At 39.2% G+C, this 51,163-nt stretch overlaps 2 protein-coding genes across 2 annotated transcripts; one reads left to right on the plus strand and one right to left on the minus strand.

Moving 5' to 3' along the window:
* The first annotated feature begins 559 nt into the window (after window positions 1-559).
* Window positions 560-11,841, plus strand: LOC309799236 (kinesin-like protein KIF28P). Its single transcript, XM_082612215.1, has 7 exons — window positions 560-1,128; window positions 2,650-2,784; window positions 3,511-3,677; window positions 3,929-4,035; window positions 4,296-4,472; window positions 4,754-4,918; window positions 9,603-11,841. The coding sequence occupies exons 1-7, from the start codon at window positions 815-817 to the stop codon at window positions 9,753-9,755; spliced, it is 1,218 nt and encodes a 405-aa protein (XP_082468341.1). The 5' UTR covers window positions 560-814; the 3' UTR covers window positions 9,756-11,841.
* Window positions 11,842-12,241: 400 nt separating this feature from the next.
* Window positions 12,242-50,791, minus strand: SCCPDH (saccharopine dehydrogenase (putative)). Its single transcript, XM_082615002.1, has 12 exons — window positions 50,462-50,791; window positions 48,421-48,533; window positions 42,763-42,843; window positions 40,499-40,628; window positions 38,355-38,404; window positions 32,095-32,225; window positions 31,318-31,435; window positions 29,193-29,312; window positions 29,047-29,103; window positions 15,296-15,407; window positions 13,950-14,031; window positions 12,242-12,874 (listed from the first exon to the last, which is right to left on the minus strand). Exons 1-12 carry the CDS (start codon window positions 50,649-50,651, stop codon window positions 12,769-12,771), a joined length of 1,290 nt encoding a protein of 429 aa, XP_082471128.1. The 5' UTR covers window positions 50,652-50,791; the 3' UTR covers window positions 12,242-12,768.
* Between the last annotated feature and the right edge of the window lie 372 nt (window positions 50,792-51,163).

Consider the following 51,163-nt stretch of genomic DNA (forward strand, 5'->3'; position numbering starts at 1 on the left):
TTGGTGTGCTCATGGGAGGAGGTGAGCTCAGGGACTTCCTACTCCTCCATGTTGGCCACTCCTCCTGGTAACCCTCACTTACTGAAGGGACAGACAGTGCCAGGCTCTTGTCCTAGATTTTCTGCTCATTGGGTGTGAACACACAAGTTTATTATCTTATAGTTCAGTAGGTTAAAAGTCCAACACAGATCTCACTGGGCTAAAAGCAAGGTGTCAGCAGGGATGTTTTGCTTTCTGGAAGCTTGAGGGGACAGTATGTTTCCTTGCTCTTTCAAGCTTCTAGAGCCACCAACATTCCTTGGCTCATGGCCATCTTCAAAGTCATCCACATAGCATCCCTCTGACCCTGCTTCCATCACCATCTCTCTTTCTCTGACCCCCTCTTCTGCCTCCCTCTTCCACATTTAAGGGCTATGTGATTACACCGGGCCTATCTGGATAATACAAGCTAATCTCCCTATTTTAAGGTCAGCTGATAAGCAAACTTAATTCCTCTTTGCCATAAGGTAACATATTCACAGGTTCCAGCGACTGGGACATGGACACCTTTGAGGGTCATTCTTCTGTGTACAACAAGCCCAAACCTTCATTTCTCCTGGGAGGGTCTGTTTTCTAACTCCATCATTTCTTCTAAGTCATTTCCTGGGATCCAGCAATGCTGAAGTAAATAGGTCAGGAATGAATGTAGTGCTCTTGAAGGACCTCATCAAAGCTAAGTTTGATGAGAGTGTTATTGGTCTTGGGTACCCAAAATCCAGCCCATCAGAGACAGCATGCTGGGAAAAATCATAGAAATTAATCGTTAGAGCAGCAGATGGAATCAAATATTGGCGACCTACCTTTGTGTTTCCAGGTGTGGATTTGGTCAAAAGCCAAGTTTATCAATAGGAAATTCCAAATGGAGGAAATTTACCAGCGTTTTCTGGATGGAGAAGATAGCCATGTAGCTCAGGAAGATGACCCTTTCTGGGATCCTGCTGAGGTCATCCACTTGGGCTCAGCTCACATCTGGCTCCAGTCACTTGCCTACTGCATGAAGTTCGAAGAGCAAGTGGAGTTTCTGAACTGTGACAGGCTAGAAGATGCAGTGCTGCATATCCACATGGGCCCCTGCTCCCCGACAGGACAGTGGGTATCTCCTCCGCCACCCTGTCTAGTTCTGGGTCGGTCACACAGAAAACTCATAGCACGCCTGAGTTCTCCTGGAGGGGGGTGGTCAGCTTGGTACCCTGAAGAGGTCATTCGTGAGGCAAATGAATGAACTCATTCATTCATAATTTGGCTTTATCAAATCTGATTTTGCCATGGCAGCCAAAGCAGCTGACCTGGAATACTTAAAATCCCATGTCCAGCAGCCTTTGAGCAGCCCAGCACTGCCCTAGGGGACCAAAGGAGTGAGGAGGATATCCTGCAAAGAGGCAGGAGTATAGTAGAAGGAAACGTGGACATGAACCAAAAGACCTGGTTGGTAGAGAAGCCAAGGGTGCTGTAGGACCTTCTACTCACAGCCACCCGCACCCCCCCCCTTGCCCAGAGCGCCCGTGAGGTCTGGCACCCACCACACCCACTTGCTCTTTCCAGTGCTCATCCTCATCCCTGCTGATGAGGCCCAAGAGCCAGAAGCAGAAAGCTCATTTTGTAGCTCAGCCTATCTCCCTGCACAGACTCTGGTAATTTCTTTGTTCCTTTTCTCAAGGAAGGAACTGTGGTGTCTTTGTTTCCTTATGTGGCCTCATTCTGAGCTGTTATCCAACCTTTGTTCTAACTCCACTCCATTACCTTTACTGTCCCCTCAGGGTGTCTCATCTGTTTTCTCTCTTTGGGCCAAAGGCAGTTAAGGGAGTTTTTACAAAAGCTAAAGTCTCTTAGCAATTCTAAGCAAAGAGGCTGGCAGGAGGTCTGGTCTGGGTGCCAGGGTCCTCATGGGTACCTGATGCAATCTTTTTCTCTTTCTGAAGAGGAAACAGGCTGAAGAAGGGAGCAAGAAAACTGCGAAGTGCTGTGACTAAAAGACCAAGATGACCACTGACTCACTGTCTTTACTGGGACTCTAAGCAAACTTCTTGGTCATTTTGCTACCTCGGGCTTCTAGGCTGCCTGATGGTTATATTTCCCACTCTGAATCAATAAAGTAGCATTCTAGTTTACAGGTTTCAATCTTTGTGAGCTCATTGCTGTGAGAGAGGTCCCCTATTGGAAAGCTGTCCCTATTGGGTTCTGAGCCTGAGGGCCTGGGGTTGACCCTAGACCGTGAGGAGTTCACCGAGGTAAATGACACCCGGAGAGGCTGCATCTGGGCAGCCAGCTGGCTTCCTCTGGGTGGCAGCCCCTCTATCCCACTGGGAACCTACCTAAATCTTCAATGCTAGTTTGGCACCCACATGTGGGTGCATTTACTGCAAGAAGCTGTTATATTCCTGTCTCCTCCTTGAGACAGTCCATATCTTACCTTGAAGTACTAGAGCATGGAGTGGGCTGTTGTTATATGTCTCTTGAATGAATGAATTCTACTGCTGGTAACATTATCCATCCTTCCTTCAGAGAATCTGGCCATCTCTTAGGAGTCTATGTAATTCCCATTGACATCACAGTCCTAACTTGCTTGGACCCAGGCTAACCTGTGACAATGTTTACCTCCTCTGTTTGTAGAGCACGTGGCGAGGAGGATGTGGTTATTGACCCACTGGAGCTGCTGGGCAAGAGAATGGATTTCCAGATTTGCATTGTGCGGTGCCTTGGCACCAAGTGGCTAAAGAAAGATGCAGAGCGGGGTGTTCAGATGGGGTACCAGCCTGCCCCGCAGAGCTGCTGAACACGAACTGCCCACTTTGTGGGCCCTGGTGGGAGGGAGTCTTTCCTCAAGTTTTAAGAATGAGCTATCATGTCATTTTCTTAAGTTTTTTTGCCTGTTCAACCCCCAAATGACTATTTCCTCCAACTGTTTAACAGACAGATAAGCCGCATGCCCCTCCAGGTCAGTGGAATGTGATCAGTGCGTACTGATCCTCCTAAGTAATTGAAGCAAAGAGTCAGAAATTTTAATTATCAGAAAGACTATCCAGTAAAACTGTGTTATCTAAGTAGGACGATTGGGTTTATTTTATTTAGTTGGAAACAAAAGGACTGTATTACAATATGGCAGAGGCACCAGATATGCTTAAACTAATTAAGCTAAAAGGATATTAAAAGATAAAGCAATAAAAAAGGCAGGCTTTGAAGGGCAAAAACAAACTGCAACCTCATGTGGAAAATTAACAATTTTAGATTATCTAAGTGGAAAGTATTTATCAAAATCCTTTTCTCTTTTTGTTAGACATTTAATATTATCTATGTAATGATGATACCCACATTGAATAGCTGAGATGTTGGAGGTGGCAATCACAAGAATCAATTATAGGTCACCTTTTATCACCTAACCAAAGCAGGCTATAATTCTTTGGCTCACCTGATACTTTTCTTTACAAATGTATCCCTTATGGTTTTAAGTTATGTTTTCTGTTCTTGCCTCAGGTACAGAATTTATGATCTTCCAAACACTTTACATACCAAGCCTGTATGGAAAATTCTGAATCCCCAAATTGAAGAGACTGTCCAATTTACAGCCTTAAATGCATCTCAGGAGTTTCTGAATTATTTACAGACAAAAGCTCTCATTGTTGATTTATGGGGCCTTCAAGGTACCACGTTTACTTCCTCTTTTGCATGGTGCATTCCTCAGTCAGATAGCATGTCTGTATACCTAGGGCTGCAGAGGAGGGAGATGGAGGGAGGTGGTCAGGGTCTTGACAGCAGTGGCCAAGAGCTATCGTTCCTTGGGCCTCTGGGTTTTAGTCCACAGGTGATCATATGGCTTAAATCTCCTCACACAACATGGGGGCTGGACAACTGAGACATTTCTTTCCTTGATGGTGTCTCCTCCACACTACAGAAGGCTGTGCCGAACTGAGCTGCTCTCAGCCAGACCTCATGGTCACAGGTGAAGGCCACATCATGGTGGACACCAAGAAAATATCCGCTGTGATGGATAAGGGCCAGGTGTGTATACTTAAGTGACATTAAAAATAGTTGTCACAGATGACTAAAAATATCTCCGATGACAGTTGCTTGGGGATCATCAGTGTTCCTTCCCATTAAAAAACCTTTTACTTGATTTATTCCTGTGAACCCTGAGGGTCTTAAACCCTGGTCACCACACCCCTCCACCCCACGTAGTTTTCACATGGTAGGAACAACTGCCACTCTCCAAGGGTATGCAAATAATCCAGCAAAAGGCTAAACTGACCTGTTTTTTGTAGACTACATCAAACCAGATACCAGAACTTTATCTGAAACTGCTCAAGGTAGAACAGGAGACAGAACTGCTCAGAAACATTAACAGAGTGCTCAGAGAGGAACATGTGTTTCTTAAAGAATCTCTTGAGAAAACTGGTTCTAGTCAACAAGGTAAGAGGCCGCTCAAGTCTTGGTGTTTAGCTTTTCTCTAAACTCCTACATTTGTGATGTGTATTTTCTTTCTAAGAAATGAGATTTTAAATGAGTTAGTATCTTGTTTCAGTTTAAAAAAAGAGGGGGAACTTTTTCTCCTTTTTCCTTGTAAGATTTCTTTGAATGGGTCCAAATTGGTGCCTGATAAATGCTGATGTAGTAAAATGCACCAAGATAATTAAATATATAAATATCTGGATAAATAAACAGATGAATAAATAAATGTTATCTTTCAACCTCAGCACATAAGCCTTCCAATACCCTGAAGTTAACTGGGATGACAGCACAATTGCCAGCAGCCAGAGAGATTAATCAGATGCACACCCAGCAAGCCAGCTATGACAGAGAATTTGCCAAAGCTCTTAAGGTGTTCTACCAAAGCATGAATGTGGCAAGAGAGCAGTTTCTCAAATTGAGACATTATAAACCTCCTGTAAGTAACCAGAATCCTGGGAGCAAAAGGAATTTCTTTCCATTAAATGCAGCTGTTTGATAGAACTGCATTTCCCGAGCGTGGGGACATGGGTGTGTTTAAGCCGAAGAGCAGGTTGAGGCCTAGAACACTGTGAGTCTGCTGCTTTCGGGGCTCCACCCATCTTTGCTCCCATTTTTACTTTAGTGTACATCTGGCTGGTTCAAGGCAGCCATGGCCACTGCAGCACTGATATTCCTTCACTTTATTATGTACAGAGTATCTCAGAAATGCAAGTTCACTTTATCATTATAAAACCAAATAAATATAATTCATCACATTAAGATATTATAGGAGAAAAATCATGATTACTTCAATATATACAAAAAAAGCATGTGATAAAATTCAGCATCCTACCACGATAAAAACTTCTAGCAAACTAGAAATAAAATGGACATGACTTAATCTGATAAAGGCAATCTTAAACGAACACACAGTAAGCATAATCTTAACAGTAAATCACCGATGCCAGCTATCTTCACTTCTGTTTGACATTGTACTTTAGGTTCTAGCCAGTGCAGCAAGCCCAGAAATAAAAGGTATAAGGATTGGAAAGGAAAAAAGGTAATAATAATAACAGTATACATTTATGTAATACTAAGTGCTTTTACCTTTACTGACTCAATTCTCGCAACAACCTGATGGGTAGGTACTATCATTAGGTTTATTATACAGTTGATGGATCTAAGGCACAAGAGAGGTTAAGTAACTTATGTAAGGACACACAACTAGTAAGTGTCAGGGCCAAGCTCCAAACCCAGGACTGCTCCATGGTCTATACTCTTTCCCACTACACCATGATGCCTCTAGTATTATTTGCAGATGACATGTTTATGTAAATAGAAAATCCAAAAGAATTTATAAATTACAAGGTTGCTGGATACAAAAATCAATATTTAAAAATTAATTATGTTTGAATATAACAGCAATAGAACAAAATTTTTAAAATGAAAGATAGCATTTATAATTGCATCAAATGTAAGAAGTACTTAGGCCTAGAGCTAACATAAAGTATGGACTTCTATGGAGAAAATTTTAAAGCTTGTCTGAGAGATGTTAAAGATGATCTAAAGAAATGGAGAAACATGCCATGGCTCCATGGTTTGGAAGATTTGCTACTGTAAATCTGTCAAGTCTCTTGAGATTCAATATAATCCCAATAAAATGTAATGGAATCTGACAACACGATCCTACAATTTAGATGGAATCGCAAAAGCAAAGATTAGCCGAGAAAATCCAAGGCTCAAAAACAAGGTAGAGAACTTGCCCTACTGTATATCAAGGCTTATTTTAATGCTATTGTAATAGAGGGTAAGGTATTGCCCAAATGTAGGTAAGATAACCAAAGGAAAAGAAGGCCAAGAAATAGATTCACTCAGAATTAGAGACTTCATATATGACCGAGGTGGAACCAAAGATGCGTGTGGCAAGGATGGATTTTTCAATAAACAGTGTTCAGGGCATTCAGAATACACATGAAGATAAACGAAATTGGAGTCTTATCTAAAACTATACCTAGAAGTCAATTTTAGGTGAGAATTAAAGACCTATACATGAAAGGTAAACCCCTAACGCTTACAGAAGATACTTTAGGAGACATCTTCATGACCTCATGGTGGAAAAGGATTTAAACATGACAAGAAAAATACCTAGATTTAAAGAAAAAATTGATAGACTCACCTACATTAAAATTGTGAAGTTTGGTCCAGAAACCAAAACAAAGTCGAAAGGGATAGGAAAAGTCATTTGCAACACATTTAATATATAATGAGCTAATATCCAAAATAAAGAACTACTACAAACCAAAAAGAAAAACAGAGATAGATTTTGACCCAGTAGGAAAAAATGGTCAGAAGATCCGAACAGGAACTTCACAAAAGAGGAAACCAAAAAGGCCAATAAATATATGAGAAAGTGCTTAACTTCTTTAATAATTTGGGAAACACTAATTGAAACCAGTGATATGCTAGTATAAAGTAACCATACTGGCAAAAATTTCCATCTGAAAATATCAAGTTTTGGTAAAGCTATGAAGCAACAGAAACTTTCATGTCACGTTGGAAGGAGTATAAATCGGTACAACCACTTAAAAAACTGTTTGCCGTTTATCTAATAAAAGTCAAAGATGCATCTACCCTGCAAGCCTGCAACTCAACTGCTCTTCTCCAGAGTAAACTGGTTCTGCACTTCTCTGCACCTTAATGCCCTGAGGCAGAGGTTCTCAAAGTGTGGTCTTCTCACCAGCAGCTTCAGCATCATTTGGGATCTTGTTAGAAATGCAAATTCCAGGGTCCCCTCCCAGACCTGCTGAACCAAAATCTCTGGGTGTGAGGTCCAGTAATCTGTGCTTTAACAAGTCCTCCAGATGATTCTGCCTTAAATTCAAGTTTGAGAACCACCTTTCTAGGCATCCTACATATGTAATGAATTTTCTCTCCTACCTATCTAGAATGGTACTAGTTAGACACCATTCTTGAGAGAACTGGGAAAATAGTCACTCAAGTCATTTTCTCTTCTGCAGTTCAGATGATGGACCAGCTGAAAAATTCTGTAGGAACCCAAGCATTCGTGCACTGGCTGTATTTTAACAACATCTTCCATAATAGCCCCCAAATGGAAATATCTTAATGTACACCCACAGAAGATAAGTAATTTATGGCACAAATGGCCAAAAGACAGGCAAAATATACTGTTTAGGGCTGCATTCTAGGTGGCGAGAAAATGATTATCACACAATTTAGGTTAGTGGTTGCTGCTGGGGGTAGAGAAATGGGTGTGACCAGGAGGCGCTCGAGACGCAGTGTGTTTTCTTGAGCAGGTATGTTCACTTTAACTGTACCTATGCATACACTTTGGGTAGTCTTTTGTCTGTACACCTCACAATAAAAAAGAAGGAAAAACCAGTGTGATAAACACACTAAAAATAAAGTTATAAGCCACAACCTGGGAGAATCTATGTGTATTATTTATCATCGAAGATTAGTATCCAGAAAATATAAACAACTACATACTTTTTTAAAAATAAATTTATTTATTTTTGGCTGCGTTGGGTCTTCGTTGCTGCACGCAGGCTTTCTCTAGTTGCCACAAGTGGGAGCTACTCTTTGTTGCGGTGCGCGGGCTTCTCATTGCAGTGGCTTCTCTTGCTGCGGAGCACCGGCTCTAGAGCGCAGGCTCAGTAGTTGTGGCGCACGGGCTTAGTTGCTCCGCAGCATGTGGGATCTTCCCGCACCAGGGCTCGAACCCGTATCCCCTGCATCGGCAGGCGGATTCTTAACCACTGCGCCATCACGGAAGTCCCTACATACTTTTAAAATAAGAGAAAGACAACTCTTTCTCTTTGTAGGAAAACACACTGGAAAAAATGGCCAAAGTATCTGAGCAGGCATTTCACTAATAATCAGGGAAACAGAAACTAAAATGAGATGCCACGACACACTATCGGCCCCCTGCCTGCTCGCATCTCTGTGAGCACCGTCACCTCCTCCACCGTTGCTCACTGGCGCTCTGGCCCACAGTGGGCCCCTGCAATCCCTGCTCAGGGATACCTGCTCCTATGGGGCAGGGGACACATCAGCCAACTCTCAGTGGGAGAATCCCCACCCAACATGGTCCTGTGCAAACCTCAGAACTTCTACAGTATTAAAAGAATATATACCATACCAATCTCAAATATTTGGATTATCTCACCAATGTTCCCTGTTGGCAGTAAGTAAAGGGTCATTTAGGCAGCCTTCCTGAAACAGGACATGCTCCTAGGTGATTTGTCGTCTCTGGTAGCAGCTTTCAAATGCAGCTTTCTGGCCCAAAGGGAGAACTCGCTGGGCACCCCACTCATGTACACACACAGTACTTTTACTGTAATGAAGTGAGTCCACTAATATTGAAACCGAGCAGGATGCTGCGGGGCCCTCCTGGGTACAAAATCCCCTCTGTGTCCCCCATTTCTTGTTTATAGAAAGTCTTTCATCTCCTAGACCTTCCCTGAGTTCCAAAGAGCAGATTCAAGCCGTTATTAACTAGGCAAGTGAGGGAATGCAGAAACAACGGAAAAGCAAGCCCAACATAATCTTTTCCATGATTGTTAGCTTAAAGTAATGCCTTGACTTATGACCCCAAACTGTGGAGATAATGTCCTGTGATTTCAACTGGCTGGCCCCAAGTGGACTTAAAACTGGTGACACTGGGAAGGTCAATTAAGAACTGAAACTCCTGAACCATCACGAAGTAAATAACAAAATGCCTCAACCATTGTTTTTGCTTTCTCCTAAAAAGAAGTTAAGGGATCACAAGACCATGATTTACTAGTTTGCTTTGCAGGAACACACAGATCAATCACATTCACCAATGACAGACACAACGAGTCCCAAGACAGTGCTGGGAAGTCTGCAATTGAAGTCTTACAGGAAAGCTGAAATCATAAAGACCCCCTCCCCTTTACTTGTTTTTTTAAAAACCCTGCGCCCCTGGCCAGCCAGCAAGATGGATTTGAGACGAGTCTAGGTCTCCCATCTTTGGGGTTGGTGCCTCCTTGACTAATACAAGTTTCTCTGCTCCAAACTCCACCATTTCAGTTTGGCCTCACTGTGCGTCGGGCAAACGAACTTGGGTTTGACAACAATATTGTTCTTTTCTTTATTTTTAGGAAGACGATCAAATGCTTCGACCATTTGTACACCAGCAGTCACAAATGTTAAAGGACTTTGGGGACCTACTTGAATCCAGCTTGTGGAAACTGAAAAATGATGTTGCTCTTATAGTGAAAAAGAAGAGAGAATGTTTATTGCATATGGAATAGTGAGGATACACCAACTGAAAACATTTGAGCTTTGAGTTGTAAAGATTATCTGTGCAGCTAGTAAGCTTAATTAACTTGGCTCTCAGAGCTGAATTGTGGACTCAACCTAGTCAACCCATTTCCCACTCACTCAACCTATTATACCACTTTTAAGCAAAACTCTTCTTCAATTTGATTTAAAATCATGTAAAAATGAATCCATAACCAGGGTGAAGGTGAGGTGGAAAATATGAAAGGTGAATGGTCAGCCCTCTGAGCTCTGGGATTGAATGCCTGGGGCTGAATCCATCACTAATCAATTGTGTGGTTTGGGGAAAACGACTTCCCCTCTCTAAGTCTCTTTCCTTATCTGTTACAGGGGAATGGTAACAGTACTTACTGCAGATGGTTAACAAATATAAAAGAATATAAAGAACTTAGAATGTGCTTGGCACACAGAAGGAATTGATAAACAACTGCTGTTAATATTTTCAAGATCAACAGCTCCAAACTTCAAATAAAAGCTCTTTTGATAAGTTTCTTGCTGTCTCACCTAGAGAATGGTTATTTCACGCCCCTCATCTTGTATCGTTGTTCTGAACAAATTTGATATTCTACATCCACTTATTTTCTGTCTTCATAGGTTTATTTGAAATAGGTTCAATTCATTAAGCATCGTTAGTGCCTGTACTGTGGGACCCGTTCAGTGCAAGGGCCTGGGGTGGCAGAGATTAAGATTTACTATGACATCTGCTGGGAATTAGTCAATCTCGAAGAGATCTTGATTCCACAAAGAACTGATTGATGAGTCTTAGTTAAGGACCCACGGGCACTGAGTGCTCTGGGGAAAGGCTTGTAAAGAAAACTTTTGCGGCCTCAGACAGACTAACAATATCAGCAATAACAGAGACTTATCCACTGCTTACTGTGTGCCAGGCACTAATTTAAGTGCTAAACATCTGTGAGCTCATTTAATTTTCACCATAATTCTATGAATTTGGCCCTATTACTTTCCCCATTTTGAGGCTTTAAGGTTAAAAAAACGAGGCTTGTCCAGGCCACTCTAAGCAGTGGGCTGACTCTGTGACTGCATTCCTAACCAAAGGCCTGGGGTCTTAATATGCAGGACTGTCCCAAGGAGCAGTTTGACTGATTTGCATAAGAACAGGAAGGAGGCAATAGAGGTGACAACTCCAATACTTGCTCCCTAAAATATAAAGTTAGGGGCACTGAAACTCTACTGGCAGGAGACGCTCTCAAGGGCTCCAAGAGGAGTCTCCCTGGGAAGGCAGAGGCATCTGGGCTGGTGACTTCAGCTTACTACCAGGACCCAAGGGCTTATGGGAGGGGCTTGGGTTTTGCCTGTAGCTCAGGTCCTGGCTGAATGTATGCACATGAACTAAAAAATAACCTGTAACCTTGGAGCCCAAGTGTGGAGCTCCATGTTGGTGATGGCAGGGACAAGGGTCAGCAAAGCATCACAGAATCCAGGAAAGCCTTTGTCCTTGAGGCAGGATAGCAGTGAGGCCCTGGGAAGCAGGAACGACTTCTACCTCTTGGACTGAGACTTAAAGTTCTTGGACAATTTGCTTGAGGCAAGTAAATATACTTTCTGCAAGTGAGCAGGTGGAGCCTTGGAGGGTTAGAAAGAATATCAGGATGAGACACTTGTACCTCAAGCTGGAGGACAGGGTCACACAGGTGGTCATATATCAGCATCAACACTAGAGCACAACACAGTACACGTTGCAAAAGTGGAAAGATGCACATGGAGTCTCACCCAGTAGCTCCCAAGTGCAGATCTAAGCCACGGATTCCTAGGGCCCAACCGTCACACCTCCCGAATGCAAACTGCTGGGGTCCGCTGGGGAACCTATATTGTTTGTGGTTCGGATATGCAGCTAGTCATGAGATCTCTTGCTCCTGTCCATCTTCCTGATTTTAGAGATGATAAAACCTCTTCTAAGGCCTCACAAATTAGTCCACAGCTGAGACCCGATTCGACCAGCCCTGGGCAGAGGAAGCAAAGTTAGGATGGACAGTACTATGACCAAGGATCTCCCTCTTCAAGTTAAATAGACCCTCTCTTCTGTACAGGCAGCACAGACGGACCTCCCAACATGAATAAGATTCCTATCAATGTCATGCCTCTCACTGTAGAGTAGAAATTCCATGAAGGCAATGGCTGTCCTCTTTACATAATGAATGAAACAGAACACTTATGTGTTTTTATTATATGCTTATTACAAAAGGAAAAGTCCTTTGCCTTATTTTTGGGCTTCAGTGGAAACCTGGTTAAAATATAAAAAGTAAATTAGAGAAAAATTTTGCTTAGGCAGTGAAAATCAATAGAAACGTACCAGCTATATCCTTAAACCTAAGGCACACAGGTACAGAACCAGGGAAAATGAATGATAAGCCCAATTGTTAGCAGTACACAGACCACTTATGAAGCACATTTCTACCACTACTCAAATACACAGGCACGTCCAAACACAGAACCACTGTTCAATTGACAATCCTTTATTATTAAACTTAGGTAAGAGTCCAAAATCAGTCAGTGTGGATGGGTGAAAAAGTAGGCTAAAATAGCAAAAACTGCAGTTTCATTTGGCAAAGGCCTACACTATGCAGAGAAATTCATGGGGAAGTGACATCCCATTCAATATCATGGCAAGGAAACGAGCAGTTGCCGTCTTACATGACCACCAGCCTGGGCGTGTCAGCCACACAGAGAGAGCCACCCATCCCACCCTCTGATCTTCCAGCTCACTTAAAAAACTGACCTTGAATTCTTCAATGAAAACGTCAGTCAAATATTAATTTTTTCTCACAAGCAATAAAATCACAAAAATCAGCTAAGATTTGAAATTTAGGGTAAGCTAGTACAATTCCCTGCTTTTACTGTATACATATTTTAGATTTGACAATCTTTTCCTCATATAGTCAGACAGGCTTATAGAAGAATTTCAAATATCAAATTAAAAAGCTGTTAATTCATGCATTTTATGACTTCGGTTAATTATTCAAATGTTTAGACTTCAGAGCTGCTAATGACACTAAATTCAATGCCACGTTGGTTGAGTCTCTCAATCAACTTTGTTCTGGAGAAAGCTGCTCCAGGAGTGAAGACCCCACCCCTGTAAGACAATAACAAGATGAAACAGTGCACAAAGCCCAGCTCCAGCCCTTTCCTCTGCTAGTGTGATTTACTGGAGGACTAGCTATCGAATCAGTGCAGAGCTTATGAAAACCTGATTCTTGATTCCATCATGGACTGCTTTTGGTTCCATTCCTAAAATCAGCCAAATGAGCAAGTAGCTATTATTCAAGAGTAAACTAGTACCCAGCAAACCCGTCGAGGTTGGTTCAGTGACTAATGAGACTGTTTCCATAATACTGGTGTGTGTGTTGGAAGGGGCACACTGAGGGTTATTAACCCAAGTAACAGCTGCTGTTTATTAAGTCAGCCCTTAGACTCAGGAGGACTAAATATGCACATGGGCAAAATAAATTTAGGTAATCAATTATTACTAAAGCATAAACAAGACAATTTGGGTGAAAAAGAAGTTTCTTTAAATGTAATGGGTAACATTTAGAAAATGCTAAATATTTTCAAAGAGTATACAAATATTTGAAGAAAATTTAATTAAGTTTCACTTTATATAATTTTTAGGTTTATTACTTACTACTGTTTCAGGTCAGACCTAAATTTATTTGTTTCTAAGCCTGCAGGCCTATGCTCATTTGTAAAGTTGGCCTACTTTTAGGGTAACATGCTTTTAGGGTAATATGCTTCAGAAAGATAGTTCACTTGAAACTTTTCTAGCCAGGATGCCATGAATCAACTCATGCTTGGGGTCAAGGCTCCCACTGCCAGCTGGGTATCATTCAGCATGGATTAGGGGCTCCTGCCAATAACATTTAACTACAGGGACCTTTTTTTGAGTAGCTGACTTTGGATCTGAGTTATTTTCAGGAGGAACTGAAGCATGGCTCTCAAACTTTTCTGTCTCCTCTCATTTACTTCTGCACTGTTCCTAGAGGCCAATAAGGAACTGTCCTTCTCAAAATATTAAGTTTACCTCTGTCTTTGGATCAAAGGTACTGTAAATGCTTATGTACAAACCCAATGCCTGAAAACTGAACCAAGATAAGCTAAAATACAACATAAATGAAAAAGATATCTTCAAATTTGAAGAAAACCAGACTTACGCCTTAGGAAGATCAGAGGCGTCAGTTAGTAGAGTTATGGCTGCCTGGACCATGGCTATGGGGGTAGCCACATAGCCAGCTTCTGCAGATAACAGGTGATGAAAGAAAAAGAACGTATTCATAAAATATGCATTCAACAACACCCAAAAATCAAATGGTAGATTTTATATCTAAGTATCAGTGTACAGAATTTCCTCAATAAATACTCTGTTCATGTAATAACAAAAATAACAACATTTATATAGTACTTATTAAGTGTTAGGAACTGTATTAAGTGCTTTAAATCCATTAAACTCATTTAATTCTCCTAACAATCTAGGCTAGTATTATTTTATACTGATTTTACAGATGAGGAAACTGAGGCATAGAGAGGTTAAGAGACTCATTCAAATTCACAAAGTTAGGTAGTGGTTGAGACAAAATCACATGCAGGTAGCCGGCTCAAGTCCACACTCTTACCAATAATCCTAGGTTTCTTGTTTCTCTATTCATACACTACACTGATCTTTATCAATCAAATACACCAAACTTCACTTTTAAAAAAAGACTCCATTTCTTAAAGAACAACTAACTCTCAAAGAAGTCTAACTTTAAGAAGTAACTTTAAAAGAAGTCTATAAACAAGGAGAACATTAGTGTTTATATTCATGTTAAATAAGAACATAGCTTTTCTTAAAAACCCAAGTGGAAATTTGAAAAAAAGGCAAGATGCAAAGATATCTTTGCTATTGGGCTTGATTAAAACTGCACAATAGACCCCCCGTGATCTATTAGGAATGATGGTAATTAAACTTATACTATAATTCACAAGTGGGATTGTCTCTGTACAGTTCTCTAAAATCTATAGCATAAGTTATTGAATGTTTTGGAGTGATAGTTCTTTTTAACAATCTATCAAAACTTTTACCTTGCCCAGAAAAATGCACATGTGCACACACTTTACAAACAATGTCAGGGGTGGTCCAGACTCCAAAGAAAGCTTGGATCACAGCTTTGATTATGTTATAACTACACTGCTTTAAAGTGACCCTTGACTATAAGAATAGAACAGATAAATATCAATCAGCCCCTTGTCTTCTTAATATTAAAAATTCCATTCAGAATTACTGAATCATACTGAAAGAAAAAAAAAAAACAGATAGAGGGACACAACAATAAAATTGAATGATACCAATAATTCCAATCCTTCTTTTAACAGAATTATTTATCATTATTACTTAAATAATTTGTGCAAATTTATTTCTAAAACAAATAAACTTTAAAAAGAAACTGTTGTAATAGCACACCACTTTATAGCTTAAGACAATGTAAAACTCCCAAGCATTCTTAAGTCACATGTGAAATACCTGGTCCTTTCACCTGAGTACAAATTCTGATATTTGGTTTGTTCTTATCAGGACCAAAGCCTTGGCTGTATCCTTGACCAAAAAATGTCAACGTAAATGATGAGGCATCAATCTGAGGAAAAGAAAGCAAAGGGTTTATTAAATAAATATGTCATTTCCTCCTTGAACACAATAAAACCTACTAATATACTTCATATAAGACATTTTCAATAAATAAAAAAATCAATATTCTATCTGCCAGAATATCCTGTCATCCTTTACTTAAGCATGGACCAAAAAATAATTATTTGAAGAACAACAATTTTTGCTGACTGGAGTGATGTTGAGAGGAGGGAGGTAGTGAGGAATAAAGCTGATATAAAGATGAGTCTTAGGTTGTGGCTGAAAGAAGAACAGCACCACCAGAATAGGCAGTTTCAGAGGAAAAGCTGGAGGTAGTTTTTACTTTAGGATAGAATATGGTACTCTGGCTTTAGATATCTGTTTGAGGTGACAAGACAAAAACAGTCAACAAGTAATGGCAGTATGGGCCTAGGGTATAGATATAAAATTGCTCCACTTAGAAGTGTAAAAATTTGATTCAAAAATTAAATTATAGAAGATCTATCCAAGCATCTGTCACAATCATTAAATTTAGAAATAAAATAACAAAGCCATGGTGAACAAATTTTTATTAAGTATCAACCAAGGGTCAGACACTATGTTAGGTCCTGAGACATAAATAAAGTATTAATAAAATTAAACGAAAAAGAAAAGGCATTCCTGGAGCTTACAGTTTAGTGTGTGTGGAAATATATACATATATACACACACACACACATACACACATAAGAGATCTAATAACAATATGAGACATGAATTAGAAGTGCAGGACTAGTTTAGCAGAGAGCATTATTAAGTTTACTGAAGAAGAGGTGAGGGTTTTGAATTGTGTGTGTGTACGCGCATGTGCACGCGTGCGCATGCACACACACACACATTCTAATAGAGAAGTTTATTACATAGAAAAGTAAGGTGAGTACCAGAAAGGAGAAACCATTATTTAAAGGCAAAACCAGACAAGGATGCCACAAGAAAAGAAAATGACAGCCAATATCACTGATGAACGTTAAGTGCAAGAATCCTCAACAAAATATTAGCAAACTGAATTCAACAATATATTAAAAGGACTGTATACCATGATCAAGTGGGATTTAGTTTAGGGATGCAAGGATGGTTCAACATCCATGAATGAGTCAATGTGATATATCACATTAACAAAATAAAGGATAAAAATCATATGATCATCTCAAATGCAGAAAAAGCATTTGACAAAATTCAACATCCATTTATGATAAAAAGTCTCAGCAAAGTGGGTATATAGAGGGGATATACTTCAACATAATAAAGGCCATATATGACAACCCATTGCTAACATCATACTCAATGGTGAAAAGCTGAAAGCTTTTCTTCTATGGTCAGGAACAAGACAAGAGTGCCCACTCTTGTCGACAGTATTCAACATGGTATTGAAAGTTCTATCCAGAGCAGTTAGGCAAGAAAATGAAATAAAAGGTATCCAAATCGGAAAGGAAGAAGTAATACCATCATTATTTGCAGCTGACATGATGTTATGTATAGAAAACCCTAAAGATTCCATCAAAAAATCAGAACTAAAATGAATTCAGTAAAGTCATGGGATACAAAATCAACACCCAAAACTCTGTTTCATTTCTATACATTAATGAACTATCAGAAAGAAATATTAAGAAAGCAATCCCGTTTACAAAGGCATCAAAAAGAATAAAACATCCAGGAATAAATACAGCCAAGGAGGTGAAAGACCTACATGCTGAAAACTACAAGACATTAACAAAAGAAATTGAAGAAGACCCAAATAAATGGAAAGACAGTCCATGATCATGGATTGAAAGAATATCATTATAATGTGCACACTACCCAAAGCAACCTACAGATTCAATGCAATCCCTATCAAAATACCAATGGCATATTTCACAGAACTAGAACAATAAATCCTAAAGTCTACATAAAACCAGAAAAGACTCCAAATAGGCAAAGAAATCTTTGCAAGAAGAATGAAGCTGGAGGTACCATGCTCCCTGATTTCAAACAATATTACAATGCTATAGTAATTAAAACAGTATGGTATTGGCATAAAAACAGGCACATAGATCAACAGAACAGCACAGAGAACCCAGACATAAACCCACACATATGTGGTCAATTAATTTATGACAAAGGAGCCAAGAATATTCAATGGGGAAAGGACAGTCTCTTCAACAGATGGTGTTGAAAAAAATGTAACTGGACTGCTTCTTACACCATACACAAAAATTAACTCACAATGGATTAGAGACGAATATTAAGACCTGAAACCATACATCTCCTAGAAGAAAACATAGGCAGTAAGTTCCTTGACATAGGTATTAAAGATGCTTTTTCTGAACTTGACACCAGAAACAAAAGCAAAAATAAACAAGTAAGATTATATCAAAGTAAAACGCTTCTGTGCAGCAAAGGTAACCATGAACAAAATGAAAAGGCAACCCACTAAATGGGAGAAAATATTACAAATCACATATCTGATAAGTGGCTATTACCCCCAAAATATAAAGAACTCATACAACTCACTAGCAAAAACCAAACACTCGAACTGAAAAATGGGCAGAAGATCGGAAGACATTTTTCCAAAGACATACAGATGGACAATAGGTGCATGAAAAGATACTCTGCATCATTAATCATGAGGGAAATGCACATCAAACCACAATGAGATATCACCTCACACCTGTCAGAATGGCTACCATCAAAAAACTAGAAATAGAGGAATGACCAAGATGGTGGAGTTTAGGAAGTCCCTGGACACACCAAAATTATAACTATGTACAGAGCAACTATCAATGAGAACAACCTGAAGACTAGCAGAAAAGATTTTCAACAACTAAAGATATAAAGAAGAAACCACAACAAGATGGGTAGGAGAAGCAGAGATGCAGTGCAGGCAAGACCCAAACTCCCAGGTAGGCAACCCCCAAATGGGAGGATAATCACAATTACAGGCATTCCCCCCAGGGAGCGAGGGGTCTGAGCCTCACACTGGGCTCTCCCCAGCCCGGGGGTCCTGTACCAGGAAAACAAGCCCCCAGAACATCTGGCTTTGAAGGCTAGCAGGGCTTGCATACAGAGAGCTGGAGGGCCATAGGAAACAGAGATTCCACTCTTAAAGGACTCACACAAAATCTCACATGCTCTGAAATCCAATGCAGAGGTAGTAATATGAAAGGAGCCCAGGTCAACCCACTTGCTGGTCTTGGAGAGCCTTCCAGGGAGGCAGAAGGGAACTGGGACTCCCTCTGGGGACAGAGATGCTAATGGGAGCCATTTGGGGGCACCTGTTCTGCCATGAGGACACTGGTGCTGGCAAGCACCATTTTGGGGTCCTCCCTCTATCTCATTAGCACCAGGTGCTTCCCTGCCCAGTAGCAGACCAATAACAGCCTTGGGACTCCCTGGGTCCTGCAGCCAGATATGTTGGGACCCAGTACTGCTCATCCCAGGGGGGTGGCACCAGCCTGAGCCCCCTGGATACCTGGCGCAGCATGCCATGACTTGGCCACACCTCCTATCAGGCTGGTACCAGCCCAGAACCTCCAGGGCCCTGCAGCCAGCCTCTCCAGGACCAGGCCATGCCCACCAGAGGGGCAGTAGCCTCGGCATGAGGCAGGGCCTGGCAGCCATCTGGGGGCCAGCTCTGCCTACTAGTGTGCCCACAGTAGTCAGAAATGCCCATACAGCCCACATAGGGGGCACCTCTACAGCATATAGCTCCAGTGACAAGGGGGGAGTATGCTGCTAGGCCCCACTGAAAGTCTCCTACAGGAGGCCATTCTCCAGGATTGCAAAATGTAACTGACTTACTTAATATCATACACAGAAATAAAAAACAGAGACAGAGGCAAAAGGAGGCAACAGAGGAATGTGTTCCCAAAAAGAACAAAATAAAACACCAGAAGAACTAAGATAAGTGGAGATGAGCAATCTACTTGATAAAGAGTTCAAGATAATGATCATAAAGGTACTCAAAGATGCTTGGGAGAAGAACGGATGCACATAGTGAGAAGTCTAACAAAGAGTTTGAAAATATAAATAAGAACCAAACATAGCTGAAGAATGTAATAACTGAAATAAAAAATACATGAGAAGAAATCAACAGATTAAAGATACAGAACAGATCAGTAAACTGAGAGTAGTGGAAATCATCCAAGCTGAACAGAAAAGACAACGTTTAAAAATGAGAACAGTTAAAGATACCTCTAAGTCCTAATATACTAATTTACTAATATTTGCATTACAGGGGTACCAGAAGGAGAAGAGAGAGAAAGGGGAAGAACTTATCTGAAGAAAAAATAGCTGAAAACCTCTCTAACTTAGAGGAAACAGACATCCAAGCCCAGAAAACACAGAGAGTTCCAAACAAGATGAACCCAAAGATATCTACACCAAGACATACTGTGATTAAGATGGTAAAAATTAAAGATGAAGAGAGACTCCTAAAAGCAGGAAGAGAAAAGCAACCAGTTATGTACAAGGTAACTCCTGTGAGGCTATCAGCTGACTTTTCAGCATAAACTTTGCCAGGAAGAAGGGAGTGGCATGACATATTTTAAAGTAATGAAAGGAAAAAACCTACAACCAAGAATACTCTACCCAGCAAGGCTATCATTCAGATTTAAAGAGAAGTTTTACAGACAAGCAAAAAAGCTAAAAGAGTTCAGCACCACTAAACAGGCTTTACAAGAAACATTAAAGGGACCTTTCTAAGTGGAAAAGAAAAGATTACAACAAGAAATATAAAAATTATGAAAGGAAAAATCTCATTGGTAAAGGCAAATATATAGTAAAGGTAGTAGACCAACTACTTGTAAAGCTAGCAGAAAAGTTAAAGGACAAAAGTAGTAAAATCACCTATTTTTACAGTACGTAGTTAAGGGATACACAAAATAAAAAGATATAAAATATGATTTCAAAAACATTAACATGGGGCTTCCCTGGTGGTGCAGTGGTTGAGAGTCTGCCTGCCAATGCAGGGGACACGGGTTCGTGCCCCGGTCCAGGAAGATCCCACATGCCACGGAGCGGCTAGGCCCATGAGCCATGGCCGCTGAGCCTGTGCGTCCGGAGCCTGTGCTCTGCAACAGGAGAGGCCACAGCAGTGAGAGGCCCGTGTACCACAAAAACAAACAAACAAACAAAAAAAACCAAAAAACATTAACATGGGGTGGGGGGGGAGTAAAAATGCAGGGTTGTTAGAAATGTGTTCGAACTTAAAGAGATCAGTAACTTATAATAATCACAAATATATACAGATTGCTATATATAAACCTCATGGTAACCCCAAACCAAAAATCTATAATAGATACACACACACAAAAAAGAAAGAGATACAAACATAACACTAAAGATAGTCATCAAATTACATGGGAAGAGATAAAAAGAAGAAAGAATAAAAAAACTACAAAAACAACCAGAAAACAATTAACAAAATGGTAGTAAGTACATACCTATCAATAATTACAGTAAATGTAAATGGACTAAATGCTCTACTCAAAAGATGCAGAGTGGGCTTCCCTGGTGGCGCAGTGGTTGAGAGTCCGCCTGTCGATGCAGGGGACACGGGTTCGTGCCCCGGTCTGGGAGGATCCCACATGCCGCGGAGCGGCTGGGCCCGTGAGCCATGGCTGTTGGGCCTGCGCGTCCGGAGCCTGTGCTCCGCAACGGGAGAGGCCACAGCAGTGAGAGGCCCGCATACCGCAAAAGAAACAAAAACAAAAACAAAAACAAACAAACAAACAAAAAAAGATGCAGAGTGACTGAATGGATACATAAACAAGACCCATATATATGCTACCTACAAGAGACTCACTTCAGATATAAAGACACACATAGAGTGAAAGTGAGGGAATGGAAAACGGTACTCCATGTGAAAAAAAATGAAAAGAAAGCCAGAGTAGCAATATTTATATTAGAGAAAATAGACTTTAAAACCAAGACTATAACAAGAGATAAAGATGGATATTACTAAGTAGAAAGGGACCAATCCAACAGGAGGATATAACAACAACCCAACATAGGAGTACCTAAATACATAAAGCAAATCTTAACAAACATACAAGGAGAAATTGACAGTAACAATCATAGTAGGGGACTTTAACACCTCACTAACATCAATGAACAGATCACACACACAGAAAATCAATAAGGAAATGCTGGCCTTAAATGACATATTAGACTAGATGAACTTAATAGATATATACAAAGCAATCCATCCAAAAACAGCAGAATACACATTCTTTCCAAGTGCACACGGACACTCTCCAGTATAGATCACATGCTAGGCCACAGAATAAGCCTTGGTAAATTTAAGAAAATTGAAATCATATCAAGCATCTTTTCCAGCCACAACACTATGAAACCAGAAATCAACTATAAGGAAAAACTGCAAAAATCAAACATGTGGAGGATAAACAACATGCTACTAAAAAACAAATGGCTTAATGAAGAAAGAGGATATCAAAAAAATACCTGGAGACACATGAAAATGGAAACACAACAATCCAAAATCTATAGGACAAAGGAAAAGCAGTTCTAAGGGGGAAGCTTACAGCATTACAAGCCAACCTCAGGAAACAAACAAACAAAATTCAAGTAAATAACCTAACTTTACACCTAAAGGAACTAGAAAAATAAGAACAAACAAGACTTAAAGTTAGAAGGAAAGAAATCATAAAGATCAGGGCAGAAATAAGTGAAAGAGAGGTTACAACAACAGTAGAAAAGATCAATGAAACTAAGAGCTGATTCTTTGGATAGATAAACAAAATCGATAAACTTTTAGCCAGACTCATCAAGAAAGAAAGAGAGCTCAAATAAATAAAATCAGAATTGAAAAAGGAGAAGTTACAATTGACATCACAGAAACACAAGGGATCATAAAAGATTTCTGAAACAACTGCATGTGAATAAAATGGACAATATAGAAGAAATGGATGAATTCCTAGAAATGTACAATCTCCCAAGATGGAATCAAGAAGAAATAGAAAATATAAACAGACTGGCTACCAGGAATGAAACTGAATCAGTAATTTAAAAACCCCTCAACTCCCAATAAACAGAAGTCCAGTACCAGAAGGCTTCACAGGTGAAGCCTACCAAACATTTAAAGAAGAGTTAATGCCTAACCTTCTCAAACTATCCCAAAAAAATGCAGAGGAAGAAATGCTTCCAAAGTCAGGCAAGGGGTAGGGGTGGAAGAAATCAATGAACTGGATATTTTTTTTAGATTAAATAAATTGAATAAAAAATAAAGAAAAAGATAGGAGCTTTTCAGTACATTTATCAAAATTAGGTAACTATTATTTAAAAGTAGCAATAGATTCATCTACTCATGTATGCCCAAGGTCATATGCTGTCAAAGGCCAATACCAAAGAAGATGAATTCCAAATAAAAATAGGAGAAAGCCAAGTTGGATAAGTTTCACAAAAGAAACCAAGTGGACTTCCTTGGTGCAAAGATATTTGGCAGCTTTCTCAGGCATGACCACTTTTCCGTCCCATTTCCCTCACTTCATCCTACAACATGTAGCCTTATAAATGCCTGAGCATTACATTATAAATTGTAAGTGAGTTCATGAGATCCAAGCAGAGATTATCTTAATAGGATGAAGAAAATAAAATAATAGGATGGCATCCAGGCCTTTCAAGGCCTCATTCATTGTTCACTATACACTAAATCTCCCAGAATTAGTGTTGGCAAGTAGAGAAGAAAGGAAAAGAGGAAACAAAAAGGGAGAGAAGTTATTGATTTTTTCTGTCCAAACATGTCTAAGGGAGAGGATAACTTTTCCAGGCTACCTGAACTGTAGTCCATCTCTTGTGAAGACTGATTCCACCAAAAAAAAAAAAAGTGAATTGTATTCTGTAATTTGCTTAAATGGAGAGAAGAAGTAAGCAGGACAATGCCTTGTCCTGAAATTATCTTACCTACCTAATAGATATATTTCTGGCTAAGTTAATTAATTGCATTGTGGTTTATATACCTCAGGCTCTTGTGAATTAGTTACAGTGAGTAACCAATTCTTCTGGCCGTGATAAATCTAAACAGTGTTAAGAACCCATATAATGATTAGTAAGTTTCAGCACTGGAATCAGGACCATTGTAAGCTCTTCCTTCTTTTCACACTTGCACTGCTCCTACACCAGTGGTTCCTAATTTTTAACTCAAGAACCCCTTTCAGGAGAAAAAGTCGAGAAGGGGTGCAGTAGCATGGTGGATCGCAGTCTAACATGGCTAGAACATAAAACTGAAGAGGAACAGGGTGGCATTAACGTGTCAGTGGTGTGAAGAAAGTCATACACACAGGCTGTACTTGTCTCCTCCCCTGCCTGAGGCACACATGCTATCTGATCGTAACTCTCTCAGGCTTGACATATTCAGTGTGAGACAATTTTCAACAGTCTCTAGGATGCTACTACCAATTAATCAGAGTTGGCATAAAAAAAAAAAAGCCTATCTGCTATCCAGGTCTAGCTCACGAAGGGCCTCACATCTGCAGAGATGGACTTCAGTCACTGGTGCTCTAGGAGTGTGAACCAAAATAACCCAAACCTCACCAAGAACCTCCCTACCTCCACATCAGTGATTCACAACCTTGGCAGTGCATTAACATTACTGGGGAGTTTTCAAAAAGCCCAGTGCCCAGGCCACATTCCACACCAATCAAACCCGCATCTCTGGTCATCTGTTTTGGGCTCTCTCCCAAAGCTGAGAACCACTGACCTATCCTTCAAGGCCCCACTCCACACCTACTGAATCAGAATGTCCAGATGCCAGGGTCAAAACATGTATTTGAAAAAACCTCCCTGGGTGATTCTGATATATAAAGTCCCAGCTGTAAGAGTCATTGCCAAAGCAACAAGCCAGGGAAGTATTTTAAAGGTGATAACAGGGTCAGATTTTATTGTTTATTGTAGTTGATTTACAGTATTGTTAGTTTCAGGTGTACAGAAAAGTGATTTAGTTATACATGTATATATATATATATTTTTTCACATTATTTTCCATTATAGGTTATTACAAGATATTGAACATAGTTCCTTGTGTTATACAGTAAATCCATGTTGCTTATCTATTTTATGTATAGTCGTTTGTAGCTGTTAATCCCCTTCTCCTAATTTATTCGCCCTTTCCCCTTTGGTAACCATAAATTTGTCCTCTATCTCTGAGTCTGTTTCTGTTTTGTATATAGATTCATTTGTATCAATTTTTAGACTCCACATATAAGTGATATCATATAATATTTGTCTTTCTCTGGCTGACTTACTTCACTTAGTACGGTATTCTCTAGGTCCATCCACGTTGATGCAAACGGCAATATTTCATTCTTTTTTTATGTCTGAGTAATATACACCACATCTCCTCAAACCAATTGTCTGTTGACGGGCACTTGGGTTGTTTCCATGTCTTGGCTATTGTAAATAGTGCTGCTATGAACACTGGGGTGCATTTATCTTTCTGAATTAGAGTTTTCCTCTTTTCTGGATATATGCCCAGGAGTGGGATTGCTGGATCATATGGTAGCTCTATTTTTAGTTTTTTAAGGAATCTCCATACTGTTTTCCATAGTGGCTGTACCAATTTACATTCCCACCAACAGTGTAGAAGGCTTCTCTTTCCTCCACACCTTCTCCAGCATTTATTATTTGTAGACTTTTTGATGATAGCCATTCTGACTGGTGTGAGGTGATAGCTCATTGTGGTTTTGTCATTTCTCTAATAATTAGTGATGTTGAGCATCTTTTCACGTGCTTCTTGGCCACATGCATGTCTTCTTTGGAGAAATGTCTATTTAGATCTTCTGACCATTTTTTAATTGGATTTTTAAAAATATTGAGTTGTATGAACTGTTTGTATATTTTGGACATTAACCCATTTGGCTGCATTGTTTGCAAATGTTTTCTCCCAGTCCATAGGTTGTCTTTTCATTTTGCTGATGGTTTGTTTTGCTGTGCATAAAGTTTTAAGTTTAATTAGGTCCCATTTGTTTACTTTTGCTTTTATTTCTTTTGCCTTGGAATACAGATCTAAGAAAATATTGCTATGATTTATGTCCAAGAATGTTTTGCCCAGGTTCTCCTGTAGAAGTTTTATGGTATCGTGTCTTACATTTAGGTCTTTAAACCATTTTGAGTTTATTTTTGTATATGGTGTGAGGGAGTGTTCTGATTCCATTGACACATGAAGTTGTCCAGCTTTCCCAATACCACCTGCTGAAGAGACTGTCTTTTCTCCATTGTATATTCTTGCCTCTTTTGTCAAAGATTAATTGCCTATAGGTGTGTGGTTTTATTTCTGGGCTCTCTATTCTGTTCCATTGACCTAACTGTCTGTTTTTGTGCCAATACCACGCTGTTTTGATTATGATAGCTTTGTAGTATTGTCTGAAGTCTAGAAGGGTTATGCCTCCAGCTTTGTTCTTTTTCCTCAGGATTGCTTTGGCAGTTCTGCGTCTTTTGTGGTTCCATATTAATTTTAGGATTATTCGTTCCAGTTCTGTTAAAAATGTCATGGGTAATTTGATAGGTATGACGTTAAATCTGTAGATTTCTTTGGATAGTATGGCCATTTTAACAATATTACTTCTTCCAGTCCAAGAGCATGGGCTAGCTTTCCATTTCTTTGAATCATCTTCAATTTCCTTTATCAATGTTTTACAGTTTTCATCATATAGGTCTTTCACCACTTTGGTTAAGTTTATTCCTAGTTTTTTTTTTGATGAGATTTTAAACAGGATTTTTTTTTTTACTTTTTCTTTCTGATATTTCATTGTTAGTGTAATGGACTGCAACAGATTTCTGTATATTAATCTTGTATCCTGTTACCTTGCTGAATTCATTTATTAGTTCCAATAGTTTTTGTGTGCAGTCTTTAGGGTTCCCTATATAGGGTATCATGTCATCTGCAATTTTACCTCTTCCCTTCCAATTTGGATATCTTTTATTTCTTTTTCTTGTCTGACTGCAGTGGCTAGGACTTCCAATACAATGTTGAACAGAAGTGATGAGAGTGGGCATCATCTGTCTTGTTCCTGAATTTAGTGGGAAGGCTTTCAGCTTTTCACTGTTTAGTTTTTGTTTTTGTTTTTTTTTTTGTGGTACGCGGGCCTCTCACTGTTGTGGCCTCTCCCATTGCGAAGCACAGGCTCCGGACGCACAGGCTCAGCGGCCATGGCTCACAGGCCCAGCCGCTCCGCGGCATGTGGGATCCCCCCAGACCGGGGCATGAACCCGTGTCCCCTGCACCCGCAGGTGGACTCTAAACCACTGTGCCTCCAGGGAAGACCCACTGTTTAGTTTTATGTTGCCTATGCGTTTGTGGTAAATGGCTTTTATTATGTTGAGATATGTTCCCTCTATACCCACTTTGGTGAGAGATTTTATCATGAATGGATGTTGAATTTTATCAAATGCTTTTTCTACATCTATTGAGATGATCCTATGATTTCTGTCTTCTCTTTTGTTAATGTGGTGTATCACACCGATTGATTTGCATATGTCGAACCATCCTTGGGAACAGGGTCAGATTTGCATCATAGATTTCTTATACAGCAGTGGGAAGATGAATTAGAAAGGAATCATAGGAAGGCTATGAATAGTTCAGCTGAAAGATAAGGGCCTGCACTATTAACAGAGTGAAAAGACAACCCCACAGACTGGGAGAAAATATTTGCAAATCACATATCTGATAAGAGATTAACATACAGAATATATACAGAGCCCCTCGAACTCAACAATACAGTACAAAAATGGGCAAACAACATGAATAGACATTTCTCTAAAGAAGATATACAAATAAGCCAATAAGCAGCTCATGGAAAGAAGTTCAACATCACTAATCATTTAGGGAACTGCAAATCAAAACCATAATGAGAGATCACCTCACAACTATTAGGATGGGTACTATTAAAAAAAAAAGGAAATAGCAAGTGTTGGTAAGGATGTGGAGAAATTGGAACCTTTGTGCACAGTTGGTGGGAATGTAAAATGGTGCAGCTACAGTGGAAAATAGTTTGTTGGTTCCTAAAAATTTTAAAAATAGAATTACCACAGGATCCAACAATTGAATTTCTGGGAATATACCCAAAAGAACTGAAAGCAGTGTCTTGAAGAGATATCTGCACACCCAATTTCATAAAGGCATTATTCAAAATAGACAAAAATAGAAGTAACCCAAGTGTCTATGGACAGATGAATGGATAAGCAAAATATGGGATATACAATCAGCCCTCCATATTCATGATTTCTGTGTCCACAAACTCATCCAATGTCAAATCCAAATTATTTGGGAAAAAACTTCCAGAAATTTCCAAAGAGCAAAACTTGAATTTGTCTCATGCCACCAACTATTAACAAACCATTTACAATTATTTACACAGTATTTACATATGTATTATAAAGTAATCTATAGATGATTTAAAGAATACAGGACAATGTCTATAAGTTATATGCAAATACTATGCTATTTTATATAAGGGACTTGAGCATCATGGATTTTGGTACCTGTGGGGCATCCTGGAACCAATCCTCTGAAGATACTGAGAAACAACCCTATATACAATGGAATATTATTTGGCCTCAAAAGAAAGGAAATTCTGACACATGCTACAACATGGATGAACTCTGAGGACATTATCCTATGTAAAATAAGCTGATCACAGAAGGACAAATTCTGCATGATTCCACTCATTATGTTCTAGTGTGGTCAAACTCATAGACACAAAGTAGAACTGTGTTTGCCAGGAACTGGGGAAAAAGGGGAAAGGAGAGTTATTTTTTAATGGGTATAGAGTTTCAGTTTTGCAAGATAAACAATTCTGGAAATGGATGGTGGTGATGGTTGTATAATAATATGAAAGTACTTGATACCACTGAACACTTAAAAATGGTTAAGATGGGGAATTTTATGTCATGTGTATTTTACCACAATTAGAAGGAAGAGAGAGAGAGAGAAGAGAAGGGAAGAGGGATAAGAGCCTGAACTAAGGTAGTTGTGATGGATTTGGAGAAAAATCTAGAATGATGCCTACGTTCAGGACTGGGCAGATGACAGTGCCACCAACTGAGATGGGAAATACAGAAGGAAGAAGAGGGTTCAGTGGAAAGAAGTTTAAATTTTACACATGAAATCTGAAGTGCCTGAAGCAGTTATATTGAGGATACCAGACAGATGGTAATTCAACTTATCTACCATGGGGATCCAGGGTGTGTGAAAGAGGAAAGGGAAGGGAAGCTTGGGGGAGGGGGAGAGAGGACGTAAAAAAGGAGGAGATAATGAAGGAGAAAAATTGAAGAGTAAAAATATTTGAAATCTCTATGAAGTAAAATATAATTTCTGGAGCCAGATAGCTGGGTTCTCATCCTAACTTGGCCATTTACTCACTATAGGACTTTGGCAAATTTCTTAGCCTCTCTGCGACTCATTTTCCTCATTTTCCTTTGTAAAATGGAGATAACACCTCAAGGAGTGTTCAAAAAGACTGAGTAATCTAATTTATGTAAAGAACATAAAAGAGTGTGTGAAACACAGTAAGTGCTTCATCAGGTCTTAGCTGTTATTTTCACTATACTGAGGAAAAGTAAAAATGAAATAAAGAAAAGTATTATTTTAGAGACCTGGATACAAAGGAAAGGGTTACCTGTTTTTGTGTTGGACCTTGTTTTGAAAAATGACCAAAGGAGAAGAGCCATGGGAACTAAAGGAAATAAAAAAACCTTTAGTGATATTTTCAAAAATTCATGGAAAATACTTCTAAAGGCCTAATTTCATAGAAATATTACTTACTTTTATGAGGAGTTGCCTTCCAATGCCAAACTTCACAAAGAATAAAAAGAAAAGTCCAGCAAACATCAGCTTAAGAACAGAGGTGACACCTCCCACAGTTACATAAGCAGCATACTGAACCTAGATGAAGAACATAAAGTCAGGATATTACTCCCTACTTTCTTAGACCAGGTAATACAAGCACGATAGCTACTAATAACTTACTCTATAGTCATAAATATTGAACAAAAGCAGTTTCCATTTTATGAATGTGTTATGTTCCAAAAGCTTGTCCAGAAATCAGACACTGGGAGGACATTTTTAAAAAGAAATTATTAAAATGGGCAGAAGGCCTAAATAGACATTTTCCAAAGAAGATATACAGACTGCCAACAAACACATGAAAGGATGCTCAACATCACTAATCATTAGAGAAATGCAAATCAAAACTACAATGAGGTATCACCTCACACCGGTCAGAATGGCCATCATCAAAAAATCTACAAACATGGGCTTCCCTGGTGGCGCAGTGGTTTAGAGTCCACCTGCCGATGCAGGGGACACGGGTTCGTGCCCCGGTCCGGGAAGATCCCACATGCCGCAGAGCGGCTAGGCCCGTGAGCCATGGCCGCTGAGCCTGCGCATCCGGAGCACGTGCTCTGCAACAGGAGAGGCCACAACAGTGAGAGGCCCGCATACCGCAAAAAAAAAAAAAAAAAAAAAAAACTACAAACAATAAATGCTGGAGAGGGTGTGGAGAAGAGAACCCTCTTGCACTGTTGGTGGGAATGTAAATTGATACAGCCACTATAGAGAACAGTATGGAGGTCCCTTAAAAAACTAAAAATAGAACTACCATATGACCCAACTGGGCATATACCCTGAGAAAACCATAATTCAAAAGTAGTCATGTACCACAATGTTCATTGCAGCTCTATTTACAATAGCCAGGACATGGAGCAACCAAAATGTCCATCAACAGATGAATGGATAAAGAAAATGTGGCACATATATACAATGGAATATTACTCAGCCATAAAAAGAAACGAAATTGAGTTATTTGTAGTGAGGTGGATGGACCTAGAGTCTGTCATACAGAATGAAGTAAGTCAGAAAGAGAAAAAAAATACTGTATGCTAACACATATATATGGAATCCAAAAAAAAAAAAAAAAAGGGTTCTGAAGAACCTAGGGGCAGGACAGGAATAAAGACGCAGACGTAGAGAATGGACATGAGGACACGGGGAGGGGGAAGGGTAAGCTGAGACAAAGTGAGAGAGTGGCATGGAGCTATACACACTACCAAATGGAAAACAGATAGCTAGTAGGAAGCAGCCGCATAGCACAGGGAGATCAGCTCAGTGCTTTGTGTCCACCTAGAAGGGTGGGATAGGGAGGGTGGGAGGGAAAAGCAAGAGGGAGGAGATATGGGGATATATGTATATGTGTAGCTGATTCACTTTGTTATACAGCAGAAACTAACACACCATGGTAAAGCAATTATACTCCAATAAAGATGTTAAAAAAAAAAAAACTGTTGCAAAAGGTAATTAGCTCCCCCTACAAGTCCACATAATCTATATAGAAAAAGTCCATAACAATATACCTGAGTTTAACAATTATACATTATAGAGTGTAGACTCCACTTACAATCTCTTCTATAAGAAAATACATTTTTTTTTAAAACTTGAGATAGTTTCCTCTTCAAGTCTCAGCAGTGGGAATAATTACTTCCCTCACCAAATGGAGTAGGATAGTTCTCTAGAGGTAGCAAGGAGATAAGAGAGAAGAACCTAGACACCTGTATAAGCAACAGAAAGAGTATCCTAGCAGCTGAAACTCTCAACAGGACTGTTGGGTGTTTACAATATCAGGATTTCCTATATTGAACTTGCTGCTATTGTGTTACATTAAAAAGGTATTCAGAAGGTCAGATTTGAATTATGGGAGAAGGCTATTACCACCCCCATAAAATGCAAAATGTTCTACACTACTAATTCTTTATGCTTCCAGACACTGAAACATGCACTATTTTAGCTCTTTCTTTTTTTGCTTTATAAACATAAAAATCCTACATTAAAATGATAGGGGAACTGAAACAAACATAGAATACTCTTTAGTAAAAAATAAGTCATATACACTTACAGGTGATTGCTCTAAATTTTCGTGCAAGTAACGCTGAGTCCGCTTCACAACAGATACATCCGCTCCCAAGAAAGGAATGGAATAACTGTTGAGTTCTCTGCAGTAAGAAATTGGCCACCTGCAAGACAGAAGTATGTTGCATCTTCTCCATTTACAGTGACCACAACTTTAACTGGTAAATTTCTGAATAAAAACCTTAACTCTTCTTGAGGCAATTAATAATAACAGTAAAGATGGCAGATCTGCTCTTAATTAAAATTTACTTCAGTATTTGTCCTTTGTTCTCTACACCTGCACCCAAACAAGTGACTAGTTGGAACAATGTAGTATTCTTCACACCGTGGGCACTTAACACATATAGTTTAACCATGTTTTATACCCCATCAATTTCCCTAGATAATGATAAAAGGAACACTCATTTCAACAAACTCTGAGTTTAGAGTTCTCACATATAAATACTATTAATAGGTTGATTAATATACATAAGATCATCACATTTTTACTGCATGAACTTTAATTGATGTTTAATTTTGATATTGATAGTGAAGAGTCATAAAACTGACTTTTTCCAGAATTTTCTCAGAGTCCAAATGTATTATTATATATGAAGTAATTAAACTTAGGGTAACATATTAATTATATTTTATTTATCTTTGAAAACAATCCTGAACTCACTATAAAAGTCTCCAGGCTTTTCTTAGTAGCATATGTTATTAACAGTCAGATAAACAACAATATGGTTAGATAAACTGAAGAATAGATTTTGAGATAATATACCTTCTTTTCAATTTTGGACCAACAATTGGGACAGGCTTCAAATTGGACTCATTTCGTAGTTTTTTCAAATTACTCTGATCTCCAAAACCATAAACTGCTGACTTCCAGGTACCATCATGAATGCATGACCCCTAACAAAATAATTCAAGAGTTAAAGCAACTTGTCTTAGAACTGACACAATATTGTAAATTAACTATACTCCAATAAAATTAAAATATTAGAAGAAACATGTCTTAAGGGATAATTATTAAAATGTAAAACCAAGTAATTTATAATTGATACAAAGAACATTTCACCTCTATTTGAGCAAGGCATAATCCCTTATTTAATAATCTTGCGATAAATTTTTATAACTGGCTAGGCAGCAGTAAAACTCATTAGTTTGATCACATTCACTATTTACACTCTATATGTTATATATTTACAAACATATGCCCTTTCTTCTTTCCTCCTACCATTATTTATGCTCTTTTTAATAAGTCTCATTTCATCATTTTCACTCAACTATTTATCACTGATTGCTTTAAGCAGAAAAAAAAGAAACACTAAAACCATCAGAAGATTCAGGTTTTCATATAACAGCTTTGATGAAACTGAAAGGTAAAGAGACACCAACCTAATTTCTATTTCGGTACAGATTAATTTCTTCTGTTTGTTAAAACTAAATTAGAGCTAAAAGTCTTAAAGAGTTTGATTTGTGAAACTATCCTCAATCTGCACCTAGCCAATTTGACCTACTTGCAAAGATTTCCAAAAATCAGGAGAAAATAGATTTTTTAAAAACGTTAAGAGTATCTTCTCATACAAATAAGCCATCAAAAAGGCAAAAACTACATTCCAGGGCCTCCCTGGTGGCGCAGTGGTTGAGAGTCCGCCTGCCGATGCAGGGGATACGGGTTCGTGCCCCGGTCTGGGAGGATCCCATATGCCGCGGAGCGGCTGGGCCCGTGAGCCATGGCCGCTGAGCCTGCGCATCCGGAGCCTGTGCTCCGCAACGGGAGAGGCCACAACAGTGAGAGGCCCGCGTACGGAAAAAAAAAAAAAAAAAAAACTACATTCCATTTTAAAAACCTTTTATTTATTGAAAAATAGAAAGAAAAGTGCACAAGACACAAAAGTATAATTTAATATAATTATGAAGCTAACATCTATGTAAACCCAGAAGGCCCTCCTTCTGTCCTGCCTTTGTGGTAATCAAGAAAACTCCTTGCTTTTTTAAGAGTTTTACCACCTAAGTATTCATTTCTAAACGGTGCAGTGAGTTTTGCCCGTTTCTAAATTTTACAGAAATGGAACCATACAATGTATATTCCTTGAGTTTGGCTTCTTTTGCTCAAAATTGTGATGTTAGGATTCATCATGTGTTAGAAGGACCTCCTACTCTGCTGTTGACCTTCCATTTTCTTAATGGTGTCTTGTGATATAAAAAGACATACTCAATTTAAAATTTTAAATGCATTCCACTTTTTTTTATATTTAATGCCTTCCGTGTCTTTTTCAAGCAGTCATTCCCTGTACAACATGGTGACTATAGTTTATATTATATAGAAAATTAGAAATTTGCCAGGAAAGATGATTTTAAAAGTTCTTAGGACTTCCCTGGTAGTGCAGTGATTAAGAATCTGCCTGTCAATGCAGGGGACACGGATTCAATCCCTGGTCTAGGAAGATTCCACATGCCGCAGAGAAACTTAAGCCTGTGCACCAAAACTACTGAGCCTGTGCTCTAGAGCCCGTGAGCCACAACTACTGAGCCCGTGAGCCACAACTACTGAAGCCCATGCACCTAGAGCCCATGCTCCTCAACAGAAGAAGCCACCGCAATGAGAAGCCCACGCACTGCAACGAAGAGTAGCCCCCGCTCGACACAACTAGAGAAAGCCCGCATGCAGCAACAAAGACCCAACACAGCCAAAGATAAATAAATAAATAAATAAAATTTAAAAAACTGTTTATATGCTTAAAAAATAAACATATAAAGAGCTGCTGATAATCAGATTCCAAATAAAGAAAAGATAGTTCAAAAAAAAATAAATACAGGTTCTCATCACAAGAAAAAAAACTTAAGAATGGTGATGGATGCTAACTAGTGGTGATCACTTTGTAATATAAACAAATATTGAATTATTCTGTTGTACACCTGAATAGTACAATGTTATATGTCAATTATACCTCAATAAAAATAAATTAACAAAATAAAATATATTTCTGGAAAAAAAGAAGCCATTCCTGACCTTGAGGCCATGAAATATGTCATCTTCTAAAAGCTTACTGTTTTGCCTTATGCATTTAGGTCTATAACCCACCTAAACTTGATTTTTGTACACAGTGCGAAGTATGAGTCCAATTTCATTGTTTCCCCATACCCATCGTCTCCTGAAAAAGACCCTTTACCGTAAATCAAGTGCTCATATATGCACAAACTACTCTGAGTTCTTTATCCTAATCTGCTGGCCTATCGATATCTCCCTGCCAATGTAACACTCTGACTTAATAATGTCTTGATATTCAAGAGTATCCTTCTACCTTACTCTCCTTTAAGAAAGTGTTGGCTATTCTTGGCCCTCTGCATTTCCATGTACATTTTAGAATTAGTTTGTCAAATTGCACACTAAAACAAAACAAGCAAGCAAAAAAAAACCTGTTTGCGATTTTGATTGGAATTATATGGGATTATAAATTAATTTAAGGAAAACTGACATTTTAACAAAATAGAGGCTTCCAATCCATGAATATGGTGGATTCTTCCATTTATTTGTCTTCCTTAAGGTCACTCAATAACATTTTATAGTTTTCTTCACAGAAATCTTGTACATTTTATATCCCTTATTCTTAAGTACTTGATTTTTTAATGCTACTATAAATGGTCTCTTTTTAAAAAATTCATTTTCTAACTGTGGCTGGTATACAGAAATGCAACTGGTTTTTACATTACTGTTATATCCAGCACCAATAAAGACGAGAGTGGAAATAAATGAAACAGAGAATAGAAAAACAATAGAGAAAATCAATGAAACCAAAAGGTGGTTCTTTGAAGAAATCAACCAAATTGAAAAACCTTTAGCTAGACTGACAGAGAGAGAGAAAGAAAAAGAAAGAGAGAGAGAACTCAAATTACTAAAATCAGGAATGAAAGAAGGGGCATTACCAACCTTACAGAAATAAAAAAGAGTATAAGGGAATACTATGAACACTGTATGCCAACAAATTAAACAACCTAGATGAAATGGACAAATTCCTAGAAGGACACTGTTATGGATTAAATTTTGTACCCGCCCCAAATTTATATGTAGAAGGCCTAACCCCCGGTACCTCAGAATGTAACCTTATTTACATTGTAAGCAGGGTTGTTGTAGATGTAACTAGTTAAGTTGAGTTCATACATATTGGAGGAAGTGGGCCCCCAACCCCAAACCACTGGTGTCCTTATAAAAAGGAGAAATTTGGACACACACACATATGAAGATGAAAGAGAGGTCTGAGTGATGCATCTACAACAAAGGAACACCAAAGATTGCAAGCAAACCACCAGAAGCTAGGAGAGAAACATGGAACAGATTCTCCCTCACAGCCCTCAGAAGAAACCAACCCTGCCAACATCTTAATCATGGACTTCTAGCCTCCAGAACTGTGAGAACAATGTTTCCCTTGTTTAAGCAACCCAGTTTGTGGTACTTTATTACGGGAGTCCTAAGAAACTACTGCAGACACAAACTACCAAAATGGACTTAAGAGTATACAGAAAATCCTAACAACCTATAAGAAGTGAAGACATTGAATTCTTATTACCTCTTCACTGATTTCTAATATAATTTCATTATAGTCTAAAACATACTCTAGAACGGGGGTTGGCAAACTATTTCTGTAAAAGGTCAAACTAAATATTTTAGGCTGTGCAGGCCACATCTGGTCTCTGCTGCGTATTGTTGTTTTTTTTTATTATAGCTCTTTAAATATGTTAAAATTATTCTTAGCTTGCAGCCATATAAAAGTAGGCCATGGGCTGACCCTGCTCTGGAGCTGCACTATCTGGTATGGAAGCCATTATATAGCATATATGGAACACCTTCATGACTGAGGGAAGATTTACTGGACAGCACTGTCCTTGAGTATATGATTCCAACTCTCTGAAATTCTTTTGAGTCTTGCTTTATGGTCTAATACATAGTCTAAGATTCAATTTTTTATGTAAAGTAACAAAGCTTAAGGGGAAAAGTAGGATAAGGAGTAGAAGGAAAACAATCCTGTGCCAAGGATGCATAGAATCAAGGGAGCTACCTCTGTCCATCCCTGTGAAATTAAGGCTCTGTATTTTGCTTTAAGGGGAATGAGAAGGAGCTGCATTGATTTCGATGTTTTCAAATGTCTCGTCCTGATTAAGGCCCAACTTTGAGTCCTTATAATAATAGGACTTAATAACATTTATTGAGTGATTGTAAAGTGCCAACCACTGTTCTGATTTATATTCATTGACTAATTTAATCCTCATAGCAACCATATGAAGTAGACACTATTACAGATCATCTCCTGCTCCTCTTTCAAAAGAAGCCTCTTTTCTAGCTCTGTTTTCTCACTATCTCCCTGTAGTGGACATCTGTTTTTTTGTCAGTCCTGCACTAATTTCCTGCAGGGAATTCTTAATTCCCCTACCCTATGTTCTGCTTACAACACTCTCTTTCCTATTGGGAGTTTGTTACATGTTGTTGAGAAGGGCTTGGCCCTATGATTCCCTCTCCAGAGGCCCATGACCCAGGCCTGGGCAACGTAATTACTCTATTACCCCAGGTCACACTGTTTGGCTCAAGAATGACCAAATGACCCAATACTTGACTAATCTTCCCCATCTTTGAATATTCAAACTCTGCTAGCTGTTTCTGAGAAATCATGAACCTTATGGACAATGCATACCTGGGGCTGCCAGCACCTTCCCCCCACCCCAATTGTGAGAGCCTACACTGAGGAGCACAGAAGTAATGCAGAGACAGGAAGAGGAAGAGAAAAAAATGAGTTCCAATAATACCATTTGAACATCCAGATCCAGCCATACTGTTTACTTGCAGATGTTTGGTTACATGAATCAATAAATTCCTTTCTGTTCTGTTGGTTTAAACCAGGTTGAGTTGGCTTTCTAACTCATGTTCCCCAGAGCTCCAAGCATGTCCTTCTTTCTCATTTCTGAGCCTTTGTCTAGGTTGCTGCCTCTCACCTTCCAAATGCTATTCACTTTTCAAGGTTCAACTTAATAAGGCTTCTATGAGGCATTCCCAAATTACTCAGGCCCACTGTCACTTCCCTTTATTCTGATACTCTAGTGGATATTATCTGTAACCACAAATTTTAGCAAGTTTTACATAGCTCTTCATGTTTATTAATCTGAACCTACAATCCAGACAAATAAAACCATTACTTAAACATTCTCCACTCCATCCCACAGTTACATCTTTATTAAACTATTTCCTCTCCCTTATCCACATCTCCTCAGCACCAACCTTTAAAATTCCATATCCCAGCTTCTCCAAAAAGCCCTTGATCTCTGGCCTCCCAGCTAGATGTAACTCCCCATTCTCAGAATCCTATAGTATTTCATCTGACCTCTTTAATAACAATTGTTGTCTCCTGCTCATCTAAATTATTCCCTCTTTAAGGGTTTGCATGTTGTTCATTTATGTGTCACACTATCTTGCACTATATATACTCGCATTACACAATATTTGAAATACTGAATATTTTTTAAAGAGAACAAATACTTATGAAGCCTCAAGTATAGACAGAGAATTGGGTTAGACACCACTGGCAGTAAAACTACTACCACAAAACATGGCCCTTTCCCAGAAATGCAACTATCTTATGCTCCCAAATAGACCATAAATTCAGTAAGATTACACTTACATTACACATTTCTTGTATGGCCACAAGAGCACCTAACTCCAAGTTAGGCACATAATAAAAATGCACTGATTTGCTCTAAGGTGATAATTTTCTAGGCTGACAACATTCATCACATAACAATGATAGATCTTTAGTGTTAGGATGATGGTAACTCATTCTAATAATGAACTGTGCAGTTTTAAACAAATTCTATTTTAAGTCAAAATAACTCACAGCAATCTTTACTTTTCAAAATTAAAGTGACTTTCATACACTAAAAATTACAACTGTATATACAATTTAATTAATCAAAACCTTTTTAACAGGCAAGTATCACTTCCAAAATGTTTTTAATATTAACAAAGAAAACACATGACAAACAAAAACTAACCTCAGGTCCTGAATGTATAGTCAGGAAACTTTCCACAGCAGTCAATGTACCTAAAAGAGAAGGAAAATGGTAAAAGTAAAATCAAATAAAAATCTATTAACCCAGGATAAGTAATAATAAGCTATTCCTATTCATTTAGGGAACATTTTTATTAGGCCTACAGCTGATATAATCAGGAAAATCTGTGCTATAACAGTATTATTAGGTTACTGAAAACAGATTTAAGGAGCAGCTAAAGTCAGATAAATTATCAGAAAAATAGTAGTTTAGTTTAAATTAACTGCTGGTACTCACAAAATCTTTTCTAGTATTCAAACTAACATTGCAAAAAATCTCTTCCAATAAGGCAACAATTTAGCTCACTGATTCTGGAAGGCCATCAGTTCTCAAAACTACATCTATGGGAATTATTCTATTTTCCAACATGAGAGCTTTCAAGAAGACTCATTAGTAGTGACTTACAATGAATATACAGAAACCCTACCAAAATGGGCCTTTGTGATGGCTTATTAAATACTTAAAGGCTATTTAAATGAAATAAAAATATAATGAGTAAAAACAAAGTAGAAAACCAAGGCCAGAAAAAAAGGGGAGAAATCAATTATATTAACCATGAGGACTAATACGTATGTATAGTGGTTAAGTATTTAATTAATCTTTGAGCTTATCGAGAGCAGTAAGACAAAAGAAAAATATAATGGGCTAGCTAATTCTCAAAATCTGGTAAAATATACCAGTTTGTTAAGAGACAGTATTCCTAGTTTTAATTCCAAGAGAAAATTAAAGCATGGGGCCTTAGAAAGCTGACACTGAGCAAGGTAACAAATAACCACACCATCCACAATGATGTTACAGCAGAAAAGAACTAAAGCCACATAAATATCACTTATCTAACACTGTCAAAAACTAAGAATAGATCATTAAACTCTAACTCACTGGAGAGGATTCTGAGAGTTGTTAAGAGAAAGTGGCCTGGATACATGGCTCTTTGATCTAACCCTGTGCACAGAAAGAACATGTATCGCTTAAGGTAGTATGTAATGAAATGTGAGCCACCTGAATCAACAAATAGCTGGGGTATTTGTTAAATGCTGACTCCTAGGTCTCAGTGTCTGAAAAAAAGTTCTAAAATAAATCTTAAAGTAATATTTCTCCCTTAAAAATAAAAAAGGACCTATTCAAAATAGCAACTATTAAATATTTAAGAATAACCTCAATAAGAAACATGTAGGACCACCATGAAAAATACTCTAAACTTTTTCAGTAAATGGAGATTTTTTTAGTAAGTTTTTTAATAATTGGAAATATACCAGATCCATGGGTTAAAACTAAATAAATATTTTAAAGATGTTCAACTCATGCCCTTCTCTTTATTGGGAATGGTTCCAGCGTTTCATCATTAAGTATGATGTTGGCTACTACTTTCTGACATTCACTGTGTTAAGAAAGTATTCTATTCCTCAATTTCTAAAAATCTAAAATCAATAAATGGCGGGCATGCATATTACCTTTGTTGAGCTTTGGTTTCAGAGTTACCTTTCTAATATAAACTGGAACACTTTCCATAGTTTTAAGCTCTAGAATGGTTTATATAGAACTGGACTTATTTGCTTCAGGTCATTTTATAAAGGGACACTTTTTATATATGTATAACATTCCACTGTTTTACTATAATAGTGATTTTTTTCCATTCTTATTGTCTCCATTTTATAAATGAGCTAAAAAAGATGTCAAAAACCTTGTTCAATACTTTCTAGCTTTGTTCGTTAAAAAAAATTAAAACTTTCCAATTATAGTATGTGTATAAATTATACTTTAAGATGTATTAATTCCTAAACAAAGCAAGTTTGAATTTATAATGCCTGCCAAAAATTTTTTTCCAGAAATTTTATAGCTATAACCACAACTAAATTCTAATGGAGAATTCCTTCCTTTAGAACACTTATAGTACTATCCATACCTCAAAAAACAAGTGTCAATATCATTTTCTAACAAGTACAGCTATATTAAAAACAAAGTATGTGTTTTAATACTACCCATTAATAGTTCTGTTTCTTTTCTCAAGAAGATTTTAGTTCACCACAATTACAAACATGAAACACCTCTATTTTAAATTCCATTATTGCTTCTTGATCAATAATTACCATTCATTTTATTTCTGGTATATATTACTCCCAGATCTGCTGGAATGGAGTCAAAGCCACTGCTTCCAATGATATAAGCCCCTTTTTCTGCAGCTTTCTCATGATACTTCCAATACATTAGTTCCAGAAACTAAAGATTCAAGACAAAAGATCTGAATCAGAGCTACAGAGAAACATCTAGACCAAAATTAAATGATTTACCTTTAAAAACAAAGCAATTAAACTGTGAAAATGCTAACCAAGATGGCTCTGCAGTAAAATATTAAGTGTCAAATAGTTGGCACTTACTCAGCAAACATACTCAGCAAACATATGTTCCAGGTGGTGTGAGAGGTATGTAGATCTGACTTAATTCATTTTTTAGAATGACTTTTAAATGCAAAAGCAATACCTATTATGAAAAATTAATATAGAAAAATACAAAGAAAACAAAAAAAAGTTACCCCGAATCACAACTTCCAGATGAACATCATTACAGACATGTATCTGTGCACATATGTAAGTAGAAAGTGGTAGGAAAGGAGGGAACGCAAGAAGGGAATAACTTCTGTTCAAATTCTATGCCTGTTTTTTTTAAAAAACAGTTTTAGATTTACAGAAAAAGATTGAGTACTAGAGAGTTCCTAGGTACTCCACACTCAGTTAACCTTATCATTACATCTTTTACATTAACATTTATTATTATAATTAATGAACCAATATTGATACATTATTACTAACTAAAGTCCCTATTTTGTTCAGGTTTCCTCAGTTTTTATCTAATGTCCTTCTTCTGTCCAGGATCCCATTCAGGATACCATACTACATTTAGTTGTCATGTCTCCTTAGGCTCCACTGGCTGTGATGGTTTCTCAGACTTTCCTGGGTTTTGATGACCTTTACAGTAGTGGTCAGGTACTTTGTAGAATGCCCCTCGCATGATTTTCTCATGAATACACTAGAGTTACAGGTTTTGGGGAGGAAGACGGGGTAAAGTGCCATTTCCTGATGTCATATCAAGAGTAAATACTATCTCACAGACATAGAAAATAAACTTATGGTTACCAAAGTGGGAGGGAGGGAGAGATTGATAAATTAGGAGTATGGGATTAAAAGATACACACCACTATGTATAAAATAAACAACAAGGATTTACTGTATGGCACAGGGAACTATATTCAGTATCTTGTAACACCCTATAATGGAAAAAGATCTGAAAATATATATATATATAGCTGAAACACTTTGCTGTACATCTGAAACTAACACAATATTGTAAATCATTAAAAAACAAAAAAGAGTACATACTATCAACATAATTTCTCACTGGTGATGTTGACTCTGAACACCTGGCTGAGGCGGCGTTTGTCTGGTGTCTCCACTGTAAAGTTCTTCTCCCCACCCCCCTTCCATACTGTACTCACTGGAAGGCAGTGACTGTGCAGCCCACACATAAAGAGGGAGGAGTGAAGCTCCCCCTCCTCGAGGACACAGTAGTTATGTGAATTATGTGGAATTCTGCACAGGTGATTTGCCTCTTTTCTTCCCTCTGCCCATTTTAAATTGGGTTATTTAAATTTGTATTTTTGACTTATATATATTCTGGCTCATTACTAGGTTTTGATGCCACGTTCATGGTACTTTATAAGATAACTTAGAAGCTTTCCACCATTTTCTTTGCTCTAGAATCTTTTAAATAAGATAGGAATCAGTTTCTTTTACATTCATATTTCCTACCTCTTCTTTTATCAGTCTTGGTAATTTACACTTTCTTAACACTTTCCAATATACATCACCAACTGATAAGCTCTAAGTATGTATATACTGGCACACTGATGATGGTACTCAGCAGAGACTATAGGGACATATGAGGTTACAGTTATAATTAGCTAGTGTAGCTCAGTGCTTATTAACACTCCACTTCCTGCAGTGTTAATTCAGGCAAACCTCAATGCAAGTTCTAGTTTTTCTACTTAATGGTTGCATGACTCTGAGCAAGTTTTATTTTAATTAATTCTGTTTACAGCATGCAGCAGCAATAAAAATCAACACATCCTATACACAAAGGCCATGGAAGAAATCAGGATGTAGGGAAGAAAAATTCAAGAAAACTGAAGCTAAGACCTTACCATCATGCTCTCCTTCATGCTTTCAATGAAATACCATCTCTAAATGCTACGGAGTCATCACCTTCTAAAATCTGTCTGCAAAATTACACTAAATATTTTTCACTTTAACAGAAAGTTGTATTGTTAATTTTGTTCCTTCTTTTCCATTTTACATACCTGAGGTTCTCCACAGATGTCAATACAGCTAGTTCCATTTTCAACACATGCTTTTACTACAGGTTCTCCATAAAATCGGTACTGGGAGAATAAAGAAAACCAACAGTTTACTCTTACTTAGCAAGCTTAAATGAAGGAATACCACTGAGTGTTGGAAGTACAGTCTTCACTATTAAGAAATCAAATATTAATAAAGTAGCCTAATGAAAAAATGAGAAAATAACGTAACTGCAATTTACTGACTCTCACAGTGTAAATAAAAGCATGATGGAATTACCTCTAACTGAAGACAAAGTCGGAAGTTTTATAAAAGAAGTGACTCATTTGAGTTGAATTCTGAAGAACGGTAAGGATTTGCCAGGAAAAAGAAAATCCAAATAAAGGAAAAATTATATGTAAAAGTGTAAAATAGGGTGATGCTCAGGGTACCTGAAGCACAGAGTAGTGGAGAGGGAAATGGTAAGAGATGAGTCTGGAAAGAAACACTTGGGCCAGATCAGGAACGACCCTGAGTGCCATGTTATCAAGATTGAGCTTTATCTTTTCTGCATTGCTGAGCCCTCCTAGAGTATTTTAAACAGGACAGTGGTGGAACGTTTAGAACACAGATGTATCACTCTGCCTGTAGTATTGGAAAACAAAACTGATGGCAGGTAAGAAATGAAGGACAAAACTAAGGAAGTGGAAGGATATACTAAGAGTGAGATATACTTAAAAGACAGAAATGACTGGACTTCCTGATTACTAGACATGGGGACCAACAACTAATGGCAGTATTAGCAAAATAAAGAAAGGACAAAGAGGTTTGGAGGGGATAAGTTTAATATTGTACAAAGTAGCTATTCTGAGCCCGTATGGTTTTGGATCTCCCGGACTATTTGTTGCTCAAACTCAAGGAATTAAATCTAAAATCTTTTATATAAGAGTTCATACATCAGAGTCAGCCCCATTTCAAAGGAAGCATGACGACTTTTCCCTTTGTGAGGGAAGGGTAAGCGGAAGCATAAACTCTGCTCCTCTCATTCCTCACAGCACAAGATGGAGAAAGGAGATGGTCTGCTTCTTCTAGCCTTCAAGAAACAGGTAAAGGGACACTTTAAAGAAAAGACAGGGCACTACGGGGATTGACCTTTTCAAGTGGGTCACGTAGGCTCCTCTCTACCTGACTCCACAGCCTCATCTCCACATCCTCCTCCCCCTTCTTAAAAGCAGCAAATGACACTGGAATTACAGGACTAGAAAAGTGTGTTTAAGTTTTACTTCATCCTCTGCTATTCATCAACCGTGCAAAATTACTGAAGCACTTAACTTCTGAGGCAACGTAGTACAACGGAACAAACAAGGGCTTTCAAGGCAGCAGGACCCAAGTTCACATTCTAAATCCATCATCTACTAAACTGTATGAATTTATTTACAAATGACATACATGGACTACTATACTAATAAAATATACACTTTAAACATACATAAAATGGACATAAAGTTGAAATTAAAATAAGTACAAGTCAAAGCTCTATTTACTTTCTGTACCCAATGGATCATCTTGGGTAATCTTTACATATATCCATTTGAAGCTCACTTAGCAATTTCCTTGGCCTCCTGGTTATTTTACCCCCGAATACCTCAAGTTGTCCCGTAGTTCACCTGGGTCAGAATCAGCTGGGTCGCTCGTTAAACATGCTGGTTACTCAGACCCACCCCAACTCCCTCCAGTAATAAGTTTTCTGGGGTAGACTGCAGTAACCTGCATTTTAAATGAGCCTCACTGGTGACTCTTACGTACGTTAGAGGTGGAGAATCACCTCCCTAGACACTTTCCCTGGAAAATCTCACCAACTTTCTGGATTTCAACTACAACATGTATGCTGATGACATCCAACTCCTATCTCCAGAGCTGCTCACTGATGAGGCTGCCTCATCTGTGGCTTCTGTTATAAACTTCAGGACCCGCAAGAGCACAGGACATGGGGCAAAACAAATTTCACTTTGGCTTCTTTTTCTCTCCTCTATTTCCTCTTCACCCTGACTTCTTCACTTGCTTAAAAAAATAATTCCACTATATAGTATGCATTTCCTATCTTAATTCAAAAATATCTAGCAGACACCTCAGTTTCAACGCATCCAAAATCAGATTCATCATCTTTCTCTCAACAGCAGTTTTTCCCCCTGCACTTCCTAGCACAGGAGACAATAAAGAATAATGCTTAAAAGTATTCATTCAGGGGGGCTTCCCTGGTGGCACAGTGGTTGAGAGTCCGCCTACTGATGCAGGGGACACGGGTTCGTGCCCGGGTCCGGGAGGATCCCACACGCCATGGAGCAGCTGGGCCCGTGAGCCATGGCCGCTGAGCCTGCGCGTCCGGAGCCTGTGCTCCGCAATGAGAGAGGCCACAACAGTGAGAGGCCTGCATACCGTTTAAAAAAAAAAAAAAAAAAAAAAAAGCATTCAGTCATTTTCTGTATATTTGGACATAATATTTGTTTACATATGCCTGACTAGTTTTACAGCTATCATTTACCTCTCACTAAAGAGACCCTCACAAAATAGAGAAATGGGTAAAAAAAATACCTTCAAAGAAACAAATTATGACACCAAAACTGGTAAACTGGAGTCTACCCCTGGGAGTATAATCCATATTACAAAGTGAAAACGACCTTCCAAGTAGAGCTTAGGAAGGAACATGTTTTGGGGGCAAAAAGATAGAGATGCCTATAAACCATCCAACTGGAAACATCCAGAAGGTAATTCAATCCACCAGTCTGGAGTTTAAGGTGTAGTTCCTCAGTGGAAATAAATTAATATAGGCATCATCAGGAAACAGATGGTATTGAAAGCCATGGCTTTCAATTCTTTCTGACTACAACCCACCCTAAGAAATTCATTTCACATAGTAGCTCCACACACAAATATATGACACAAAAGCTTCATGAACCAGTACGTACCTGTATTATGTGTAATTCACCCTATTTTCTATTTCAGTTTATCTGATTTTTCTTTTCAATGCCTAGTCTTAACCTACTGAACTGATTTCACAAAGTTTAAAAACTACTGGCCCAGTTACAGTTTCTGTTTGGGATGGTGAAAACGTTCTGGAAATAAAGAGGTGACAGTTATATAAGATTGTGAATGTACTTAATGTCATTGAAGTGTATACTTAAAAATGGTTAAAATGTTAAATTTTGTGTTATGTATATTTTACCACAATAATAATAATATTAAAAAATGGTCCAGGGAATATAAACAGAAAAGAGTTTCTAAGGCTTAAGCTCTGATGCCTCTGGCATTCACAGGAGGATAAAAAGATCGAACAGAGGAGACCGAGACAAAGGTGGTAGAGAAAAAGAAAACTAGGAGAGGGCAAGAATTCAGATACCAAGTGAAGAAAGGAAAAAATGATCAATTGTCACAAATGCTGAGAGGTCTGATTAAGATGAGGACTGAGAACTGACGACTGGATTTGACAGGATGGGGATGCTGGCAGAGAAGTTTCATTTAAGGAGTATGGATAAAAGCCTGACAAGACTAGATAGAGGAGGAGGTGAGGGAGTGGAGACAGTAACTAAGACAAACTCTTTCAAGTTTTGCTAAAAAGGGGCACAGAAAAATGGGAGTAGTTAGAGGAGCATGCAGAATTCAGAGAAGTTTTTCTTTAAATGGGAGATATAATCCCATATTTGTATGTTGAGAAAATAATCCAATCAAGAGGCAAAATTTGATGAGAATAAGAATATGTGTAACTGTGAACCTGTAAATATAAAGTCTTTGAATACCGTGTCCATGAGAAGCAGGGGTAGTTTTTCCCTGTAAAAGGAGATAAGGCAGAGTCAGGATACAATGCAGATAGGAAGATCCGGTGGTATGAATTCTCTTCTGACAGCTTGTATGTTCATAGTTCAAAAAAAAAAGGAAAGAAAGGCAGGGAGGGAGGGAGAAAAGAAAGAAGGAAGGAAGGAAGAAAATCATGAGGTAAGAGTGAGGAAGAAGGAAGAAAGGGGTGGGATGCTAAAAGTATGAGAAAAAAGAAGTTATAAAACTGCTGCTTCAGTGAGTAGGACAGAAAATAGCCTAGGAAAATAGATTAGAATTGCTGGAGGTACTGAGGCTGCATGTGAGGTTTGTAACCACACATTTAAAGTGGGACTTGTCCCACTTTAAATGTTACACATGTTCAGGTAGAGTAAGTTACACATGTTATACATATTCAGGTAGAGTAAGCAGCAAGCTGGAATAACCAGGGCTGGGGTTTCTCCAGAGCACTTCGGAGGGAGGGACAAGCTGGCTGAGGATGTATATAAGACAGTGATTCAAGAAACGAACTACAGACGACATTCTAAACTAGTTAATGAAATAAATTGAAATAAACAATCGAAATACATTTCATTTGATGACAATCAAAAACCTTTCTGGTTTCATTTGATGAAATTATCAGCAATTTTCTAGATGTTTAGTTTTCAAGTGTTTTGACAATTGAGAAAGCTTCCTCAGGTCCATAAATGTCACCAACATTCACCCTGTTACACAGACCACAAGTGTCTCTTTCACATCCAATCCAAGAGCAGCAGCTAGAGGTTCTCCTTTCAATATATCCGCTTTCAACCACTTCTCACCACCTCTAACACTCCTACCCTGTGATTGGCTTGCTTGGCCCATTCCACTGTTAGTTCCCTACCATCTATTTTTCCTCTCAGAAGCCAAAGAACTTCAAATACGTAAATCAAATCATGCCCTTGCTTTTAACCATTCAATGGCTCTTTCATATTTAAAAGGAAACCCAAACCCTGATCTTGACCTTGCAGACCTAACCACCTAGTTCCTAGGTACCTCTCCAAGCTAACTCCCCACCTCTCTGCCCTGCTCACGCCCAACCACGCTGGCCTCTCTCACATCCCTCAGTCAGGCCAAGCACATGCTCATCTCAGGACCTCTCTGTTTGCTCTTTGCTGGAACACCCTCTCCTCAAATACTCACAGGATTTACTCCCTCACTGCATTCAGGTTCCTATGCAAATTTCAGTTCCTCACAGAGACCTTCCCTGACCATCCATCTAATAGAGACTGGTGTGCCAATCTTTTTATCTCCCTTCCCTGTTTTATTTTTCTTCAGAGCACCTGTCACTTACTATTATAACATTATTTTTCTGTCTCCCCACTGGACTGTAAGCTCCATGAGGGGTTTTCTGTTTTATTCACCATTATGTCCGTAGACTAGTTCAGTGTACATATAATAAACACTCAATAAACATTTATTGAATAAATGAACAAATCCTTTTTTAATATCTTCTTTGTACATGCGTTAACATATGTACTGGTACAGTAATACAGAATGTAATTTAAAAACAAATAAAGTAAATTATGGGTACATGCTCAAACTTCTTTAGTTAAGGGGCATGCAGCACAAAAAAAAGTTTGGCAATTACAGCTGTAACCACTAAATAAACCAGCACACATTCCTGGAGTCTAGTGTCACTCTCTCTCTCAGGAGACTTTGGTCATATCCATTTGCTTCTCATGAGAAGTAAAAACTCCCCATACGGGGTTAAGGCCCTGAATCAATTCTTCTGTCCTCTGCCCTTATGTTTCTCTGGAATATAAAATACCAGATTCTGCTAGAAATGAATAGATTGTTTGTTCTGATTCAAAGAAGGGCAGATTACTTACTGGTCCTACACAGTTGAGGACAACTGTTGCCTGTTTAGCCATTTCATCAAGTGAGGCTGGATTAGTGATATCACAAATTATTATTCCAACTTCAGATGACAGTGTCGGCCTTCCTAAAATAAGAAATACATTGTTTTAAGCAAATCCCGATACAGTATTAGATCACCCAGCCCTCCTTTTCATAATAACCACTGACGGCAAATTTACTAAACATACTAAAAGCTAATTCTCCCTCTCAAACAAAGGACAAAACTGTTCTTAACCAGGTAATTAAAAATACGGAAAAGACTATGAGGAAAATGGAGTTAAAACTAAGAGTTAATAAAACACATTACTAACCTTTAAAAGAAAATCTAAGATAAGGAATGTGTAAATGACAACTCTATGCAAAATGACAATTTTACAAGTTTTCAGATACTGAGAAGACGATTTTCCTGACCTCCTCTCCAGGAAGAATTATACGATTATACTATAAAAGCAGTTTCTCATCAACGATTAAACAACTACATACGATAAAATTATGAGGAGGAGAGTTAACATCAACATAATGAAACAAGAGGACTGAGGTAAACAAAACAGTCTAGGGAAGAACACTCAAGTTCATAATAAGGAAATAACTGGAATAAACTGAATCAATAGAGTAACGCAGGTTTCATGGCTCAAGGTGTATTTCCTGCAATAACCTGATCTGGGCACTACAAATGGTAGGCAACTAGGCTATACCTGTACAGTCTCGTTGAACAGAAAAGAAGGGAAGCATATATTTTAGTCGTGAAAGTATTTCTCTTGGAAAATTAAAAAAAGACCAAAAAGCTCTTTGGTCAAGATTCTGTACTTGGGAGTGGCAAGCAGGAGAGCTGTAGGAGAGTCCAGCCTACATGGTATCTTCTGTACCAACCACAAACAAAACAGGTTCCAAAAACAGGTTCCAAAAACAGGGCTCTGAGGGCTTCCCTGGTGGCGCAGTGGTTGAGAGTCCGCCTGCCGATGCAGGGGACACAGGTTCGTGCCCCGGTCCGGGAGGATCCCACACGCCACGGAGCGTCTGGGCCCGTGGGCCATGGCCGCTGAGCCTGCGCGTCCGGAGCCTGTGCTCCGCAAGGGAGAGGCCACAGCAGTGGCAGGCCCGCGTACCGCAAAGAAAAAAAAAAAAAACAAAAAAAAACCAGGGCTATGACAGGGCAATAGGGTGGAAAACTGAGTCAAAGTTAAAAGGCGACTGACTCGTAATTAGATGTTCCCACCACGGGGAACATGGGTGTGTGTGTGTGTGTGTGTGTGTGTGTGTGTGCGCGCGCGCGCGTCTCTCTCGGTAGGGGTGTGTGTGTGTGTGTGTGTGTGTGTGTGTGTGTGTGTGTGTGTGTCTCTCTCTCCGCCACATCTGTATCCCCAGCGTTTAGACTAGCACCTGACATTAAAAAGACCACTCAATAAAAACAGGCTGAATGAATGCCGAAAGAGTAAGTAAACGGCCGAAACAAAAACACCAAAAAAATTTTTTTGGATGAAGAGTGCGACTACAAGTAAAAATTAAATTAAAAAGTAAAGCCACAGCAACGTTCTCCGTAAAACTCCTAAGCTTCCTCTCCCATCTCCAAAACACAAGGCAAAGGGAGAGCACAGACCATCCTGAAGAAACCAGTGCTCTACTTTTGTACCCGATCAAACATCAAGAGGCTTCCAGGCCCACCAGGTTTCCCCCGCTCTAGAAGGGGACGGAGCAGAGAAAGGAAAAACTAAAGTTCCCATTTCGCCAGTGGGGATTCCCTAACTATGGGAGAAATTCAAGGGGGGTATGTCTCTCTCTCTCTCTCTCTCTTTTGTTTAGGGAACGGAACGAAGCTCTGACGCTATCAGGAGCCCCGTGCTCCTCCTCCTGGCCGCTAACAGGGTTGGGGAGCTCGAGGGGCACCCAGGGAGAGAACCTCTCATTTCAGGCGACTGAAACCCCTCAGCCGGGAGAAGGGGGCTTGGGGACGAGAGCCGCGGCGGTGGGGCCGAGACCGGGGTCCCGGGGCCCCGTCCCAGTCGCCCCCTTTACCCAGCTTCATGGCAGCCCTCTCCAGGACTCGCTGCAGCTTCTCCCGAGAACGGCCCGCCACAGCCCAGGGCAGGCGGGAGCTCCGCTCCGGGGACACCTGCTCCCGGGCCACCTCCTCGGTCACGAACTGGCCGGTAAAGCCAGAAGCGCCGAACACCACCAGGTGGAAAGGCCTCTGCTGGGTCGCCATTACGAGCCCACGGCGATGCAAGGACCAGGACGGGCTGAGTCCGCGGCGCCTGCGCCTCAAGCAGCGAACCCAGGACCCGACGCAGCAACCACCTCCTCCGCGGCCACTGCGGTCTCCGCTGCTTGCGCGCCGCTTTCCCGAAGGCCCGCGCGCGCCGCTGCGCCAAGGCCCCGCCCACACCGCCTTTTGTCGGCGGCGCCACTATTCCTCCTCCTCCTCCTCCTCCTCCTCCTCCTCTGGGGTGTACGCCGCGCTGCTGCTGGCGGCCTTGGCTCGCGAGACCTGTGTGCTTGCGGGGCTGGCGGCAGCAGGCGGCGGCCCATCCTCCGCCCCGTTGTTGGTCCTGCATAGTTCTGACTGCCCCAGGCGTCGCATCTTTTCGCTCTCCCGAAGGTTGTAGGGAGCTTCGCAAAGAGAGAGCTCACGAAAACCTTCTGACGGCTGAGAGCGGTTCCGGCACCGAAACCGCCCCTTTTTTTTGGTTTTCGAAGCACGTTGTCCTAGGGGATGTC

Source organism: Mesoplodon mirus (genome assembly GCF_964341445.2).
Source record: "Mesoplodon mirus genome assembly, chromosome: 3".
NCBI lineage: Eukaryota > Metazoa > Chordata > Mammalia > Artiodactyla > Ziphiidae > Mesoplodon > Mesoplodon mirus.

Coding starts and splice junctions, on each gene's coding strand:
- LOC309799236 (XM_082612215.1), top strand. CDS start 815: ATGGAATCAAATATTGGCGACCTACCTTTGTGTTTCCAGGTGTGGATT. Junction 3,678..3,928: donor TGATTTATGGGGCCTTCAAG/GTACCACGTTTA, acceptor TCCACACTACAG/AAGGCTGTGCCGAACTGAGC. Junction 4,919..9,602: donor TGAGACATTATAAACCTCCT/GTAAGTAACCAG, acceptor CTTTATTTTTAG/GAAGACGATCAAATGCTTCG.
- SCCPDH (XM_082615002.1), bottom strand. CDS start 50,651: ATGGCGACCCAGCAGAGGCCTTTCCACCTGGTGGTGTTCGGCGCTTCT. Junction 42,844..48,420: donor TCCTCAACTGTGTAGGACCA/GTAAGTAATCTG, acceptor TTATTCTCCCAG/TACCGATTTTATGGAGAACC. Junction 15,408..29,046: donor AAGGTCCAACACAAAAACAG/GTAACCCTTTCC, acceptor TCTTTTCCTCAG/ATTGATGCCTCATCATTTAC.